Source organism: Danio aesculapii, chromosome 1 (assembly GCF_903798145.1).
Source record: "Danio aesculapii chromosome 1, fDanAes4.1, whole genome shotgun sequence".
Classification (NCBI taxonomy): Eukaryota; Metazoa; Chordata; class Actinopteri; order Cypriniformes; family Danionidae; genus Danio; species Danio aesculapii.
In genome coordinates, this window is record NC_079435.1 from 22198771 (window position 1) to 22259718 (window position 60948).

Consider the following 60948-nt stretch of genomic DNA (forward strand, 5'->3'; position numbering starts at 1 on the left):
AACAGATTAAATCTCAATATATGTTAAGGCAGAGAGAAATGGCCCACTGTATATGGCCAGTGAAGCTTAAAGGTCCAATTTAGACAAATCTGTCTGTTTGACAGATTACAGATTATCTTCTGTGAAAGTCTGAAGCGTCATTCTTCTACACATAGGGGGATCTTTGTGGGTGTTGGTATAGAAAGGTTTGGGTAAACCTGAGATAAGCTTCTCAAATTTGTGAGATAAAAATGTATGTGTTTGTCTAACATCTCCTTACACCTTATCATTCATAAAAGGAAATAAACAAAGGTGGGAGACAGTGGTCTCATTAGTGTCCTTCAATTATGTACACCACGTTCTACACAAAAATAATTTCAGACATATCTCAAGCCGTCTTGAAAAATGTGAGAAAAGAGTACATTTAGTACTAAATTCATTACACTGTACCAAGAAAAACAATTTGTTTGTGACTATGCAATTTGTTTGCAGCAGGATAGGCAATATTTATACAGCCGGTCAGACTGAGGGAGATGTGTGCTCAGTAATTGCTTTGTTTAGTGAAGCGGGAGCCATGTTAATCCTCATTCAGAGTTTAACATAAACTTCTCAAGAAGACTTATTTCCATACGAATGCAAGCAGGCCAGAGGTGGAAGGTCTCTCTCTCTCTCTTTCTCTCTGCCCTCCCCATTCTCTCTCTCTCTCTCTTTAGAGTCTCTTGAATGCCAAAGTGTGTGTGTCAGTATGTGTGTGAGCAGGAATGTTTTTACATGTGTAAAAGATCGCTTTTAAGAGGTCACTTCACTGGTCCCTTACTTTGAATTCTTCTCAGTGAGGGTAATTTGCTGGGCAAATATGTCAATGAACCGAGGGTCAAATGGCACTGGTGTCTGTGAGTGTCTGACCTGTGGTTTGGACTTTTTTTATGAAGTGCCGTTTAGTTGTCAAACAGTCTCTAACATGGCAAGAAGAAGCATGGGGTTTTTCATTTATTTCTATTACTGTCTAGAATGTCATGAAGGCAGTATTTTAGGATTTATATAACAGGTGTCTTGGCTGAATTTACTCTGGGAGAATTTAATCTCTCAAAGAGAATGTTGATTACAATACATGTTAATTTTTTTAATGTTTTGATTCTTTATAGTAGATTGAGTTATTCCATCTTAATTTTGTCATTCTGCTGTACTGTACCATCAAATGAAGGTGCCACACGCAAATACTTATATGTTCGAAAGTGTTTTTTTTTTTTGGGGGGGGGGTGGGGGGGGGGGGGGGGGGGGGGTTGGTGGTAACTGTACTTTCTCTTTTTAAAGTGTTTGGAGTAGTTTTCTCCAATGCTCACCAAAGCTGCATTTATTTAATGAAAAATTGATTAGAAATATTTTTTATGTTTAAAGTCAGTGTAAACATTATTATTATTATTATTATTATTATTATTATTATTATTATTATTATTATTATTATTATTATTATTATTATGGCTGCAAAGCTGAATTACAGCAGCAATTATTTTGTTCTTCAGTGTCACATGAACCTACAAATCATTTCAATATTCTAAATTAGGTTCTCAAGAATATATATCATCATTATTAATGAAGAAAATAGTTTTTGAAGCAATGATGAGCTTAATAATACCTGCATTTCGTTGCACCTGCATTTCGTTGCCTTGTACTTGTACATGTGTGATGACAATAAATTGAATCTAATCTAAAAAAAATAAGACTGTATAAGATCGCTTTTGATCAATTTGAAGAACATTCACTAAATAAAAATATTAATTTCTTAAACAGATCAGGCCCAAGACATATCAAGCTGAAAAATGCCTATTTAAAAAGATTTGCTTTTCAAACATATGACACTTCTAAAGAAAGAAGCAAATTACTGTTTATCACTGTGTAAATAGGTAACAACACAATATTTTGTATAAACACACAAAACCACACACAACAGGTTTCTTGTATTGCCATTTTCCTCATTTGTTGGTTAATTAATTGTCAGCTGTCAACCGTGAAACAAAGAAACTTTAAAACCACTCCTTATCTCAGTCACAACACGTTTCCCTTCTTAATCACTGAAACATGGGCCCTTGGTTTCCAACTCGTGTTTGACATGGAAACATCTGCTCAAATGTCTTTCTGCATTACATACAAGTTTACCCCACATCTGTACACATTAAACATTAAATGCAGAAGTATGTATGTTTCTATCCACAGGTCTTCAGTGTCAAAATACTCTATAATTTATTACAAACAAACCAATGTAGATGCCAAGGAATGTTGGTGAGTGCAAGATTAGGCCTGCCCCCCATGACCTTGCCATCTTATCCTCATCGATCTACCCTACCCAACACAGCCGTTGTTTGAAACACAAGGGACACCACAAATTCCAGCATTAACAGGGTCCAGCGCTTCGCAAAGCAGTGGCTCCAGTCACAGGACTCCCACATCTATTGTTTCCCAGTTCCGGCAGGAGCAATTCCCAGTGAGAGGGAACAAGCTGTGCACACATGAGCAGACAAGCAAAAGTGGTAGACAGTGCTGGGTCACTGTGCCATACCCTCATAAATTCCTGTGCCTTCCTTTTTGTGGCCACAGACTGACTCAAGTGATCATAGATGGTGATGGACAATGAAGTTACTAGACCTGTGTGTTGCCCAGGTGTAATTCACTAGGACAGGGAATTAAATTAGACCGAAATAATACACTATTAAAGAAAACACAGTTTACTAAAAAAGTTTTCTGTCTTTTTTTTTTAGATATATACTGATTGGCTGATAACCGTGCGATATTCTGCAAAGAACAGCACTCGCACAGTCCACATACAGCAACAAGCAGAAGGCACTCTACAGTTTGACAAATATTGCAGCTGTTGGACAACAATGTACTTTTGAGGCTTTTTTAGTCGAGAATGTAGTTTATATTGAAACTATGCCGTTTATTTATAAGGATAGTACCTATTTTAAAATATTTATAATTTCAGAGTGTCGGATTTAGTGCATCTGCCGCCATCAGCCTGTCTGAGCAGACCAAAGAAAGTGACGGTTGATGTTCCACCACAAGATGGCGACAACGACCGCATAATAAATCCTTAGGGGAGAAAAACAGCATTTTCTCAGCATAAATTTCAAACCACAACTGAACAAATCATTATAAATCAAGTACTAAGTCGATCTCTCTCTTTTGTATTTTGTAGTGCTGTATTTATACCACAGAAACTGGTAGTGTTTGCTTTGCTCTGGATTTTCGAGGTTAATTATTGTGAAATCCAGATTGCAACAGAGAAATACTGGGAGATCTCTAACGTAGATTAATAGCATTTTATGCCGTTCAGTCTTATAATCTTAAAATGTGAGCAAAAATAACCTCGACCTGGTTTTATTGGCATCTTTTGTCATTTATTGTCTGTGTTGGTCATGTAATATATGTTAAAAATGGCAGTACATTTTCTATTATATATTGTTTAAAACTACTAAAAATGTTAATGAAAGTTGTTATACTGCTGAGTAAAATATTCAACATCAAAAGTTGTCAGAGCAGATATCAAGATCCTTTAAATTTGAAAGCACGAATAAATATATTTTACAGTGATTATCATACAGATCACAATCTACAAACTTTAGTTTTAAAATATAATGGCAATTTTATTGATGTGTTATATCAAAGTACTGTATGCAATAATAAATAAAAGTGAAATGGCTTTTGTTTCATCTGCGTCAACTTGAAGCCATTTTTCTCCAATATGACGAAATCCGAATTTTAAATACACATTTCTTAGTGATGCAAATTCATTTCCATTTATCCTGTATGTACAAATATTTTTTTTTTCCAATAAAACGTTTTAAAGAGTAAAAAGTCCCTCATTTCCACCTGCAATTGACAAGCACATAATTATGTTTGATTTCACATCATAATTAAAGCCTGCTCTTTCTTACCTTTTTTTAAAATATCATATTTAATGTGCAGCAGAAATCACTGAAAAGGGAACAAAAATTGTCAGACAAAACCCTCAGATCAGCTTTTAATTGGCATGTCGGTAATCTCCTATAATGAAGGCATTAAACAAATTATACATAAAGTGGCTTTAATTCGAAAATATTTCTCAAGAACAAAGCACAGAGTTTAAATAAGGACACAAGTTCCAGCTTACTTTAGCCAAAATGAGATAAAAAAGAAAAAGGATGTAAATAGTCATGTAGAACAAAGGCATGAAAGCCTCAGTCAGCTTCTGAAACTCTTTGAGACTGAAGCTAAGTATGTCAAAAGTCTCACTGAGGAAATCAAATGCCTTCCAAATAAGATTATATCAGTTGTGGCAGAAATTTCTAAAGCAGCTCCAGACGCCTGGCTGACGATATTAGAAGTTCTCCCATGAAATAATGTGTTTAGTAATGTCAAAGCAAAAGCAACCCCAGTTAATCCTTATAAAACCAGTCTGAACTTTGACCTTTTAGTATTAGTCTAATCAAAGCATTCAGGGAAGCAGAATAAGACAGTTCTTGAGCAAAGAGAAGTTAAAAAAAAGGTTGTCAAATGTATTGGCCACTTAAAATTATAATACTGACATGCATTTTTTCTTCATGCTTCAAATTTGTGAAAGCTGTAAGCAATTATTTGGAATTACTAATTCTTCTACAAGTAGGAATGTTTGGCCATTTAAAAATTAACATGTACAAAGGTTTATCATGCAACCTTTTTTTATAATTGAATAGCAAACTAAACCATAACCTTTCTTCCTACTGCTCTGGAAAACAACCCTGGCAATTTAAATATGCATGGTCAAGTATTTTCATATTGATGAATTCAGTATTCAGTGTCATGGCAAATTAGGTTATCATTCAAAAACCCTTATCCCCCGAGCTAATTCAAGTTAGACCATTAGTGTTAACACTGAATGCATTTGACAGTGCATGTTTAGACTGCTACTTAAAGTAGTATTTGAGAAGATCACAAAATTAAATGCAACCATTTGACAGCGGTGAATGGAACACAAGGGCTCAAGTGGGACTTGCATTCCACAGCATTAGAAGAGCACTCTGTGAACTTGAGGACTTGAAGACCCCCTAAGGAGAAAGAGCCCTCCAACAGAGTTAAAACATCCTCTCAAATGCAGCTCCCTTTGAGTAGGGTGAACTCAGGTAAATTTTGTTCCACAATTTGAGTCATACCAGTTAGCACCAGTAAAGGTGGCCCAGTTAATCACATCTCACCCTGTTTTTTCATGTATTGTCTAATTTATGATTTTTATACTGCTTGATGGTTAACAGTTTATTAGATTTACATTTTTTATTAAATGCACTGGTAATTATCTTCCATGTCAGCATACATTAAATTCATCTCTGAGTGAAACACCTGTAAGTTATTCATAAAACTGTATACATTACAGGAAATGACACTTTTCAGTCAACAAATAATACATAAAATAAAATCTGAATACATCTTAATAATAATCATATTTCACCCAACAATCAGAATTGTAAACAAAAATACAATAAAACACATGGTTATTGTTGTTAGACCATTACAACCACAAATTCACCCTGGTTTATCAATCTAACAATCGATCTACTGTACCTACATTATCTATAGATCTATATTTACTTTCATTTTTCCTTTTTAAAAAGCATTAGAGCCCTTTTTAAATTGCATTGAAACTGAATGAAAAAACACGACCACCGTAATTGTTAGCATAAAAAGCATAAGGGGAAACGGTATTTCTGAAATGAACTATTTCTTTAAGCCCTGACCTTTTAACCTTAGCCTGCAAACGATATCTTTGAGGTTGATGATGTGCGCTCGTGCGCGAATTGCTCACAATGAGTTTGACGTGCTGTAGTCACACCTGAGGAAGCGCGCGTGCCGTGATATTCGTCTCTTGATGTCTCGGAATGTGTCTAACCGCGACCAAAGAGGCAGGCTGTGGAAAACTGAGGGGGAGGGAGAGGGATCCAAAGTAACAGCGTGAAATTGCATAAAACATGCCATTGGGCGCCCAGCGCACTTCCACATTGATCACTCTCTGCTCGGAGTGGATGTTCACAGCCGCTTGTGAAGAAGGAAACGGCTCACGGTGCTTTCCATGGACCAGTACCGAAGTGACTTCTTAAAATGTTGGATGTATACATGGGTTTTATTTTAGTTTAAGGAAGGACAGAGTTTTCTAGAAACCTGCCGCTGAAAGCTGAAAAAGAGGAACTTTCAAGAGACTCTGCTCAGACTTCAGAGATTGTTTTTTTTTTTTTTTCTAAAATGCACTTATTTGGATTTTCTGTCTTCTGTCTCGCATTGTTTTATGCAAACCTTGCTTTCGAGTCCAGTCACGACTACTATGAATACGATCAAGATCAAGGAGATGCAATGGTAAGCACCGGCAAGCTCATTTTCAAGTTATTTTATTCACTATATTGGTATATCATTCGAGTCATAATATATTGACTACGATTGACCCCCCTCGGTATGAAGAAACCTAATTAAACAGCCATTCAGCTGTTTACTATCAAACTTCATAGTGCTGCCTTGATTATTGATATATAACATCAACTGTCAACATCACTGGCACTGGTAATTAGACTGTTGTAGTTAATATTAGCTAGACTTTCTGCAGAAACACATGGAAATTGTATAGTTCATTGTGTAATCTGTTAAGCAAGGGCAGAATTTTTTAACCATTTAGGGTATGATGTTACATTCACACCATCATGGTGGTTACCTTTGACCTTACCTATCACTATATGATGGTTACCATTTTATGTCTTTGTGATTTTGTTTTGATTTATTACAGTATATTCAACATCTTTGTTAATATCACCAAGTACTGTAGGTCTGGTATATTTATCATTTGCATATTTTTAACAAATAAAAAAATTTCAGGAGTTAAAAAATGTAACATTTTGATGTAAAAAGAAGATTTTTTTTCTTAATCATTCACGCTCTAGTGGTTTAAAAGAGAAATAATTTGAGTACAATTATATTGCCATAAAAATTGCAAGCAGGTGCCATTGCTTCAGACTTCAAAAGTACATTCTCTCTTTTTATCTGAGCAAGAAAGAACAGAAAGTAAATGTGTTAATATTATCAAATACATAATTATCAATATATTTCCAATTAGTGTAATTATTTCTCCACAGTGACTTGTCTCAACAAGAAATCAGGTGTCTTTGTGCTGCTTTTGGCTCATATACTCACCCATATTATGTTTTAAATGACAGCAATTTAGCAAGATTACTTTGACAAAACATTGTATCTTTTTATCCACAGCAGCAGTAGATAGACACTTTGGAATTTTACTACGTTCAGTGTATAAATGATACCATATGCTACACGTAACAATGTGGACGTCTTGACAAAATCTTGAAAAGCTTGCCATTGGTAATGTGCGACATGGGCCGTACACTAATCACGACTGCCTAAAATTAGACTTTCTTTGTTTTCACTGCACTTTCCCTTAAACTCCGTTGGGTCACTGTGAAATTCAATGGTTATTAAGATTCATTTAGCTGGAATTCACAGAGAGGAGGGAAAGTCAATTGTGAGTGCGACAGCAACAACATAAAAAAGCTGTTGAATTTCTAATCGTTTATTTTCAGGCCACTTGGGGCATATTTGTCTTGAGCTTATGCCATGGAATTGAATAATTGTTCTAGAATTGCACATGTAGCTGAATGTTATATGAATGTATAGAGAAGGTGACTCAATAATTCATTGGGCATCAGTCAGCGTTCGCCTAATATACTGATCTTATTTCTCTCCCTTGGACTTTTCCATCATGGCCATCTGTCATCTGTTTGGCAAAGTTGTCTTGAAATGCATGAGTTATTGTGATCGCAATTATAAATTACGAGGGTTGTACATGTAGAGAGAGAAATTTGTCTACTAAGACTATCTTTCTGAAGTGGTCACCAGGGAAAAGTGGGTGCTTGTCTAGTACACATGAGGTGCTGGGACCCTCTGATTTGTAGTCTTAAACTCAGCTGCAGTCTTGACCTCATTCATTGGGACTGACGTATGGCTTTGTCATATGGCTTAACAGAACCTCCATCATTTTTAACTGGGATGTTGACTGCTTTCGGAATGCATATTTTAATGTTATTAGCTGCTATGTTGCAAGCCTCTTGAGATCCTCATGTTTAAGTAAGCATTATATTTCAGCCTGCAGGGCTGTGTCTTATGTCTAGTGATAAATATCTACTGTATGAATAAGCCACCAATTATAAACCACCTCCAGCTAGAACAAAACCACTGTCCCCCTCTTCCAAACAACACCGGCTGATTTCTGCTTTTTGGCGATAACTAAGGGATCCCCAGTGAAGTCTTTTCTAGAGTCAGTGTGTGGTCATGTGTACTTCCCAGGTAGGGAAGTTAGCACAGGTGGAACAGATTACCCACATCTGTCTCTCTTATCTTCTCCACTCTAATAGCCAATCCACCTGCCAGATCCGCTCATCCTTTAACTTCAGATTGAGCACATCTACCTTTCACCACTTTCACAACTTTAGAGGAGCTTTCACCTGGGGGAAGGGAAAGTGATGACATAAGCAAGAAGACTTCAGGTCCCCTGGGAGGTCAACAGTTCAAGCTATCTTTGAACTATAGGTAACTGCTGAAAATTGGGTGTTTTAATAGATTTTACTTCTAAAAACATTGTGCAGTGCTGTGCATTTTTAAACAACTGCCATGTTTGAAAGGTTTCAAAGTGTGCAATGTGTTCTTGAAAGGATTATTCTGTTGATTGCTCATTTAATGGATAGTTTCTGTTTAGATGTGACTCAAGTGTCAAAGATTGCAGAAAAAAAGATTGGTATTATTATTCAGATTTAAAATATTGATTCAGATATTGATTCTTATGTTTTAATATTAATTAGACTTTAAATCAACATTGGCTCCTTAGAAAAATACAGTATGTGTTCAGTCTACAATTTTGCAAAATGTAAAATATGTTGCAACAGGTATGTTTCATTCCTTGTTTAAGATGACAAATCCACCAGAGGGCATTGTCAACATTTTAGCGAATCTGATGTATCGAGTACGTTATGTGTGCAAAGTTCACACTGCATGCTTTTAAAAATCATTGGGTTGCTGCATGAATATATGGGAAAGCATTGAATTGCTGCTGTGTTGACATTGCATGTTGGATCAGTGAGAGGATACAAACTGCAAGACTTTACTAGAAACAATCGCCGACAACTCTGTCTGGCTCAAATACCATAAGTGATGAGGGAAAAAAATGATGACAGGCTAAACTAGAAATGATGCTCTGCAATAATTTTCCACTTGTGCTCTGATTTGTAGCGAAAGGGCAAAAATAAAAAAAGTGTTTGGTGGAATAAAAATTGCGGATGATGCAGGAAACAAAGATTGTGTATTCTGCAACGAGAGAGAAAATTAGTTGGAGGTCAATAAATAATTTCGTAAGGAACACTGGTTTACCTCTGATTTCAGACATTTATCAGTGATTTCAATAAACCTTTTGACAAGTGGAAATAAGGGCTAAAATTGTGCAGTGTGAGGCATTAGGGTATGTTTTGGTGTACATTTCAGATACACATTCTTCATCTACACGTGAAGGACTTGTCAGATTCGCTAGACCAGTGAACCACTGACCTAAACTCTTGCCTTAATCCAATTAATATCGCAAACCTAAGACCTAAAATTTAACTAAGTTTCGCTTGAGACCTAGACCTAGGTTAAGTTTTAGCTTGATTGTACTCTGCTTTTATATGCTGCTTTTAAAATGAGCTACCGAGCAAACTGGCCATAAGGTTGTCCATTTGGAGATAAAATTGGAAGGCAAACATACCGTACATGATTATACACCATAGACCCTTTTAAATAGTTTTGGGGTATTTATTTGGGGTTTTGCAAAGAACTAAATCAAAATATTCATTTTTTTTCTTGAAAATATGTCCCTGTAAATAAATATCTGTGAAAATAGACAAAAATTTTTGGCTTCATATTGCCCAGTAGAGTTGATTTCATCTAGAAACTACAGCAAAACGTATGTTGAAGTACGTTTTTTTGTGGTTTACAATGAATTTTTACATTTCTAAGTACAAAAAATGTTTCTTGATAGTCTGACAAGTGAACTAGTGCATGTTTAATGTTGTTGCTAATATGTCTAATTGGTTTGACAGATTTTTTATTGATTCCTTTGTAACTGTATCATTGAAAGTATTAAAATCATTTAGTCTGATATTTGATTGATATATTAGTGTGCACTTTAATTCCAGGATCAGACAACATCAGTCCGATTTTGGCAGGGGTGTCCATTAGATGTTGGGTGTCATAGTGATTTTTAAACAATAGGTGCTGGGGCACAATAAATCAAAGTTTTATCATATATAGCATGTCATTGTGGATGGCAGTTAATGCTTGATTTGAGAAAAGGTCCACCAGTTGGTGATATTGGGGCTGTCAGGTGGAATTATGAAATTAACAAAGGGTTCGTGGACCACATGCAACAACACTCACTCTCATGGACAGATAGACTAGCACAGAGATGCTTTTGATTAATATTTACTGTCTGTAATCTGTAGTAAATTTGTAATAACAGTGAACTTACCATTTATTTCTTCTGCTCTGTCTATAAACTGCTTGTGGATCTCAGTCCCCTTTAACAGAGGAATTCAGCTCTGACTGTGGCCCAGCAGTGTGCCTAAAACAGCTGGGGGACTTTTTTGTGGTCTTTTACACTTTTTTCCAGATCCAAGACCACTTTTGCAAATTGTCCCTGCAAGAAGACGCACTGAAGAGTGTGTTAGAGTATAAATTACTCACATTATAGTGTGTGGCCACTCTGGGAGTGTAAACTCCTCAAGTATGAAGACTAGACCCTTGGTGGTAGACTGTAAAGTAGTATTCTCAACTTTTTGTGTCTTATGTACCCCCAGAGTCCCATCTTTAAGCTTTACATACACTTTCATTGACACTAAATCAGAAATGTATTTCTTTTTACTCATTATACAAGGTATAATGTAACATTATCATTAATATTGTAAAACTCACCACCAGTGATTCATTTTAAGCTATAAGAGGAGAGGAACAGATGTAAAAAAAACCTAACCAATTAGCTTATTATTCTTTTGATGAATTGTAATGAAAACTTCAGGTTGTATTCATGAAAAAACTTTTCAAAATGGTAGTTTTATTTTGTTTTATTTTAAAATAATTTATAAAATACATGTAGATTTGACATTTGACAAAACTAAAGTAATTAGCCCTCTTTGAAATGCCACAGAAGCAAGAAATTTTACCCTCCAGTGGATATGAAATCATTTGTACAAATCATAATGAGAAGTCAAGACTTGCAGTGTGGCAAAGACTTAGAGATTAACAAAGATTTAGAAAGTTACAAAGGAAATTGAAATCTTTCTAAGCCCCTAGAATCACTGCTCTGAAGGATAAAATGGGTGTTGTGTACTGACCCGTTAATAAAGTCAGCGTGAAAGAGAAATGAAAAGGTAGTGCACATGTAGGCCTTAATGATCATATTAAAAATGTACAGTGGTATATAACATCGACTGCCCTTTTTAATAGCTTATAAAACCATTCATAAATGCATGTTGTCCTAGAGACCTAGAAGTTTTTTCTAGTTTTTTTATGAAATCAGGGTATCATTGAACTCAATGGATATGCAAGAGAGTAGTGCACTGATTTACAGATAAATCATAGTTTTGTTATACAAAACAAATATGTGTAGTCATTTGCATTTGGTATTGTTTTGTGTGTCACTCTTAATATTGTGAATATGATTTTTTGGTATTCTCCCTGAATTCTGAAATTGCATTCTTTATGCGGAATACAGAAAAACCCATATATTTTAACTCTATGTCTGAGCTGCTCTTTTCTATTCAGTGAAAGGTGGTTATGAGCAGAAATGGCATAACTAGGAAAAGAAATCTCATAGAAAAGAAAGTCAAACTTGTTTGGAATGACATAGCAAATGATGATGGAGTATTCGTTTTTAGCTAAACTAATCTTTTAAGCTTTCTTAAGACTTAAAAAGAGATGTGCAATTCACATGCCAAGACTTATGAATGAATACTTGTAGAGTGGATGCTGCTTGAACCTTACTAATGTCGCTCTTGAAAGTTTCTGTCCAGGCAGGATATTTGCTTCATTTAATGCTTTAGGTATGCCAAAACAAGAACCATGTCTCCCCTGCCCCCACTGTATTGGCATAGTTTTTTTAATGTGCCTACAGGGAGTTTCATTGGGATTTTGTGTAGAGCTCTATTATGATTTGGAGAGCTAAAGAATTGGGTTACAGAACATTAGAACTAATATCCCTGTGGTATTATTGAGTAGTGGGCAACCCTCCAGGCTAATAGCTTTATTGCACCACAGAAACCTTAACCAAGTACGCGTCAGAAGTGCACAGTAATTGCATCCTGACACACGCCCGCCTCAACACGTGAAACGGATCAGATCAAGAAAGCAAGTCTTTCTCAAAAATGAAGAGAGGTTTTTTTGTGACCAATCTGTGGATTATTTTTAAAGTCAGGAGGAAATCAAAATATACCGTTTATTTTCTTAATGCACATTCCTGGTCTTATTGTGCACAAATTATAATTGCATGGTTTTTGAAATATTTTGCAAAAACAAATAGTTTGCCTCCATAATCTAATGAGTGGCTCTGCCCCAGAAACCACTTTTAATTTTGGCTAAGATTCAAAGAAAACTGATATCAGTTCTATCAAAAGTCTTTTTTCAGTTAGTGTTGATGTACTTGACGATAGCACAAAACTTGCAGTGCAACCCAAGGCAAAGTACATTACATTACAGCTGTTTATATTTCAAATGCTCTTAGAAGCAATGTTTATTCAAGTCACCATATTTCTATATCGTTTTATACAATGCAGATTGTGTCCTATAGCCTTATTGAGAAAAAAAATCAGGTTTGACGTTTCATCTGTATGTAACAAGTTAAATTAGTTAAGCACATTGAGTTGCACAAATTTGCTGGTTGATAAATATACTTATTCAGGCATTGTCCTTCCTTATTACCTGCTCTGTGTTGTATCCAATGCTCCTAGCTCATTTTAATGGATCTAGCAGGCTTAAGACTGGAAAAATAATTTCCATGCGGATGATCTGTTCTCAAGAGTGGACGCATATGTGCATGAATGTGTGTACTGATTCCAGCGGTGGTTTAGAATCATATACAAGGCTGTAATATTGCATTCGTGAGCTTCATAATGGAGTCCTCTACCTTAGGGAACATCTCAATTGCTTCAAGAAAACGAGACAGATTAGGATTGTTTGTCTGAAACGTGGAAAGACTGAATGTCAAAAAAGGGTCTCAGTTACTTCTTCAGACTTGTGGCCAGACTTATTCTCCAAGGAATTGGCTCTCCCCTAGGTCAAAGGCTCAAAGCTTGCAGCCAGTTCTAGGGTTTCTAAGAGATCATTAGAGGGTTAATGATATCTCAGATCCTCTTCCTCTTCTCCTGGGTGTCAGTAAATGTAGCCTCAGACATGCCCTCAGCAGTCTTCAACCACATCATTCAAGTTCAGTGAGCTCAATACTATCCGCAAGCCTGTTCTCTGGAGTCCAATACTGGGGATGAAAGGTATGCCTGAAACAGATGCAACATGTGTTCTTGTGCATATGCAGTACTATTAGAGTGTCCATGTTCCACCTGAGTTCAGTGAGCAAGTATGATGCTCTGTGATGATGTCTGTAATGCTCCCCAGTGACTGGATTTGGCTTTTTCCCTTGTGTTGAAAGTAGTGCAATAATAGCTTAGACTTTGTCTCTGATTAATAACCTATTCTACGTGTGCAGAAGCAATCTGGTTAGTCTGGCCATACACTTGAAGATTTCTATGCCAATTTGCACACTACAATAATTGAGGAAGTGGCCTGAAGAAAAAGTGCAAAAAAGATTATGCTTATTTCTGTAATTTCACCTTATGACACCTTATAGCAACACTTGCAGTGCATTTCTAGCAGGATATATTGATCTCTGATGGTGTAGTTTTAAACTGAAGTGCTTAAAATTGGCCACTTTTAAGAGCCCCTCGGAATGAAGGATTTCAAAGGGTACAACTGATGGACACTTCAGGCCCCCACGATTCTTTGCGCAGGGAAGTTGTCCCTATGCTCTAATCCTTTCTAAGCTGTCATTCCAAAGGGTAAACCCTTTGAATGTATTAGGGCATAGGGGTAAACCCTTCCGAATGAAAAGTGCTGAAAATAGCCAATGAGAGCAAGCAAGTTTACTAACTACAGCTGCGTTCACACTATGCGTGACTCACAGTGGCAAAGCGACAAGGGACCATTCATTTCAAAGGAGAGCGAGTAACCATTGGTGGCCAGGTGGGCGTGTCAGACGACACAACAAAGTTGAGAATCTTCATGCAAATGAAGAGCAACTTTGAATGACAGCCAACACGAGCATCAGTAGAACTCACGTGATCCTCTCTCAGCTCCTGCAGAGGCTGGTTGTATTTTCCATGCTGTAGGAATACACAGACCTGCGTTTGCAGGAGATAAATAGCCGCAGTGACAGAACAAACTTTTGTCTTGATCATCTTTGTAATTATGCATTTTATGTACTGATTCCATTTATATTTAGTGTTCTCTGAACAATGTTTACTTTCAGCGGCACGTAAATTCATTCGCTCTCTGTGAATAACATCATAAATGTTACCTAAGCAACCCCATGGTGGGCACGCCCACTATTGACTTCAGTCGCCACTCAGAGGGACAGGCAGCTAAAAAGTCTCTGCTAGTGTGAATGAGGCATAAATGTTGCATAACCTAGTTTGTTCACCATATTAATATTTTTCATATTATATATATTTTTGAGATATGATGAGGTGTGGGCAGCACGGTGGCACAGTGGGTAGCACAATCACCTCCCAGCTAGAAGGTTGCTGGTTCGAGCTCCGGCTGGGTCAATTGGCATTTCTGTATGGTGTTTCCTCATGGTGCTCCGGTTTCCCCCACAGTCCAAACACATGCGGTTCAGGTGCATTGAATAAACTAAATTTCCCATAGTGTATGTGAGTGTGTGTGCTAGAGTGTGTGGATATTTCCCTGTGTTGGGTTGCGGCTGAAAGGGCATCCGCTGTGTAAAATATACACTGGATAAGTTGGTGGTTCATTCAGCTGTGGCGGCCCCTGATTAATAAAGGAACTAAGCCGAAAAGAAAATGAATGAATGAATAAATGATGAGGTGTGTCCCAATTGTGTACACAAAATTCCACACAAAAGTGCACTTTAAAAACCTGGATGCTACACTATTTAAAAATGTTGGTCAGTACATACACAATTGTCGCAATCTTTATGAGGTGGCAGAGCTTTTAGACTTTTTAATTAAGAATTACCTTATGAAGTTCATATACTAGACAGCTGCATAGTTCAAAAGTACATAGTGCACAGTGAATCATTTGGGACCAAGTTGTTGTGTCTGGAACTGCCAGTGGGAAATATTTACCACAGACAGCAGATGCAACCTGCCCTTGTTCCTTGTTGTCAATCCCAGTTGTAAGAGCAACAAATAATAACTTGTATAGTTAATCATTTGGAAAAGTTGCAGAATGTAAAACTGGAGGTGAACTGCATCCCAATCATCACAAATACTGCAGAAGACCTATTGGAACCTGCATGGACCCAAGACTCACTGAAATCAGTCAAGTTTGGTGAAGGAAAACTCATGATTTGCAGTTACATTCAGTGTAAAGGCATGCGAGAGATCTGCAGAGTGGATGGCAACACCAACAGCTTGAGATTTCAAGACATTTGTGCTGCCCATTAGATTACAAACCACAGGACAGGACAAATTCTTCAGAAGGATTGGGCTCCTCATACTTCAGCCTCCACATCAAAGTTCCTGAAAACAAAGAAGGTCAAGGTGCCCCAGGATTGGCCAACCCAGTCATCAGACATGAACATTACCGAGCATGTCTGGGGTAAGATGAAGGAGGACGCATTGAAGATGAATCCAAAGAATCTTGAACCCTGGTAGTCCTGCTAGAACACTTTCTTTGCCATTCCAGCTGACTTTATTAATAAGTTATTTGAGTCATTGCAGAGATGTATGGATGCAGTCATCCAAGCTCATGGTAGTCATACACAATATTAATTATTTTTCCACTGCACCATGACTTTATATTCTATACTGTACATTATTTCTGTTAAGTGACAAGACTTGTCTAAGCCATCTTATTTAATTAAAAATCAAGGCATGGTCATATTTTATTTAGGTAAAATAAGCATAATCTAGAGGCCTTTGCCTTTCATATAAGTCACTTCTGATACCAAGTGATCAACTAAAAGTCGAGTTATTATTTGTTGCTCTTACAACTGGGATCGACAACAAGACTTGTCAGGCAGTGTGTAACAGTGTACAATTGGTTGTTTGTTCACGCATTATGTTTCAATGGTCATGCATCTTGACTGGTAACATAGATTGCATGGCATTTGAATAATGTGCACACAACTCTGTTATTAATTTTACACAAGCTAGAGGGTTCTTATTGTTAAAAAATAACAGCCCATTTAGTTGTTTTTTAAGAAGGAAACTCTCAGCAGATGTGAGGTCTTGTGGTTGGCTGAATTGTCAAGAAATCAAATTTTAACATTTTAAACTGCCTGTGGATTTCAGCAGTATTTTTATGTAGTTTGTACCAGTTTTAAACCAGTCTTAGGCCTTGAGCATTATGATTATAATTGTTGGTTATTTCTTAATTACAATTTTCCAGTATAGATATTTAATAATAGATATTTAGAAGACATTAAAAAGAATCAATAATTAATTTTGTAAGTGACCGGTTAGATATGATGTAAAAGTTTCTGCAGTAAATGAGATAACCAAAATCATTCAATTATATTGTCGATTTTATCACATTTTAAACAATATTTTTTTTTAGAAACGCATCAAACAGTTCTTTGTCATGTAACCAATAGTGATCTGTTTGTGTATTTATGAGGTATATGAAAATGTGAACTTACAAATCATGAATTTATGAAGCCTGACGTTTTGATTAGGCTGTAGCGTAGGAGTCTGGGGTGACTGTAATGGAAATGAAACTGTATAAACCTGGCATAAATATGAGGCATTTTGACTCAGACTAAAGGAATTCATTCAGTGAGGGTGCCTTCCAGAAACCTCATCCAAAATAGCTCCGGATGCTGGTATCAGCTAAAGGGATAAACGCTAACCTCATTGCCAAAAAAGGATCTAGTTGTTTTTGTCATTGTGTCAGTTTTGTGGTTTGCTTCAGGAAACACTAATCTGTCGAGAGACAGTGTGTTGCTTCGGGGTGTCTAATGATACACATTTTATAATTGGCACCGAATTGTTGACTCAAGTTTGAACTTTAAAATAATGCCAGTCATGATGCAGTCATAGTCATTATTGGGATCCTTTGCGTGCATGGCATCAAATTTTGTTTTTGTCACAGTGGACATGGCATTCGGTCCTAAGTGTTAATCCCAGATGCTTTCTATTGTGATTCATTCAATGAGACATACTTTCATACATTAGAAAGGAAGTGTTTGTTTTTATTGGTTAACAGCACAATTCTGCTCATGTCTGGCCACTGGTGTTGTATGCATCTATCATCAGGTCTATCATCATTTCATGAATCACTGTTCTTTAGGGCCAAATGCAATCTTGTATTGAGGCCATTCACTCTTCAACTTGATTAATTGGCTGTACTCTTTACTTTCTTTCCATTAAAAACTTGGACACAATGTGTATTTAATCTTCATATGAAATTAGATATGCATTCATTTAAAGAGTCAGTTCACGTAAAAAACTAAAACTTGCTATTGCTTTACTTACTCAGGCCATTCAAGGTGATTTTTTTCCTTTAATATTACGTGTAAAATGATTTTTACTTAATTGGGAATTCAAAAAATTCATTATATTAGTTCCTGATAAACTGGCATCAAATATCAAAAAGAAAAAATTAATTTGCTGTGGTAGGAGAAGCCACATTGGGGCACAATCCCAATTCTATTTTTGTACCCCTACCCCTTCCCCTTCCCTTGGCCCTTACAACCGAGGGTTAAGGGGAAGGGCTTCTAAATTTACCCCTAAGAATTGGGACAGCACTACAGCACCTGCACACATCATCATATGTCATCACGATCTCTTGCTTCATGTGAGATCTGTCAATCGCGACTGCTGTGGTTATTCCAGTTGTGTTGTTTTTTGGTGTTCATCTACAGGAAATCACTGAAGGCATATATCATGTTATCATGACGATATAATGTGGCAGTAAGATTGTAACTGTACTGTGCATTTACACAGTGGCCATATTCATCTATGTAAATCTACAGGCTGCTGTACAGGAGTTATTAATAGGGATTATAGATTGCGAAATTTAGCTGTTTTTTTTTTTGCGTTTTTTTTAAAAAGCATGACGAAAAAACATGAACGCGATTATGAATATATTAGAACATATGTTTGTTTGTCATAAAAATTCATAGTAATGACAAAATAAATACTAATTTGTGGATCTCCTTACTTCCGGGCTCGGCAAAACTGCCGTTGTGGCTGGAGTATTCTGGGTAATTTTCTTACCCCTTAGTTTTGAGTGTGGTCCTGAAAAAAACCCTTTCCCTTAGCCCTACGCCTTCAAGCTAAAGAAAATTGGGACACTCCTACCCCTTGGTGTGCATGCGCTAAACGAGGGGTAGGGTTAAGGGGAAGGGCTAAGGGTTAGAATTGGGATTGGGCCTGGGTCTTTATTATTCTAATGAATTACTTGAGCCTCAGAAGACAAAGTGTGGTGGCTTTTGGAGGCTGCTTTTTGGGAGTTTTTTTTTTTTTTTTTGAGAAACTCAACAGTTCTGGGTGGTAATAATACTGAACCACTTTGATTTTAGTATGACCAAAAGAACATTTCTGATGTTATGAAATATAGTAGATCCACTGGTCCATCAATGCAATCACACCGCATCGTTGTCTTTTGATCTGTTAAAACAAAAATTACATGACTTTTTTGATGTGCATGCTGGAATTTTATCAGCAAATAGTGTCCATAAGATTCTGATGGTATGATAACCTTGGATTAAAAACATCACGGTTTCACGCTATTGTGATTACTGCTCTTAAACATGTTCTTTTTAAATATCTGGGTTAAAAAAACAAACCCCCTTGAACACAACACATCTTATTTTGAGAAACATTAAAAGTATTTTGGAATAGTAAACATGTGAGGTTAAATTAGTTTCAAAAACACTGATTTCTTTACAATTTAAAACAACATGTTTGGATTTCTTTTCTGCTGGAGATACTGTTGTCCTAAAATAACAAACAAACTAAAATACATTTTGGCAGTTTTTAAAACCTTGACTTTTCCAAACCGCAGTAAACCTTGAAAATGGTTATCGTTCCATGCCAAGTATACAGGTGAAACAAATTTGGAATCACTTTACTTTGATGATTTATTTTGATCAACAAAATGTTTTAACGGGGCCCTCAATATAAAATGATACCACAAAATTAATAGCCGTGGCTTCTGATAACAATTGATGAAAACTGATCTATGAAAGAAATTTTACAACAAATTACCTTGAATCCACTGCCTCAATAAATGGTCCTCATTGTATTCTTAACAGTTTTGAAACTTTCTGATGCATATTAACATATATCAAATAAGAATCTGTAAAGTGAGTTTTATATTGGTTGCATATGGTGGCCCAGTATTGCACAATGCAATGAATTTAAAAAAGCAAACATAAGCATACAACACAACAACATAAGCTCACAAATACTCAACACCATAACATTAAAAAGTTTACAACAAAGTAACATTAAAAAGCAAACATAAAGTCCCAACACAAAACTTTTAGACAGAATGCACATATCTATAATGAGGCTTTTGATGAATGTTTATGTTCATTTAAAACATAATTACCTATGTTTAAAATAAAACCAATATGGATATCTTAATATCTTTTCTAATAACCTTTATCCTAATATCTTCTCTCTCCTTTTTAGATCACATGTATTGAAGATGCTTTGGTAACAGCATCTCTTTGAAACACTTCTGATAGTCACGTAAAATATGGGACTAGTACCAGAAAATATTGACACTGAAAAACGGAATGCATATTAAACATATTAAGATCAATCACTTGCTGAATTGTGAGAATTTCTTGTGCTGTCGGTCTCAAAGTTATTAGCATTTCACTGGCCCCTAGTGGATGGGAGCAATTCCATTGTATTGTGGCTTAGGTTTTTTTTTAATGCTACGAGGTTATTTGCTTTTTAGTGTTATTGATTATGTTGTTGTGTTGTGATCTTATTTCCCTGTGTTGTGAACTTATGTTGTAGTGCTGTGAGTCTATGTTTGCTTTCTTAAATTTTGCTGCATTGTGCACTATTGGGCCACCGTAGTTGCAGCATTTAGAAAAAGCATTGAACAGTGCAACAGAAGGAATTTATAAACAAACAGCATCAGCTCACGTGCGCCCACACATATATCATTATGCAACAGGGATCTTGCACTCCAGACTGTCGTGAACACACTCAAACTGACTGGCTGTTTTTCTTTGTGCTATAATACCTCAATCTATTATCAGGAGCTATTAGTATTGATTTGGGATTGCATTTTATTAAAATCAGATCACAGTTTTAGTTAAAAGTCTTCTTTAATTTCCTAATGAAGTAAAATAAAAATCACTGACATCTTTGGTTGCCTGATAGTGAGTAAATTACCAGCAAATTTTCATGTCTAGGCAAAATATCACTTAATAATTTTCCAAGTTACTGTATATTACAAAAGTAAAACAATAAATGGCATTTCTGGGTCAGACTTCATGGTTCCCATTTCATTCTTTCACATCAGTCTCTTTTTTTAGTTGCAACTGAATCATAAAAATAGGGCATTGTATCTGTGTTTTTACAATTACCAAACCTGAAGTTTGGGACTGACTCACGTGTGAATGTGTCTGTATGCTGCGCACCACACATCATTTTCTCAGTCTCCATTGTTTCTGGTAGGAAACAGACTAGTGTGTTATCTCAGGAATCACTGTAAACAAAGGCATGGAAGAGGCCACATACAATAGTCTTGTTCATGCTCTTTTTGTGGTATTTAAGTTTCCTGAATAAACAGAAGGGAGTCAAAGCAGGGAGAAGCGGCCATTTCCTACAAGGATTATATTTTTCCTTTTTCCACGACTATAGAGCCATTTTCCTCATCGTGCGGTACAGCTAAATGTTTGCAGGTAACCATGTGGGAATCTTGTTCAGCTACTATGTCACAGGTTTAATGATAACATTCAGAACTATGCAGATTGAGACTCATACTTCACATAAATAGTTACATTATCATTGTTGAGGGTGGGATACTGGAATAGCGAAGTGTCCACTTCATGAAAAAATGGCCTTCAAGTTTAAACTTTGAAAGAATGGTGCAGAGTGTATTTTTAAGGCTTAAATGTGTTTATGGGGTGCAAAACAATGTGTGGTTGTGTTTCATTTGTAAAAAAATCAAGCAATTTTTTCACATATCTTCCTTTAATTTTATACTGCAGCTCAGTTAACATGAAAACTTCCGAAGACCCGCCCTCAATGGGCTCTGATTGGTCAGCTAACATAATGTGTGGTTCGCAGAATAACTCCACATCACGCCTCTACTTGCATGTGCTTTGCCTTTGCGTACATCCTTGCTGAAACATTCAGTTAGCGGTAGAAACTATGAATGTAATAGATTAATTGTAACAAAAATACTTACAGGTTGTGGCTCACAATCCACAGCTTTTTCCATTATCGTTGGAGCTGCTCGTTCTTTGAGGAGAGGTTTTTGGCCGAATCTAGCACTGAACTGGGAGAAATTCTGGAAGCATTCATCAAATGCTGGGGAGCTACCTTTTTTATAATTCTCTGGAACAAAATTAAAAAATAAATTGTAAGCACTTCTCTTTTTGTGTCGTGTCCTTTGGAAGCCTAAATAGTGAAACAGAACAAGCTCAGCGAAAATAGCATCATTTGGATGGGATTTTAGCTTTCTCTGCTGTAATATTACAGCGCCTCTGTGGCCACGCCCCTTCTCTGCACATTTTCTATGCACATAACCTGAAGGTTTTATGACATCATTAACCCAGCTGTATTTTTTGTGGTCCTCAAACTTCGTTCGCTGTAGGCTTTGCTAAGCTAACTCTGTAAAAGCCAATGTCTCACTTTGCATTGAGCTTTGAGTGTCTTACGTTCAAAAATTTTGTTTATGTTCACACAGCTACATTACACAAAAACTAAAATTTAAAATATGAAATCGTAGTGGACCACCACTTTTGAAGAAAAAGAAGGCTGTTTGTTCAAAGGATCTCCTTTGAAAATGAGAGTAACTTGGTTATTTGCCTAATGAGATTTTGACCATAAAAAGGCATGTTTAATCATGTCAAATGTGATACAGACTGAGGAATCACCAAACACTGGCCTCCTTAAAGAGGAAGCAAGAGGCCTAAGTTGTATTATTATCACTTTTTAACACCTCCGCAAGTGGGAGGAGGGTGTGTTTTTTTATCAACAGCTATGATCAGCTATGTGGGTAAACTGGGCATAATTCCTGGAATTTCCCAGACAACAGTATCTTTTTTTCCATCAGGGACTTTAGGCTGTTTTCAGATGCTATAGGTGTTTCTTGCAAACCTTTTTTTCTTCTGTGGATGGCGGGAAGGTCAAGACTTGGGGGGGTTTGATTAAGACAGACATGGCTCCATCTTTACAGGCAACTCTGGGTCACATCCATCAGTTTACTGAGTAAGCAATATGTCAACTGACTTGGTCACAAGAGACCATTGAGGTCAGACAGTTACTTCACGTAAGCCTTGATTTGCATGGGTGAGTTTCTCATGTTTTGACTTGGGAAGCTGTTAGCTGTATCTGCTGATTGATTAAAAAAATGTGATGAGTAAACATTTTTGTAATCTCTGCATGATTAAAGACAACATGCTGCAGTTTAATGAATATCTGTAGCTTTTAATTAAGATTTTAGCTGTATGATTTACTGTGGTTATGTAAACTTAAGGTGAAAACTGTTTTACTTAATTGATGCTAATAATATGAACATGACAAATCAATATAAGATGTTTTCTTAGCCTTTCTTGGATATGTCTAATATGGCATGCTTAACTAATGGGAAGTCAATATGCTGGAATATCCAAGCACATAAGTGTATTTCTACTTTTGATTGTGTCAGTAACAGGATAGTCACCATTTCCTCTTTGACATCATAGAATATATTTTGTGTCCATACTTTTATCCATACAATGAAGATTTTAAACCAGGTCTCTTTGTATTCTTGTATCATGTATCACAAATCTACTTATTTTGTGAAACAGTTATGTCATCACCCTATGTGTCAAGTCAAATACCGCTATCTCAACGCAACAGGAACAACCACTACCAATGTGGACTACTCGCACTTAATGTTTACGAGAATGCCCTGTCATCAGCTCTGCTTTTAGTGAATCTCTGTGGCAGAATTACAGCAACACATACTGGTCTGGCATGTCTACTGCATTGTTTTGAGTTGTTTTAGCGGTTTTGTGTATACGCAGATATATCCTAAGACAATACAGTGCTTACAGATTTTTTTAGTACAACAAAAAATACATTGTTTTGAGTAATTTTAGTGGTGTCGTGTACATGGATATTTCTTGAGACCATGCAGTGCTTGCTGATTTTTTTTTGTATGAGAAAAAAAAAAAGATTAAATAATGAAACTCTGGCTTTGTGCATATATAGTGAAAGTTAACATAGATTTAGAGTGAATATTGCTGTTTTTAATTAAATCACTTAAATGTAAAAAGAAAGAAGTCAATGGAGGCCTTATTTAAGCCTTTGAACAGCAAAAGGTCACAAAGGAATGCATATTTTATTTTTAATAATAGTGTAACTTCTCTCCCTAAACTAATGCGGTGCCGTATATGACTTTCAATGCCATTTTGTTTGTGTAACCAGACAGTTTTTTTAAAAAAAAACTTGTTTTGTAATGATGCAAGGGTGAGTAAATGATTATGTAAACTATCCCTTTAAAGAGGAGTCATTTATTTGTGACCCCTGTGGTGGGTATGTGTTCTTCAAGTTCAACACTCATTAATTGTATATTTTTCTTATTTTGACCGAGCTGTGTCAATGTCAGTATGGAGCACATGCTTGCAGAATTCTGAGACTGCTTTTATCCTGCTTGTCTGTGTCTCAGCAGGAGCATTCAGAGCCAGACCTGGTGGAGCAGTTGCGTTCAGCCGGGAGTGTGGATGAACTTATGAGGATAGTTTACCCTACCTACAGGATCATGCTGAAGTGTCGTTCCAAGATGGGATCGCGCCTACCTCGCAGAGAACCAAGCTCCACAGAAACAAGGTCGGAGGAGGCCTCCTTTGCGGCTGCTTTCATCAATCTTGAACTTTTGAAAAGTGAGTGACTATTAATTTAGAACCGCCAAAGACTGTGTTGGCAGTATTTTCTGTCATTATTGTCTGACAGCCAAGAGATTTTGATGCTTGACAATACCCAAAAAAGGATCTTTAGAATGCCAAGAATGTGTCAGATTATGAACATAGTATGTAAACCATTTCACTGGTGGCCTTTTTTTTAATGTTTCTCTTCTTCCTGTCTCGCTGCACTTCCTCCAGGTATTGAGATAGAGTGGAGAAAGACGCTGTGCATGCCACGCCAAGTTTGTTTAGATGTGGGGAAAGAGTTTGGGGCTACAAACACCTTCTATAAACCACCCTGCGTGTCTGTCTACAGATGTGGGGGCTGCTGTAACAGTGAGGAGCTTCAGTGCAGGAACATCAGCACTTCATACATCAGCAAGACGGTGAGTCAAAGTCATTCATGTATCTGCTTCCCAAATCTGAAGGGCAATGTTATGAGGAATATTGATCTTAATATTGACTTTTTTATTTTTTAGAAAATGCAATAAACTCAAAATTCCTTATGAATTATATGAATTCTTTTAATTCAAAACGTTTATTTGAATAATTATTCAATACAATGCATTTTTTTTGTAATTATATATAAGAATCCTATATCATGTAAATAAAAGACTATCAATCATTTATCATCATTTGCAGAAGATACTCTTAAAAAAATATTATTAAAATAGAAAATAGAAAAATATATAGATGTCTAAAAAGTTTGTTTAAAAATCTGTTATGCTGATTGAGTCTGAAACATCACCTATTGAAATGTACAGTATACATTTTAAACTTCTTTTTTTGTTATTTGAAACATTAAAATAGACTCTTGCATTTAAAATACCTAATAGTTCATTAGATTTGGATGGTATATTTGTAATAATTGTTAGTAATGCATATATGGGACATTCTACCAGAAACGTACATTATCTGTCCCTGAAATCTAAACATAAATACAGTGAATAAAAACTATTTCATGACAAAAAAATTCTAAAAATGGACTAATGGTTGATTTCTGGGAGTTGTTCTGTAAAGGAATATGTCGTTCTTTTGGTTCTCAGATTTTATTTTCTTTACAAATTTACAAACCCTGTCATTGTCCTTGTCCTCAGTCAAATTGAACCTAGAGCTTTTATAGTTTTGTTATTCTAAAAACTGTTATTTAAAAAAATAAACAAGTTTTCGAAGTAGCAAGTTTGTTATCATTCACATCAGTTGATTTAAAACATGAAATTATAAATAGATTCCACAAATAAATACTATTTTAATTGTACCATTTTCAATTGTCCCCATATTTCTGTCATTTGCATTAAAATCTAAGATAAAATGCGTTCAATACACTTTTTTTATTATGCAAGAAAGAACATTTACAAAGATTCAATATGAACAAAGAGATAAAAAGGGTTACATAAAATTAATTCAAATTAATTACATAAATAAAATAAAATTCAAATAAAATTTAAGTTTAAATGATTTACACAAAGAAAGAGTTTTACATGCAATATAATTGTTAGAGTCTTTAAAAGAGTTCACATATAAATCAAAGTCCTTTCTGAAAATTAAAGGGTGGTTCTTTGAAAATTTACATTTTTGGATGTAAAATTTTGCCCAAAAAAAAGCAATAAATTAATAATAAATTTACAATGAGAAGGAGTAACCAAGGAATGAGTAACCAAAGAATAACATTTTTGGGGAAATACAAAAGTTTGGATATAAGAATTTAAGGCTATGACTTTGATGAAGTGACATCATTTGATGGAGGGGAAGCTGACAGTGATCAAGGATGCGTTTTATCATTGAATTGTATGATTTTATGCTTGCTTTTGTATGATTTTTTTGAGAAAGTGAAGCTTAAAGGTCAGGCCCAGTCATATTTCTTATAAGTGAAAATGTACGTTTCTGGTAAAATGTCCCTTATAATACTTTTTATATAGATATTCTTAATTTTACAGAATTTTGATGTAGTAGAATAGAAGAAAAGGAAAAAGAAATAACACACACACACAAACACACACACACACACACACACACACGCACATGCACACACACACACACACACACACACACACACACACACACACACACACACACACACGCACCTACACACGCACACACGCACGCACGCACACACGCACATATGTATGTATGTATGTGTATAAGCAATAAATATATAATAAGCAATGAATATATTCATATATACATATACATATAAATACATACATGGGGTTCATCATGTCTGTATTTGTTTTTTCCTGAATTGCATCAAAAGACATACATATTTATTTGCTTTGGTGGATACCATTAAATAACATCTAATTAAATCTAGTTCTTTCTCCATGTAGTAAACTTGAACAATTTTCGATGATTATATTCATTGCTTATTTGAGTAAAAGTGTCTGCTTTTGTTTTAAAGCCTACTCTCCTGTGTGGAGATGATCTGTAAAGCTTTGATTTACAGAGATGTGGATGAGGCAGGGGTTTGGTTGGGAGGTCATGGCTGTGAATTATTTGCTAGTAGGCCACCTTTAATTGCCCACTTATTTTGGGTGGGCTGACCTTAGCAGGCAATGGGTTCTCCTCTTGTGATTTAAACCATGACGCCCTCCCACCAGTTGAGCAGCCCGTGCAGGTCAAGGTCTCCATGTCCACGCTACTGCGCCAGAGACGCTGCACTCCCATTCTGGGCACAAAGCCTGAACAACAGATGCAATGTGAAGATATTTCAAAATATTTTAGTAAGATTTGAATTATGAAATTACAAGCTCCAGGATTCATTGACGAAACGACTGGGTCAAGAGTAAAACATGTATCAGATGGTTGCATTTTATATCAATGGTATTAGGATTAATAAGATATTTACCTTTAGCATAAATGTAAAATAATTACAAAATAGACCATTCAAAACCTTAAAATACCTAAGAGATTGAAATATCAAGATGTGGACCTTTAAATTATTAGTAAAATTTGTATTTTATGGTTGCATTTTTAATTAATAATATTAGGATTAACAAGATATTTACATTTAGCACAATGTGATATGAATAAAATATTGATGTTGACCTTAAAATGCCTAAAAGAGTGAAATATCAAGTGTATGAAGAGACATTAACAACATTGTCAATCTCAGAGAGAGAAAGAGAGAGAGAGAGAGAGAGAGAGAGGGGGGGGGATTAAATGGACATCCAGTTTTATCTGACCCATGTCTCACCTGCATCTACTTATGTAAAACGTTAATACTGCAATAAAGGGATTTTTTTTTCTTCTTTTCCATCAAGACTGGTTGACTGACACATTTATAGAGTGAGCATGTGAAGCTTTTGGGATCACTTGTCTTGGTAAAAGCAGTTCTGTAAACATCAAAGAGAAAGAGTATTTCCTATGCTTTTGGCTGGATTTCATTATATCAATTCAGCATACTGTGTGCTGTTGAAAGCTAAGTTGTTAATCCTCCCATTATTCTTGTTTAAAATGTTGTTTAAGTTTTTTTTTGTCTTCATTTTCTCACTCTCATTGCATATCTTTTGAGCCTTCACTCATCTTTGGAACATAAATAAATGTATTTTTTTTAAATAAAGATTTCTGTTTCTCTACAGAAAGTATGATGCTTTAAATCATAAAAAAATCAAGTCATTTAAGTCTTTTGAAAATATATGATTGCCTTATAGTGTACAATAAACAGATTTAATTGTAATGCTTATTCACTTATTCAAAAAGCCAGAAGCTAGAACCATTTACAGCCAAGAACAAACCCCGTGGCTACTGCATGACACACAAGAATAAAGCTCCTTCTTTCTCTGACATTAAGAAAACATATTTTCAGATTTCAATTGTTATTTATTTTTTATTTTACTTTATTTTTATTTTATTTTACTTTTCGGTGACTAGAGTAGGAACAGACATCTCTCAGCTTTTATTAAAAACATCTTCATTTATGTTCAGAAGATGGACATGTCTTATGGATTTGGACAAACATGGTGAGATTTGGTAGTTATCTAACACCACAGTGGTGACTCTAAAATTGTTCTTGCAGTTTTGATTAATTCCTGTCTTAAATAGTACATTTTCTCAATACTGTATTTTAATTTTGTAGCAAATATATTTAGATGTATGTGCAGATGAATAGTAGCTGCGTGACACTTACATGTATGTATATAACGCAGAAAAATCCAGAAACTGACTGAGAGGAAACTGTCAAGTATTGTGGAATCGAGATGACTGCTACATCCCATAATTGGCTTACTCATCAGACATAACAAATGTATGTTTGGCTCGCTTTGGTTCATGAATTACCCAGGTTTCTTTTGCAACCATTATTCATCCCAAAAAGACTGCACTGAGTAGAACAGTAAATATAAGAGTTTGATGAGTAGACTAGACCATAAGAGACAAACAGTGAAATTTATGTCATCTATGATTCAGTCTTTTGTTTTTCCAGGTCTGCATGACTTTCTTTCCACATTCATTTCTGTGCCGTAACAGTTGTCAACTAAAGCCTCCAAAAAGAAATAAACTATAAAAGTATTCTAAAAGTTTAAAGTTTATGAGTGAATGTAAATCTTTTTCTCATTCAAAGCTCAGAATTATGGTGTATTTTTTATTTATTTTTTATTTTTTTCAAAGTTTGAACAACCAATGTCAAATTCCTAGGCATACTTGTTCTTTGAAAGGCTTTCCTAATGTTTTTTAATTGACAGCCAGGAAAAAAGCTAAAAATAATAATAAAACACCAGAATGAGCTTTATTTTAGCTATACATATTCTAATTACCACTACTTCTAATTGCACATTCAACATAAATTCTTAGGAATGTTTCCTTATAGCTGGAGGAAGTTGTGATTTATTGGTGTAACAGTATTTGCCTGCTCTGCAAATTATCTAGCACAAGTTCCCCATTACCCATTTCCCCTCACCAGTCTGTGTGATCATACTGTAGTTGTGGTTGTCTGAACACTCAGAGATTTCAGAGAAACTCTGTGCAATCGCTGTTGCACAACTCATTTAAACATAAATCCATTCAATAATCTCAATTCAGATATAATTGACTGCCCACATTTCATTCTGACACCCAGCACACTCCTTAAAGATTAAGTAACCTTTCCTACGATTTCACATTTACGTCAGAGAGTCTGCATTAGTCTGATTTCACAAAAAAAAAATGACCTTTCTTCTATTTTCATCCCGCAGTTGTTTGAAATCACAGTTCCAGTCAAGCAAGGGACCAAACCGGTCACTATAAGCTTCGCCAACCACACTTCCTGCAGCTGTTTGTCAAAACAAAATTTGTACCGACAGCAGCACTCAATCATACGAAGGGCCCTAACAGAGTAAGTGTTCAAATCTTTAAATCTACAGTGTTTTCATTGTCCTGTTGCTTTGAAGGCTTAGAAGGTTTTAATAGAATGTCATTATATACATACAACACATGTCTTTTCCAGGTTTGATATATATATATATATATATATATATATATATATATATATATATATATATATATATATATATGAGTATGTCTATTCTGAACATATTAAAGCTAGAGTTTCAAATCTATTTCAAGTCAGAAATGGAACAGCTTATTGTTGCAAAGACAGTGATGATGATGATTATACTGTATATTCAATTTTGTCACTATTTACCACTTTTTTTTTTTTACTTGTGCTGGTTATGTCTGGTATGACATAGTGTGACATCTTGAATGAAGATATAAAAACTTATAAACTAAGGTTGCGCACATGTTAGCTCTGATACAAAATCTAGCCAGTCATGTGCCTGCAATGAAAAAAAGTGTAATGGAATTTTCATGGAAAGCTATTTTAAAGTGAAGATTTACTAGATTTCCCCATTTTAAATGTCAGGAAGATATTTTAGAACTGACAAAGAAGCAAATTTCAATTAAGTTATGATTATTTGACCACACCGTTGAAGCTAATGTCTTGATAATCTAGTTAATATACAGTAAAAGCAAATATACATGCAAATATTTAGTTAAACTAATTGTTTAACCAACTACCATATAAAAACTACTTTTTATTAAAAAAATTTCTGAAAAGTTTAATGTACAATTGACATTTCTCTTGCCAACTGTCTTAAAGGTTTGTTGTTTGGACAGAACTGTGTACTGTAGGTATAGTGTGTCCACTGTCATATTGGGGTGATATAAAGACAATAAGTCTCTTTTTAAAATTCTTGACCTTAAAATAGGATCCAAATCCCTCCCATTTTGAGGCACACAACAACGTGATGTAGGAGTGAGGTTTCCCCACCCACCAAATTGATTGATAGTCTCCATAGTAAGATCATATCATCAAGGCAGGACATGCGCAAAGCAACTAGGATTAAAAGATCTGTTCAGCTCTCTGTGATCATCAATCATCATCAAATGTGATCAAGAATGAGTCTTACACATTTAAAAAGTTTTTAAAAAGAGTGCATGTTTGTAAAGAACTAAAGACAGCACAATGTCATGTCAGCACAATGATAAAAGAAGATGCTTCAGATGTTTTGTAGACTTTAAATCAGATTTATTTTGTACATTAACATAATGGATATCCATACAGCAGTGGATATTAATGTGTATCCGGTCACATCACAAAAGCAGTGCAAAGTTAAACGCGCGCTGTGTGAGTGTGTGAGTGTGTGTGTGTGTGTGTGTGTGTGTAACAACATTGTGTGTGACTCATCATTGCAGAAAAGCTTGAATAAACTCCACAACAAATACATCAAATAACCATTGGGAAAGTTCTTACTGTAGTATTTCTCATAAACGCTACGTGAGATCTGCTTCCTTCATGTCTGTCACTGTGCTGTTTATCTGATGCAGCTGAGGTGGAGATTGAGACACACTCTGACAGGCACGTGGGAATGGTGGGCGGGGAGAACTAGCATCAATGGCACAGGCAACAAAAACAACCACATTGTGTTCAGAGCAGAAAAGGTATAATAAATAATCTGATGGGTATTTTGAGCTGTAACACATTCTGGAGACACAAAAGACGTATCTTAAATCTTAAAAAAGGAGTAAAATAGGTGCCCTTTAAATGTTGCTTTGGATGAAAGTGCATAATTATAGATGTACTGTAAAAAACCACATTGGAAGTTTGGAACAGGCCAACAAATTTTCTTAAAACCATTTGTGTTCCTTCACACCAATCTTGCCTGAAATAAAGTGCTGAAGTGTGAAAACGCACTCGCATATAGTGCAGGATACCCTGATTAAAGGGGTCCTACATAACAGATAAAGTATCATGCCAAGACATTCAAGATGTTGATTTTGGCTCCGAGTAGCATCTCATCAGCGGATATGTGGCTACACTGATGTGTGTATTTTGGATGTGACTGTAGGACCAATGACGTACAGTAGCTCATCAAATTGATTTTCTTACTGGTAGTGTGGTGTGGCCACCCATTGTTTAAGCTGACAGTGATCTTCCTGTGCAAGTGTTGTTGTAGGAATTTCGTCAAGCAGGAAAATCCCAGTAGGGAATCTTAATGAACTTACCATGCAGTGTGCGGACTTGATTAACTAATCATACTGACAAGTGAACTACAAAGCCCTTGTTTTTTTATAGTGTGTGTGTGTGTGTGTGTGTGTGTGTGTGTGTGTGTGTGTGTGTGTGTGTGTGTCTCACTATATTTATTTTGTTTGTGATAGGCTTCCCCCAAATAAAGAAGGAAACAAATCTAATTGATCATTCTGGTAGTAAATAAGCTGAGTTACAGATAGTATCCACTTTTCTTCATTTTAGTACAGTGTGTTGTAAGCTGCTCTGGATTTAAACAATAGCTAAAAATGAGCAACAAATTAGGAAATGGTTCTTGAAATACTCAGATTTTAGGAGGACTACTTTAGTTGTAATGACCTCTTGAGAAAGTATCTATTGCTTGCTGCGGAACGCATTGTATCATCTTCAGCGTATCAAAAATATTACATTTGAATCGGAGCAACACTGACAACCTTGAGTTTAAGCCACTAAAGAAAATCAAAGAGACATAAAATTATGAGTCTAAAGATTTTTTTTCTCCATTCCCAAACTCCCTTTTTTTAAATCACAGATACCTTTGCCTTTTCCTTTACTGTCACAGTGAAATATAGTGGATTCATTCTAATGAGAGTAGAGCAGAGTCGAGGCATACAGCAAGAACTGCGAAAAAATAACATGAATCAACAGTAAAAATGTACTCATTTTTTGCAGCATCAGCTCAAAAGTACATCTGAACTGAAGTTTTCAGGAATGCAGCATAGCATTTTTTTTCTTGCCATTTTTATTCTACGGAACCCTTAATCGTTATTTAAAAGTACATTCAGTTCATCATTTCATGAAACTCATATATTTGCTTACATGCTCTAAACCTAATGTATATAAACCGATCAGTTAAGCATTACATATTAAACATTTTTGGGGGATGTTTTAATCTGACGGTTTTATAAATATCTCCAATTATAGCTTTTTTTGTGGCTAAAATATTGCATTTGTAGATTTGCTATCTCTGAAGGATTGAAGTTTCAAGTTTCAAGAGTTCACACTTAGCTGATGATTGATTATAAAGCGTGTTTGGCATGCAGTCCCAGGAGAGAGCCCTGAGCTCATTGGATCATTGAGCCCAGGTCTCCCTCCTGTTTGCAGGGTGAGAGGGGAGTTTAAGCTCAGGTAGATCTTGAAAACTCCCCTGCTGTTTGTAGCTAAAGAACAATTAGGGATTGCTATGAAGAGATAAATACTTACTAGGAGCATGTCTGTAATATTGATTTGGATTAGTCAAATTAGCTTAAGTCGCATGTTTTTGGATGGTGCGAGGAAACCGGGAAACCTACATGAGCACGGGGAGAACATTTAAAGTCCGCACAGACACGTTGCCTGGCTTGGTAAGGACTAGAACCAGTGATGTTCTTGCTGTGAGGCAACCACTGGGCTGCCTTTAAACTTCACTTAATGAATGCTGAGCCTCCACAGAGAAAAATACATTTTATTGTTGCATGTTAAAATCTGAATTCAATCTGATATTTATTAATGACTAAGTAATATATTCAAGTTCTGTTGACACATGACACACACATGGTAGAACCATCTGAATGAAAGATATTTTAGAAGTGACATCATTATTCCTTCCCCAAAACAAAAGTTAAGAGTTCTCTAGGTATTGGGAAACCCACATTTACATCATGAAGTGCAAATACCAATTAGTAAACACTACTAAACCATTACACATGTTATTTTGCAGGGTGTTAATGCTGTTGTTCTAAAGGCATAACTCACTGGAGTTATTGCAGTGGCTGTGCTGTGCTGTCATATATTTGTATCCCAATAAACAGTGTAGCGTAAACCTACAGTATGTTTTTTTGCATAAACACTAAAGGTGCTGATTGCATAAAACCTCCTCTAAGTGGTCTGCAAAATACTGGCATGAATAGAATAGGAATCCTGAGTCTGTTTTCTTTTCAGCACATCCAGATTTCAACCCTGCAATGCTGCCTTACATACTTTGTGTAAATGTTTATCATTTTATCCCCTTACAGAATGAAGGATTAACCAATCTGCTTGTTCGTGACAAAAGTCGATGTGCTAAACAGTGACTCATTGGCACACACACTTTGAGGAAAGGAGAGAAAGAGTGAAAAAGACATGTTAATAATGCACGCTTTGTGTGTGAAAACAGCGCCTGCTCATTCTGTGTGCAGGAACCGTATCGATCCCACATGTGTGGCAATGGAAGCCAGTATGTTACGCCATTGCACAGAGATCTGTTTGCAAACAGGAGGAGAAGCATCACAGAAATGTTGGCCATTTTGGGAAAGACAGAAAGGATGACATACTTCAGAAATTGGCTTTCGCACATACAGTGTGGTGGCGCTCTGACTTTGTTTAGCAAAACACTCTGTCAGACGGGACTGTAAAGTCATTACGTCATTCATGAAATATGATTTAGTCAACAACTTTAGCTTGTTGTCTTTTGATGCTAATAAGTCATTTAGCATTATGCATTTGGTGTTGTGCAGGGGCAAAAATTGCTCAATTGTTTAACCTTTCACAATTCTAAAGCCTTAATACTTTTGTTTATCTTCAAAACACAAATGAAGGCATTTTAATGAAACCAGAGATATTTAATTTCTGCCACTAACACATTGATGCTTCAAATACTTCATAAAGGCATAGTTACTTAATGTTATAGTCATTACTTTTTTCTATTTATCAGCGGATAGTACTAAAATTGCAACATAGGCTTGCAACATTCTGAAAATGTATCCCCATATGCATTTCTGGAAATCACGATTTATGTAGTCAGAAGTATGTATGGCTGCATTTTGTCTTTAAAATGAATGCTACGGGGCGGTATTTTCGCACTTATGAGCTGATCATTTACCTCCATAAGGACGGCTTTACCGCTGTTACCAGTTTGTCCAGTTAGCTATGTCGGCGATCTTGACAACAAGATCTTGGCAAAAAATGGTTCCAGAAAGTGGGTAGGATTAAAAACAGAATCCAAAAAATGAAATAAGTAAATAACAGAGTGAGAATGTGCTAAAATCTGAAAATGTGGTAAAAATCGGGTGAGGGCTTCTGTTTTTTTGGATTGCTTTTTAAAACTTGGTTGGGTTTAGGGAAGTAGGCGGGTGGGTCAATCGGTGCTTTTTAGAACACTATTGGTTGGGTTCAGGGAAGGAGGAGTGTGGGTCAGTCGATTTGTCAGTCGACAGCGGCCTCTGGTGGATTTACATGAGAACAGCAGGCACAAATGGCACTCATGCAGCCTCTGGTGGATTTGCAAAAACTGCAAAACAAAATGTACCTTTGGGGATGTATTTGGCACTCTCCAGAAATGTATATAGTTGTACCGTTTCAGAATGAGCCTGGCATACATTCTTACACTCTCAGAAACAAAAGCGGTCACTGGGTCTATATTGTTAAAAAGTGTTAATACTGTATTAGTACCAAATAAGCAAAAAAGTTTACCTATTTACATTGTCAGGTAATAACTTTGAGTAGTTTAGTACAGTATTAAGTGATTTAGTACAGGTTAAGTACAGTATAGTACACATTTATCTGATTCCACTGTCAGAAGTACCAAAACAACAAACTGTACTTTCTATATTTGAGATAATGAATTTAAGACACAATAAGTAAACACCCTATATCATGTGAAAATGACATTGATTGCAACTTTCTGTCCTATATCACGTATAAGGGTTTGGAAACATAAGCCTGATCAGGGTGACCTGTACTGAACCGTACTGTACTAAACTGTACCGCTCAGAGGAAATGAGGCATAAGGGAGCAATATTCAATTCAATTCATTCATTCATTCATTCATTCATTCATTTTCCTTTGGCTTGGCCTCTATTTCAGAGGTCGCCACAGTGAAATGATCCGCCAACTATTCCAGCAAATGCTTTACGCAGTGGATGCACTTTCAGCCTCAACCCAGTACTGGGAAATCAATTTAGTTCAATAAACTTCATGGATGCTTTAGGTACAAAGACATATTCCCTGAAAAAGTACATCTCCAATGACAGCTTTTGTACCTTTATGAACATATACTGTATAACTTAGGGTTTTATGCACACATGCAATGATCAGCACACATCCAGTACATGGAGCATAAACAGAAGCTGTGCACTTCTCCTTCGCTTGCAAGAGCAAACCTGACTGGTGTGTATGTGACATTCAAGCCCTATTGCTTATCTCATTTCAAGCAAGCATGCTTGATCTTCTATTTACAAAATCTGTGTAGAAGATAAATAGAAGAATAATAGCTTTGGTATTGCATGACTAATTGATGACACAATTGTGAGTTTTGGGTTGAACTAATCCTTTAATTATTCTATTACCATGTTTGCATGTCAAATTGAAGCATGCTAAATGTTGAAAAGCAACTCACGAGTCTCTCAGTGAAGAAGCAGAGAAAAGAACTGTTTATTGTTATGTGTTTCAGCGCTGTTTTTTCTTAAGCCATCCCCTGTCAAAGTGATTTGCGGTGAGGGGAGTGAAAAGGAAAGAGGCATCATCCCCCCACAAGGTCCTGCACAGCCAGGCCTTGCTTAAGAAAAAGCAGATGTGTTCCTAGGGCGACCTGCACTGTGCAAGTGTGTTATATGTTGTTTTGGTTTCCTGGACACACTGAGGCTTCATCTCCTCATTCCTCTCATGCTTTCACGCAAGTGGGGACAGAATAACGCATGTGAGGATCCCGTTCTTTAGAGATGTAAGGCCCAGTGTGGACATGCAGCTTTGTGTTAAATTGGTTAAAAGCTAAGTTTACAGCTCTATGCATGTCTTGCATTTACATACATATATACACGTATATATTTACACACACGTATACATATTTACATACACAGACACACACATATATACACACATACAGTTTAAGTCAGAATTATTAGCCGCCCTTTGGATTTTTTTCTTTTTTTAAATATCTCCCAAATTATTTTTAACAGAGCAAGGAAATTTTCACAGTATGTCTGATAATATTTTTTCTTCTGATAAAAGTTTTATTTGTTGTATTTTGACTAGAATAAAAGCAGTTTTTAATTTTTTAAAAACCATTTTAAGGTCAAAATCATTAGCAGATAGTCTGCAGAACAAACCATTGTTATGCAATAACTTGCCTAATTACCCTATCCTGCCTAGTTAACCTAATTAACCTAGTTAAGCCTTTAAATGTCACTTTAAGCTGTATAGAAGTGTCTTGAAAAATATCTAGTCAAATATTATTTACTGTCATCATGGCAAAGATCAAATAATTATAGTTATTAGAAATGAGTTATTAAAACTGTTATGTTTAGAAATGTGTTGAAAAAATCCTCTCTCCCTTAAACAGAAATTGTGGGAAAAAATAAACAGGGGGGCTAACAATTCAAGGGGGCTAATAATTCTGACTTCAACTGTATATGCATACATATATACATATACATATACATATACATACTCATATACATACACATATACATATTTACACAGACAAAAACACACATATACATACACACATATATGCATACATACAGTATACATATACATACACACACACACACACACACACACACACACACACACACACACACGTTTCATGGCGTGCTTTCCAAATATGTTCTTGCATAACAAGTTTTTCATTTAATCTGACTCCTTGGCCAATTTAATCCGAGATCAGGTCAGATTTAAATGCTTAAAACTTGATTCTAATCTTATATTTGGAAAAATCCTGCACAAACTTGTGCCATCTGATAATAAAAACAAAACAAGTGAAGTCTGTGCCAATGGGGGGTGATTTAACGCAGGGTGGTCCGTTTGAGTCGTCAGACTTTGGGCCTCAAGGTGTTAACAAAGTCTCTCCATTCTTGATGTTTGTTGTAAAGGAGAAAACATGCATGTTTAACCTCAGAAGTGGGGTCTAATGTGTAACATAGCCTTTAAAAGCTATTGGGGTTATCAGTGCTTGTGCAATAACATGGCAGAGGGCTGGTAGTGATTATCAGCAGTTTGGCTTGTCGTTGTGTTTCGCTTTTACTCCGGCTCTATATTGTTTGGAAGGTGATGACTCACTATGTTAGGAAAGTAGAGACTCTCCAGGAGGAGAAACATTCAGACAGCACCGGGGCTATCAAAAACAACTCAGACTGTTACCTAATGATGCTTGACCCTCAGCTGCTCTTTACTTGCAAATGTGTGTGTGCGTGTGTGCGTGTGTGCGTGCGTGCGTGCGTGTGTGTTTGTGTGTGTGTACGTTTCATCAGTTTTTCAATATTTTACTATTGCTTTTTCACTTTCTTATAAACTTCTCCATAATTATGCACAAAGAATAAATAAATGATGTATTTATTCATATATCATTTGCAGAGATGACAAAACACCAATCTATTATTTCAGATTCTGTCGATTGCAGCATTTTAAATGTTTACTGACTCTTTCAAATTGAGTGTGAAATGATAATGTGTAGCAAATCACCACCTACGTGTGCTTTCACACTTAATGCAAAACAATTGATGACCTTTGGCTAAAAAAAATATGTCTGCACGAGACGTGGAACAAACCAAGGAATCTTTTTTCCTCATGTATGTATCTTAAAGGTTTTTCCACTTTAATCTAGTTTGATGCACAACAACAGTAAATTAAAAGAAATAATGTTTGGTACTATTTCAGAGACACAAACTATCTGTAGACTTATTCTTACAGAACCTTTAACTTAATACATCATACAATCTCAATGTGGTAAAACAGGTGCATTAGTGGTGCACCCCAATTTCAGTTTATTACTGTATTTGCTCCATTTGGAATAAAATCATTTATTATTAAATGCACTCAGTATTTTAAAGTTGACTGATACATTTGATAATTAGTAAACATGTAATATTTTTTTAATGGACTGAACACTTTGTGTTTACCACTTCTTATAGAAACATCTTTAATTATAAAACCTATTACAAATCTACAGTCTGAATCTCTTTGCACACTGTTTGAAGCTCTTCAGATCACATATATTTCTGTAGAAAATGATAGTAATGACACTAATGATAACAGCAATATTCATTATATTTTCTTTTCCTGAATACGTTTCTGATGTGTTATAAAACAGAATTGCAGTAGCAGCTTTGGCAGGTGCAAATTTAAAAACAATATTTACTTTTTAAATGATATATTTAAGTATATAATTAATATAATGAAGTAATTTTTACATTCATAAATGTTTAATTTATTTCCCAAAGATGGGTTGCAGCTGGAAGGGCATCTGCTGCGTAAAACATGTGCTGGCTAAGTTGGCGGTTCATTCTGCTGTGGCGACCCCGGATTAATAAAGGGACTAAGCTGAAAAGAAAATGAATGATTGAATGTTTCATTTAAAAGTTTTTGTTTATTAAAAATAATGAGTCAAATGTTTTAATAATCATTGATTGCTGAAGCTTAGTGCATTAATATAATGTAGATGATACATTAATAATAAATATAAATTATTATATTGTATTGTAACATGAACTGATGTAACAACATATTTTATACCCTGTGTTAATATATCTGTGGTTTATCCTATTCTGTTCACAATGGGTGGCACGATGGCTCAGTGGTTAGCACTGTCACCCCAAAGCAAAAAGGTTGCTGGTTCGAGTCCCGGCTAAGCCAGTTTGCGTTTCTGTATGGAGTTTGCATGTTCTCCCTGTGTTTGCGTGGGTTTCCTCTGGGTCCTCCAGTTTCCTCCACAGTCCAAAGACATGTGCTATAAGTGAATTGGATGGACTTAATCAGCCATAGTGTATGAGTTTGTGCGAATGAGTGTATGGGTGTATCCCAGTTATGGGTTGAGGCTGGAAGGGCATCCACTGCATAAAACATATGCAAGTATAGTTGTCAGTTTATTGTGGTGACCCCTGATAAAAAAGGGACTAAGCTGAAGGAAAATGAATGATGAATGAATGTTCAAATTGTATAACTCTGAGTATATTCTGAGTTTTGTTTTTCTGAGCGCTAATGTAGTATAACATTCTGTAAAACTCATGTAATGTAGTTTGTTTTAATAGATATAAACTTTCAGATATGTAATGCATAAAACATCACTGGAATGGTTTTCCAGCAATTTCTTGTACAATTTGTATATCTGAAACCCCTGCTGAAAAAAACAGCTTAAACCAGCCTAAGCTGGTTGGCTGGTTTTAGCTGATTGACCAGCCTGGTTTTAGAGGGATTTTGGCCATTTCCAGGCTGGTAACCAGCCATTTCCAGCCTGGTCTCAGCTGGTCAGGCTGGAAAATGACCAGCTAAAACCAGCAAAAAACCACCTTGACCAGCCTGGTTTAAGCTGGATATAGCTGGTTTTGGCTGGGCTCACAGCTTGATTAGGCTGGTCAAGCTGGTCTTAGCTGGTCAACTTCCAGCCTGACCAGCTAGGTCCAGGCTGGAAATAGCTGGAAACCAGCCTGGAAATGGCCAAAACCCCACTTAAACCAGGCTGGTCAACCACCTTAAAAGCCTAGGCTGGATTAAGCAGTTTTTTTCAGCAGGGACATTTAGCAGTCTATTATTGCAAGTATGATGAGTAATGTTTTCAGCATTGTTTACAATTTTTTTTAAGCTTTCAAATTTTTTTGTTAACATGCAACTGCTTCCATAAATCAAAGGGTGTTAAAGGACTAGTTTACCCAAAAATGATAATTATTCCATGGTTTATTCAACCTCTTTTTTTCAATCCAATAAAACCTTCGGTCTTGACATGCAAAGTTTTACTCTTTAAAATGGCTTACACACCTCCTAAACTGCTTTAAACACTTCTAAATGTCTCTCTCGTACAGTTTGTGATTACAATCTCTTGTAGAGTTTGTATTACCAGAACATTTTGCAGTCCATTATTGAAGGTATGATAAGTAGTGTTTTCAGCATTGAGAAATACAGAGTGAAGAGGTTGATGTGAAATATGTGTTTGTTTGAACAGCCGATCTTCGTTTTGGTATTTTAATGCGATTCAAAGTGCAGGCTTACTATCCCTCATAGCGCCGTTTACATTAACATATGGGAAATGTATCTTCCAACCTTTTTAGACTTTTAAATGTAAATCGGTTGATCTGCAGACCTCTTCAAAAAGCCCCCCAGCAAAGTATTCACCCGCTCTGTATAACAAACAACATATGGGCTTTACTGACGCGCAGTTGAATTGCTGTAGAAGTGGGAATGTGAATTTGTCTCATTGCGGCCTATGGACATGTACAGCAGTGTTATCATATTAGAAACATGCTCTCGAAGACATCCTGGCTTATATATTATCTTCCTAACACCTTGCTATATAAAATGGACAGGTCTGTTTTACATTACGCAAGGTGCAAGTGCACATGTTAGTCATCTGATAGGTCGTCTTCCACCTCGCGTGGACCATATCGTAAGTCCTTTTTTTTATCTCCCCCCCTGTTGTAAGGAATGTGTTGTCTTATGCCACTGAGCATATGGTAATTGAAAACACATTGAGAGCCGTGTACATGTGTAGTTTAGCACTGAACCATTTCGGCGCTAGTCTGCAATTTGCTTTATTTCACGGTTCTGATATTCAACAACCTGTTTCTCTTTTTCTAAGTAAACAACTCACAACACTAATCATGCCAACATCTGTTTGAATAGCTCGCATGGTAGGTTTGAAGTTTAGAATGCATAGTGGACTGACATGTAATGGTGTTTATTATGTATTGTGGCAAAGCATGTAGTTCTGTCACCAGAACTGTGTTCATTAGGAACATCAATCTCAGTTGTTTATGTTGCCATATATAAGCTCATTCAATGGTGACTCAAGTTTTCATCATATGGCTATAAGTATTCAACAATCTTGCTTGCAGTCTGAACAGCTAAGGAACTTTTGCAAACCAGATGTAAGCACATATTTGAAATGATTCTTCTCATGCATTGAATATTTTATTTAGTGGCTTTTCATCAAAGACTATAGAATACACAAGACATGTCACTCGTATACTTTTGAATGGGTAAATGTGTAACTGTTAATTTGGCGATTGAAGCCCCGCCTTCTAGTACCGGAGCCAATCAGCGAACGCTATATGGCAAATAAAGCCCGCCTTTTAGTACAGGAGCCAATCAGCGATCGCTATAGGGCGAATAAAGCCTGCCTTCTAGTACAGGAGCCAATCAGCAATCACTATAGAATGACAATTCTCTGGGGGAGGGGCTCAGACCAGACGTTTTTGAGTTTCTGCCGATTTTGTGTGATACGAACATTTAGAAATAAAAACTAAATAGACAGTTGTTATTTAATTTTTATTGGTTATTCGTTATATGGAATTTAATCATAAGCTTGGCTGGTAGTTTTGGAGAATTTGATGTTTCCCCATTCAAACAGAATGCCCGGGCATACTGCCCGAGAGGGGTTTCAAAGTTGACCACCCGAGTGAAATGACTTGACTTAAAGGGTCTTTGTTTTCATTCAGTATTTAACTCATTTGTTACATGCCAATTTGCAATGATGTGGAAAAAAATCAACAACAATATATCTGCAAATCTGATAATACTGCCTGTTGCCAGGGTTTTCTTTTGGATTTTGAGGAAAGGTCACGAGAGGCTTATTTTCATTTTTTTTTTTTTCTTTTTTTTTTATTAACATTCAAGTATGCATAATATATCAGTGCTGTATGTATTTTCTATTTGCAGTAGACAGTATTGATGCAAAGTCAGTATGATAATGTTCCCCAGTTTTTGACTGTAAATATAATTTTTTTTATTGAAGTTAATATTTTTAATCATCCATTAACTGTCAAACATTCGGCAAATGTACCTATATAAAATATACCTTATTTTAAGGGATGCTTTTTTCTTGTTTTATTATGCTTGAGTGTTTTATGGTTACTTTATGCAGATGAAATAGTGTAGAATTAGTCCTATTTTAGTGACGCGGTGGCGCAGTAGGTAGTGCTGTCGCCAAACACAAAGAAGGTCGCTGGTTCGAGCCTCGGCTGGGTCAGTTGGCATTTCTGTGTGGAGTTTGCATGTTCTCCCTGTGTTTGTGTGGGTTTTCTCCGGGTGCTCTGGTTTCCCCCACAAGTCCAAAGACATGTGGTACAGGTGAATTGGGTAGGCTAAAAATTGTCCGTAGTGTATGTGTGTGAATTAGAGTGTATGTTATATGTTTTTCGGGGTTTTCACCTTTGATGTATAGGACAATAGAGATTATTGACAAGAAATCATGGGGAGCAGAGAGAGGGGAAGGATCGGCATAGGACCGTGAGGCAGGAATCGAACTCGGGTACAACACTGGCGATTCAGCCAATTATATTTTCAAGGTCAGGAGAGAAGCAAGGCAGTCTTCACACAAGTCTTCACAGCAACATTGACACCTTCAAATGGTGTTAAAAGTGTCACATACTGTATTTAAATACATATATATATATATATATATATATATATATATATATATATATATATATATATATATATATATAATTCACCCAAAAATTTAATTCCTGTCTTCATGTAATGATGTTATCGCGGCCGCAAAATCACACGTGAGCTGACCGCGTGCTGTTTGTGTACTTCCGAGAACGCGCGCGTCCACGTCCAATGTCGCCTACTTTAGTGAACACAACCTGCGTAGGCTGTGAATAACAGGTAATGAAGTTGTAAATAAGGTTTAGTTTGTTGCATAGAGCGATCGTTTGAGGGCCGTGCGGGAGGTTTGATTTGCATGTACTGTATGTGTTTTTTCTCACAGTGACAGCAGCCGTGAGCCGCACTCGGAAGTGAAAGTGAAACTTGTGCTCACATCGTTTAAATAATCGTAACGCATTTTACATTTATGATTACGACAAGCATTTGATATGTTTTTTCTTTCGTATCGAACACAGTGTTGTGCATGAAAATAAATGTTTAACTGTGTCAGTATAACAACCCTAACCTAAATATAATGTTGAATATAAGGCAAGAAGGAATCTGATAATGACAAAATTCTAATTTTACAATTTTACCAATGAAAACAAATGGTCTAATAATGTTGTCCAAGACAGATGACAAGCACATGTCTTAAACATAATAAATCAACTTCAGAATTATGAATAGTTATATTCTAATGTCACCATTTTACTGTGAATTAACAAACAGGACATATTGAAAAACTGTTCACATTGAAAGAAGTCCACCATAATGAGCAATTCCATGCAAACGTCAACCTTGCCATGAAAAAAAAACATTTCACCAAAATACAAAAACCTTTTCTAGGTTTTTTGTGTAAGCAAGTATTTTACAGTACTTTTAAAAATACTCAAAAATGTCTCTGTCAATGCTTTAAAACTATTAAATTTGATTTACCAAAATCTCACAAGTGGCAATTTCACATCTGTCACATCCATAACACAGAAGTGTCACATCCATAACGACACTTTTTCCTCATAAATGCAAAAATATGAAATAAAATAAAATCAATCATGTTTGTTCTCTAGTGAGACACCTCTTATCCTTTTGATTATCATTATTTCTTTTGAGTTGTGCAGTTTAATTCACAGAATTTCTACAAAGCATGTTGTACAGTATACTGTAAACTCGCAGACTTTTTTGGTCACATGCATAACACATGTTTATTTTCCTCATTTAAAGTACAAAACATGTTTACAGATCGATATTATTCTGGTTCTTAACTCTGTGGTCAGTTGATTTGGAAAATATAAACAGATGTTTCAATATAATGTTAGCATATACTTTCTCTGTGAATTTATATTTTGGGTTTTTACTGCAAATGTCACGCCCATAACGCTGGAATTGCTCCTATACAAAATTTAGCATTTTAAGCAACAGTAGACCTACACATAGGCCTAATATTATTAGTGTTGTTTTACCATATGTTTGAGAATTAACAATAATAATAGGCTAATCATATTAACCTTTATTTTACATTTACAGAATCATGAGAAAAATCATGATCTCGATTTTAAGCAAAAAAAAATCATGATTTTAGCCAGAATCATGCAGCCCTACGTCGATGTGAATGAGAGTATATGAGTGTTTCCCAGTTATGGGTTGCAGCTGGAAGGGCATCCACTGCGTAAAGCATATGCTAGATAAGTCAGCAGTTCATTTCGCTGTGGCGACCCCAGATTAATAAAGGGACTAGGCCGAAAAGAAAATGAACGAATGAATGAATAGTCCTATTTAAGTAGTATATATATATATATATATATATATATATATATATATATATATATATATATATATATATATATATATATATATATATATATATATATATATATATATATATATATATATATATATATATATATATATAAATAACAACAACATGTGACCCTGGACCCCAATAATCCGTCTTGTATATTTATATAGGGTACATTTTTTGGCAATGGGCAATGATAAAAACTGTATGGGTCAAAATGATAAATTTCTCTTTTATATAAAAAATTTAATACTAAAAGTAAATATGATATTTTGTAAATTACATGCTGTAAATATATCAATTATTGATTGACAATGTCCATTATTAAACACTTCATTTAGACAGCCATCAAAATGATGTTCTTAATATGTAGATGTTTTTAACCTTGAGATTCCAGATTTTCAAATAGTTGAAGACTAAATATAGTCATATCCTAACAAAGTTGGAACACTAATTTTATGTTTATATGTAGCTTTCAGTTGATCTGTAAATCTAATCTAATCTGGTTTTGAGGATTAGTGTCATAAAAAGTTGAAGTCAGAATTATTAGGCCCCCTGAATTATTAGCCCCTGTTTATTTTTTCCCTAATTTCTGTTTAACAGAGAGAAGATTTTTTCAACACATTTCTAAACATAATAGTTTTAATAACTAATTTCTAATAACTGATTTATTTGATCTTTGCCATGATGACAGTAAATAATATTTGACTAGATCTTTTTCAAGACACTTCTATACAGCTTAAAGTGACATTTAAAGGCTTAACTAGGTTAATTAGGTTAACTAGGCAGGTCAAGGTAATTAGGCAAGTTATTGTATAAAGATGGTTTATTCTGGAGACTATCGAAAAAATATAGCTTAAAGGGGCTAATAATTTTGACATTTGCCACCTTGTTTTTTTTTTTTTTTTTTATAAAACTGCTTTCATTCTAGCCTAAATAAAACAAATAAGACTTTCCCCAGAAGAAAAAATATGAGACATACTGTGAAAATTTCCTTGCTCTGTTAAACATAATTTGGGAAATATTTAAAAAAGAAAAAAAATTCAAAGGGGGGCTAATAATTCTGACTTCAACTGTATGCATTATTATTGGCCAATCTATGAAAATAATGATTATTTTATCAGAATTAGCCAGAAATGTAATATGTTGGTGTTCATATCCTTACTCTTACACCTGAGTCTATTTTGACTACAAACCGATCAGATTTCATCATTTGGCAAATGACTGTGTGGAGAGACAGTCGTAAAGATCAGATTTTTTTTGTGCAGTGTGAACAAAGCCTTAATAACAAGCAGTTCTGCATGGGTAATAAATCACCCATTCTGTCTCGATAGAAAAGTGGTGATTTCACGGCAAGCCGGACAGGAGGCTTGATCTATGCATGAGAATGGAGCTTCTCTAGACCTGCTCCAGCCTTGGGTCATGCTAACTGGTCTTGACCTCTCACCTTTCAGCCAAGGGAGGTTAATGATAGCGGACCTGTAACTGGAGCTGTTACATCCGAATCAGTTCTCAGCAGGGTGTAAGACTGAACACATAAACACACACACATTTGAACACAGACATGCATATCTTCCAGTGCAAAGGTTGAGGGCAGAGCGTGAAGTCTCGTGTCTCTCTGATCTAGAAGGGAAACCCACATCTGAGCCTGGTTTTTCGCTGGATAACTCTGAGGCTAAATCTGCCTGGGGACCTGACTTTACGCCCAAGCCACTTAAACTCACAAAAACAGAGAGAAGGAGGGAGAGGAAAGTGGTGAAGGGAAGGATTGGGAGAAAGGGAGGTGATAGTGTAATAAATAGAGTGGGACTGAAAATGCAGGAAAAAAAGGCCCCAACCTGATTATTCACTTCCATGTCTTCTTTCAGAAAAAAAATAGTTTGCTCTCTGAGGACTTGTTCATGATTGGTATTTCCTCAGGATAGACTTGGAAAGAAAAGGTCTGTAGGTCTAAATCTGACTTAATGATTGGTTGAGTTCAAAGTGTTGAAGCTAAATTTAGTTGTGGGTATGAAATATATTATTTTCACCTACTTGGTGAGAACGGGATATTTTTAGTTCAATGGTCACTGAATTTTGCAATCTCCTTTATGATCATAATTGAGCTCGATTATTATTATTATATATTAATATATTAAGCATAGGTAGTGCTGTCGCCTCACAGCAAGAAGGTCGTTGGTTCGAGCCTCGGCTGGGTCAGTTGGCGTTTCTGTGTGGAGTTTGCATACTCTCCATGCATTCGCGTGGGTTTCCTCCTGGTGCTCTGGTTTCCCCCACAGTCCAAAGACATGCAGTGCAGGTGAATTGGGTAGGCTAAATTGTCCGTAGTGTATGTGTGTGTGAATAAGTGTGTATGTGTTTCCCAGTGATAGGTTGCAGCTGGAAGGGCATCCATTGCATAAAACAAATGCTGGATAAGTTGGCGGTTCATTCCGCTGTGGCAACCCCAGATTAATAAAGGGACTAAGCCGAAAAGAAAATGAATGAATGAATAAGCAGCTTATCATAAACTTAAATTATAGATTATGCAGAATTTTATTCCATTATCTAATTATATTCGAATATAGCATGTTTATTTGACTTGATTAATTATTTTCCACTCAATTAGTTTGCCTATACCAATTTAAAGTTGACCATTTATTCATAGGTTATAATTAAAAGCAAAACATTTTAATTAAATAATGATAAATAAATAAATAAAATTCTCAAAGTGGAAGTTAAAAGGATACAACAAGACTAAAATGAGTTAATTTAAACAAATTATGTTTCGTTGAACCAATTTAATGAAATCAGGTGACTGTGTTAAAGAGCAATCAGTAAAAGTAAGTTAGTTTGCATGGTAATGATATATATATATATATATATATATATATATATATATATATATATATATATATATATATATATATATATATATATATATATATATATATATATATATATATATATATATATATATATATATATATATATATATATACACTGGATAAGTCAGAAGAGACACAGAATGGACATTAATCCACTTCATTGAGTAAAGCAACAAGCATTATTATATGCACAGTATAAATCTGCCAGCATGCCCTCTTTATCTTTACATAAAACATTTAATTTTACATTTACATTTCATTTATTTTTACATTTATCTCTTTATCCAAACCCATGAACAGCATGCTGTGAATTTCAAATCAACTACCAAGTTTCAATTCAAGTATCCAACATTTGTGCTCTTCTATCTTGATGTACCCAACTCAATTAAATTAATCCTAGATGACAAGTAATGACAAATGACATGGTGAATGATCTAAAGGTAAACATTTAGGCTATACATTTCTTTGATGCAGTACATATACACAAACCAAACACATGTCCTGAAAAATCCTCATAGAATACAGTAAATATAAGGGTACATTTTAAGCACTCCATTCTTTTCCCACACTCCATTTTCTTTTCTGACTACCTCATACTAAACCACAACATGACATTTTTAGTGGATGGAGCCTTTCTGGGGGTCAGAAAAAGCATTTCTCTTGCTTATTCAATCTCATTGGACTATTTGGATTGTGGCATTTTTACTACAGCATATTACTAGTACTCCTGTATTTGAGATCTGCTGATGTGATAATAGTAATAATTTTCAAATATTGCGTGCTTGAATCTATGTTTTATGGCTTGACTCCCAACTTTGATAGTCAGATAATCTACGGATGGAGTCGTAATTAACACTAAATCTCTTTTAGGCCTCACAGTGTTGAATTTTATAGATGCCTTACAGCTGTGGATATATGTAAATGCATTACAGATGTTTAAATCCACATGCATATACTGATTACACCCAGCGCAAATGGAAAAGGTTTTTTAAAATTCAAAGAGGCTTTAGAAATGACCTTCTCGTGTGGTTTAATAGAACAGGACTTTCCTCGACGGGTTGCTCCATATCATTTTTCTTGCCTGCAGGCAATATCAAATCCCAGTCCACACTTATTGGAAAAGCAAAGCAACACTTCACACCAGTGTTGATCCATTCGTAGAGCTAGAGTAGCACTTGCTTTCCAATTTTGGAGATTCATATCGCTTCAAAAAAGAGAAGCCAGAGTAAAGTTTATCTTGGGGGAAGACTGTGATTTCACTGCCCAGTAGCTGCAGCCCCATGGACTTTAAATTTGAGGCTGAAGATAGATGCATAATGGAGCACACAAGAAGATATGCTAGTCTATGTGTTCAGTTTGGATGCTTTGGATGCTGATAGATAGTGTTGGAGATTGGAAAAAAAAGAAATATATTGAATGGAAAAAAAAAGTTGGTTGTAGCTAAATTTGAATTCATGCAACTTTTAGGCATTTCATATTTCTGTATTTTTGAAAAAAAAATGTAATTATATTTTGGTACAATTCTTGTTTTATTATTTATTATATTGCAATTTACAGCTAAACCTAAAGTTTAGTGTTTGAGTGTTTCAAGGAAGATCATGTGTGATTATGATGTTCATATTTCAGTATTGTTAAATTATTATTGTTGTAGTTTTTAACAAATTGCATTACCTATTACATATGTGATAGAAATCTTCTTTTTTTTGCCCAGGGATGACAAAAGTTCTGACCAAGGCATTCATATTTCATTATTGGTACTATTTTTATTTCAGTTTTATTTAGTTGTAATCTGTGGGAGAAGTGTTTTTTTTTCTCTTTTAGGGAAGAAAGAGGTTTAATTAATGCCCTATTTAGGTTTTATGTGTTCTATATTGTAAATCTCATTTGTGGGTATGCGTGGGTGTTTGTTTGGTATGCTACTTAAGCCGAGTTCATACTGAACGATTTCACCTCTAATTGTTTTTCTTACAGACAGGTTATGTGAAATCACAGATAACAATTTACTAAATCTGAGATGAGTCGGTGCATGTTCACATGAGTGACAATCTTTTGAATAAAAACCACCCACAATCAATGAAACAAAAAGATACAGGGTAATAGGGAGTTTGGAGATGAGTTATAGAACACAATATCAAAATAAATAAGCTTTACAATAACATTAACAGCAGCACAAGATTAATTCTTAATTATTAACCCTTGTTCCCTGCATTTCCCTTTTTTAATCTATAACCTTTTTTCTTTGCCCCTTTGCAAATCATCACACAACCCATTTGAAATGGCAAACCTATTGCAGGCAACCCTTTCCAGTGTTGCATGTTATATTTAGTCACTTCCTTTTCACTTCTCATCTGCGTTTAAGGGCCAGACATAGTTACTGTAAATTGTAAAGCATAAATTGTTTTGCAAGTAATGTCAAACAGAAGTCACATACACAATATTAGTTTTGCTGTCAGGAGTTTAAGAAATCACATTGAATTGCAGAATTAGCTGCAGTGCTTAAGGTATTGCACAAGAACTAAAGAATTGCAATAGCTATTATCGGAAAGTATTAAAACATGAGGTTGCAGGCAAATCCCATTCCTACATAGAGTAGATACTGGCACATGTGACTTGTCTGAGTGAATGTCAAAATATAATATGCAATGTTTTTTGGAAGGTGCAGACTTTCCAGTCACATGCAAAATGTATATAATAGCTAGTGGCATAAATACTTGGTATTTATTGTGCAGGAACATTGCATTTAAAGGGAAATCAAATGTATAGTTTTTAAAACGTATTTCAAGATTTGTGGCATCTAAGCTATTAAAAGAATCTGATCTTTACTGTTCACGATTCAAAGGATTGTAGTGTGCTTCTGCATTCAATATGACCTCCATGCCAGCTAGAACATGTGCTACTGGTTAGCAGGACAGCGAGGGACTGATAGCATCACTCCCTCCTTCCTTCTGTCTTAAAAAAGCTCTGATCCTCCATCCTGTTAATAGACCTCCAGAGTCGTGCCAAACCAAGAACACAGTAGGAAAGGTTGTGTTTTTTTAGTATGGTTCCTTTGAGGTGTGTTTAGTGAAGAAATAAGAGTTTCTGAATAAAATAGATTTGTTTTTAAAACTGTATTCAGTTTAAGAAAGGAACATTACTATTTTGCAGCGAAGTTGAGATTGTTTGTGATCGAATGAGATATACCTGTAGATAACACCTAAGGTTTCATTAGTTGATGTATTTACGGTAAGGGTGTCCCGACTAGGTTTTAACCATTTTACCAATAGCTCCTCTGCAACAAAGTGATGTCATACCGCACACGTTGGCATTTCTGTGAATAAAGGTCTAACTCTGTGCCACTGCATTACTATAGATATGATAAAAAATAACATATATTTGAGTCCTGATTGGGAGATAACGTCCAATTACGATCGAGTCTGAAACCGCGTGATCAACCCTGATTTCCGATCACGTGATTGGATCTGGACATCCCTAATTTACAGTACTAAAACAATGAACAATACTTTTTTTTAACAGTATTTATTCATCTTTCTTAACATTAGTTGAATAAAATAAAACTTATTAATTGCATTAATGATTTGGATTTTAATAAAGCATTAGTAAATGTTGAACTATAAATAACAAATGCTGTACAAGTATTGTTATTCCTATTTCATGTTAGGGAATACATTAACATTAATGGAACCTTATTGTAAAATGTGAAGAAGATATAAACAGAAATATCACTTTTTCAATTAAAATAGTTGTTTATTATTCAGGAGCATGTCCAGACAAGATGTGCAGACTTTTTTGCTCTTTCTGTGCAGAATTTTGTAGGGAAAAAATGCATTCAGCATGATCACATATAAAATCTTAAAACTTAATAATAACGTACTGTATTGTATTGATTACCTTTATTCAAATGCAATTAAACAAAGTTACAGTAGCCTTCTCATATAATACATGCACTAAATGACAGCAAATACTATTTTACCAATTGTAATGTACACAGTTTATCTAAACATCTGCAAATTATTCAGTGAGAATACAGAAATTTAGATGAACACTTAATAAATCTGTATTTAAATCAATAAATCAATCAATTAAGCAATCAATCTGTGGAAATCAGCCATTTTCTCCAAAACGATTTCTTTGCATGCAGATTCCACGTGGGCCTATTCAGGAGTCATTATTTGAATTGTCAACACTTGAGTTAAATTGAAACTGTTATACTGGGTTTATTGTGGATTTTGTTTTAAATGCCACACTACTGCCAGTCTTTTGCTAATCACTTATTTCCTCCACAGATGTCATGTGGCAAATAAAACATGCCCAAAGAATCACAGCTGGAGTAATCACTTATGCAAATGTGTGCTGCTGCCTGACACCCTTCATTCAAAACCACATTCTGGTAAGTGCTAATGCACATGTTTACAGCATGTTTATTTGTGAAAGAGAAACAAATCTATTGAGAATTATGAGAACTTCTCTTCCTTACTGACTTCAGTTCTGATGTTCAGTTAATGCTTATAGATTTACTCTGAGGTCATGACTTGTACTGAAATTATATGAACCTTTATAGCATGCTATGACAAATTTAGGGGCACATCCTAAACACAGAGCAATTTAGCACAAGGCTAAACCAGGAAGTGATGAAGGTGACTTGTTTAATCTTCCAAGAGAAAAGCTGACCAAGTGTTGTTACATCAGTTGGACTCCAGGAACAAATCTGCTTCTTTTTGGACAGAAGACATACAGAACACTTCCCAAACAAAGTAAACACAGAATTAGAGCAAAACAGGACAACACTGTATTTTTCCATCATGTGGTTTGGGTTAATACCTGTTGCACTAGGGCAGTGTTTCCCAACCCTGTTCCTGAAGGTACACCAACAGTACACATTTTCAAGCTCTCCCTAATCCAACACACCTGAATCAACTCACCAGAACACTAGAAGAGACTCCAAAACCTAAAGTGAATGGGTGAGATAGGGGAGACATCCAAAATATGTTCTGTTGGTGTGCCTCCAGGAACAGGGTTGGGAAACACTGCACTAGGGTATGCACAACCCTATGCATAGGGTATTTTAACTGTTAGCATGAAATAAGGACAGGAAACAAGAATAACAGCAAACTATGTAAGCCTTGTATGAGGATATTTAAAAAAAAAAAAAAAGCACAGCTCTTTTTTAAAATGTGTACAAATACATTTCATTGACTGTTAACTTTGTAGAAAAAAATATACTTATACATATATACATATACTGGAATATACATATACTGGACAAGGATGAATCTTTCTAGTGGGAATGTGTCAAGCTATTGTATGCAAACATGATATCAAGAAAAGCATAATTTAAATTGAGGGCATGTTCACACTTGAAATTTTAAGTTTAATTAAAATATACTTCATTCATTTAATATGATTAAGTGACAGTGCTGTCCTTCAAACCTTGAGAAAGAGGGGGTTCAGCCCACTTCCAAAAGCTGAAATATAAACACAGACAAAACACATATAAAAAAATAAAGTAATAATAATAATAATAATAATAATAATAATAATAATAATAATGGCAATGCAATGGTGCAGTAGGTAGTGCTGTCGCCTCACAGTAAGAAGGTCACTGGTTCGAGCCTCGGTTTCTTTGTGTTTGCATGTTCTCCCTGCGTTGGGTTTCCTCCGGGTGCTCCGGTTTCCCATACAGTCCAAAGACTTGCGGTATAGGTGAATTAGGTAAGATAACTTGTCCCTAGTGTATGTGTGTGAATGAGTGCGTATGGATGTTTCCCAGAGATGGGTTGCAGCTGGAAGGGCATCCGCTGCATAAAAACATGTGCTGGATAAGTTGGCGGTTCATTCCGCTGTGGCGACCCTGGATTAATAAAGTTCTGTCATTAAACTAACATCATAAAAATCATTTCAACTTTGAATTTTCAGATGATTTGATCTTAAAAATGCAACACAGGCTCATTGGAAATACACGACTCAGCCTAATTTTTTTTGCAAAACCTAAAATGCATTGCTCTAGTTTGTTGCATGTTTCAGAAGGCAATTCCACTAGAGGGAGCAGTCAATATTTTTGCATATCTGAAATATGTTACTTGTGGTATGTTTTGTTGACGCTTTAGAGACAGATTGTTTTTGTACACATTTATGAGAGGTTGGCTTGTAGTACAGATCACCGAACCACTGACCTAAATCCTTTCCTAAACTCAACCAGCAGGGCAGGCCTATTCATTTAGGCCATTTCATGAAAACCATCCCAAACAAAGGACCGGAGATGTATGACTTGCAATATGACTGAAGACACAGCTGCATATAAGAGCTGTATTTTTGCTCCCTAAGACACCCACCCCATGTTGCAAAAATGTAAGTTGAAGCATGTATTTCCAGTGAGCCTGTAATAAAAATGTTTCCATCAGAACTAAATGTTTTATTTTCCTTTTTCTGGTCCAGGCCAAAAGAACCAAACAAATTACAAATATGAACAGACCCAAAAGACGTAAAGTATGTTCAACTGTGCACAAATGTATACTTTCAGTGTTAAATATGGCATTGCTCACAAATAATTTAAATATACCTAATGCAAATGTAATAATTCATAGATTGTTTATGCACACTTAACTAACGGAAGAAATACAATTACGAGACCAGACTAAAGGAGATCAGAATAACAAACCTCTATATTTTGCCAGAAAAGCAGAACTCACCAATCAACACCCATGACTACAATACCACAAGGCCTATAAAAAACACATTGAGTTTCTGTATTGCCGCCAGAGTTGCTACTTTCTCCATTGTGGCAACAATTCTAGCTAAACAATCCCAGCATATTGTGCTCAGGTAAAATGTAATGCTTCTCACTATTCTAACTGATCTTGAACCAAAAGTTTTAGCTCAGGTGGAGTATGATGTAATTCAGGTTCAATGCAATGGCAGTGACATACTTGTCTACTTTACGGTTAGCAAATGTGACAGGTCAGACCTGATGCAGATATAGCAGTCTGTCAGTTTATACATACAGCATAAGCTATGCAGTCAGAAGACCCTGAGGCAAACATTAGTCCAGAGTCCTGAGAGCAGCAGATAGAGGTTCTCAAAATAGACATACATATACAGTATGCCGCATATGTGTGCACACATATTGGGCCACTGCATTAAATTTGAAAAGACAGTTTGATTTGGTGTGGTTAGTTTTGTTGCTATAGCTTGCTGGCCAATTATGTTGACTGTCAAACTGAAGAAGAACAATAGATTTGCGTCCAACCCCACTGTAGGTTGGGGAGTGTAACATGGGTGAAATTAATCTTTGCTAAAGACGACACACTAGGAGGAATGTGTCAGGATTGTTATTCTTTTTTGCTTGCTTCATGAAAATGTCCCACATCACCTTTTACTTGGCTCCGTTTTTGACAGTAATGCATTACTTCACCCTGCTTGCACATTATCTTGTGGGTCAGCTTACTTTGAATACTGTATTTGCCAAGCAACGCAGATTTGCTTCTTTCAAGTTGTGCAGTTTCATAAGTTTGCTTGCAAACAGTAAATGCTCTCGTCAAAGTCTAGCAAGATCTTCCTCAGCTGCAATGACAAGTTACATAAAATGAATTCATGCTATACTGAAAAAACAAAAGGTGTAAGGTAGAAAGATTTTCTTCAGCTGTAGTGGCAAGTTTCATAAAAGGAGTTGATGTTACACTGATATAAAGTGTAAGGGTCATTTTGTCTCCAGTTTCTGTCTCTCTTTTTTCATCTCTTCACCAAGTCTGTTGTGTATGTCCTCAGAGGCACATAAGCATAGCTGAAATGCTTTGAGAGCAGTTATGTGGCTTGACCATGACAGAGCACCATTGCAAAAACAAGGATTGCTGTCAGAGTGTGCAACTTGGCTGGATTTTGTTTGGTGTAGCATTTCACCGCATATACAGAATTTTCTTTTGTTTCTGTATATAGGTGAAAGATAAAAAAGGTTTTCAAGCATCAAAACAATAGACATGTAATAGGCTTTTTATTTGTTTGCTTTTGAACGTGTCCCGTTTCAGTTTTTATTAAGCCAAAAAATATTATATTATATTATATTATATTATATTATATTATATTATATTATATTATATTATATTATATTATATTATATTATATTATATTATATTATATTATATTATATTACATTATATTATATTATGGCAGCACGGTGGCGCAGTGGGTAGCACGTTCGCTGGTTCAGCTCAGTCATTTGGCATTTCTGTATGGAGTTTGCATGTTCTCCCCGTGTTTCCGTAGGTTTCCTCCAGGTGCTCTGGTTTCCCCCACAAGTCCAAAGACGTAGTATAGGTGAATGAGTGTGTGAAGGGTTGCAGCTACAAGGGCATATGCTGTGTAAAACATATCCTGGATAAGTTGCCGGTTCATTCCGCCGTGGCAACCCCAGATTAATAAAGGAACTAAGCCAAAAAGAAAATGAATGAATGATTATTATATTATATTGTATTGTATTGTATTGTATTTACTGTCTGTAATCTCCACTGTCCTATCATTATAAAGGTGTAACCCCCTAAAAAAAAAATAACGAGAAGAAAATATTCACATTAAAGTTACATAACATTATTAATGACATGTATATTAATAACATTAACATTCAAAACCTACAGCTAGACAACGTATTACAATTTTTTTGTTATAATAAATGTTATTCACTTTTCAGTCCCATGTTATATTAATGTTCATTTATTCATTAATTTTCTTTTTGGCTTAGTCTCTGATTTTTTAGAGGTCGCCACAGCGGAATGAACCACCAACTTTTCCGACATATGTTTTATGCAGTGGATGCCCTTCCAGCTGCAACCCATTATTGGCAAACACCCATACACTCTCGCAATCATATGCACTCATACACTTCAGCCAATTTAGTTCAACCAATCCAACTATCCACGGGAAACTGGAGCACCCATGTAAAAACAGGGAGAACATGCAAACTCCACACAGACATGCCAGATGGCCCAGCCAGGACTCGAACCACCGAGCTTCTTGCTTTGAGGCAACTCAAATCACTGAGCAAGTTATTAAAAATAGAACTGGCCACTCACGTTATATTAATGTTTATAGAACGTATTTCTAATCAACATTACAAGAATGTTCCAGAAACATAATGTTATATGCTAACATTTGCACAAGTGCCCTTCACATTATTTTAACCATAATGAATGCTGACTTGAAATATCAAGTATGGTAAATGAGGTGAACCCCACATCTCTCAAAGGGAATACATTCTGTGAAATCATATGCGAGCTCAATCCACAGTGACGTTTTTTTTAAATCCCTCTGTGTTGTGAAAGATGTATTTTTTTATGCGGTCTCTTCAACAAAACCAGACCAGCATGGTACCTTTCCAGTGAAAACCAAATATACTTATTTTTTTATTTACCGTAACAGAGTTTCTTAAGAAAAATGTCTCAAAATGGCGACGGCAAACCACACTACAAAAATACCACCATGACACGAATGTGACAACAACCCAAAGTTAAAATCTTTCTGCATTAAATGCTATAATTCTCAGTTAGTATGCAGATGCAGAGACAACATTTGAGTTTATATTGCTGATTATAAACTCTAAGTTTAATGATCTGCAAACAAAAATACCAATAAAAGGATTTCAGAGACCATTTTATACACTCCTAAACAAAGAAAACGTGTAAAAATTTTGCATTTTCAACCAGTTGTAAAGAAAAACGTCTGTATTTAGGTCTTTTGGGGTAGTGTATGAATTTTGGATAGAAATGCTGTATTGCTAAACAGTTGCATGCTGGACATTGTTCTTGACTTATGTAACACTCTGGGAATTGGCCAGGCATTCCATACCACTGACCAAAGATTTCCTCACAAAAAAGTTATAACATAAAATAAAGACTTTGTTTCTTGTCACTGCATCATCTGCAGATTTTGAACCGGACTTTTGCGGCCCTGACAAAGAGCTGGATGAGGAGACGTGTCAGTGTGAATGCCGAAAAGAGCTGAGAAAGGCAGGCTGCGGACCACACCATTACCTGGACAAGAATACATGCCAGTGTGTGTGCAAAGCACAGCCGTCCTCCTGCGGGCCTCAACAGAGCTTCAACAGAGATACCTGCCAGTGCACCTGTGCCAAAGTGTGTCCGAGGAGTCAACCTCTCAACCGCACCAAATGTGTGTGTGAATGCACAGAGTCCCCCAACAAGTGCTTTTTAAAAGGAAGAAGGTTTCACCCGGCCACATGCAGGTGAGAAAAGATAGCCTTTTATGCAATGCCTTAGTGTTAAATCATTTTTTCAGCTGTCATAAAAGGTACAGGTCCCCCCTAATACATTGATTGATCACATTCTGCTTTTTGTTCTATTTATATGCATGAGTGTAGGAGACTAAAGTAGTTTCACATTTTCCTGCATTCTTTAAGTTCAAATCTGATTAACTCTCTCTGGCAAATTCATATGATGTGAAAGAGTTAAAACCAGTAGAAACAATTATGTCATGATGTTTCCTGTTAGCAGAATAAATAATAATAATAATAATAATAATAATAATAATAATAATAATAATAATAATAATAATAATAATAATAATAATAAAAAAAGAAAAAGAAACTTCTGAAGTTTCAGAACTGCAATGCTATAATAAAATCATGAAATGTTACATTTTGAATGTTTTAACCAATCGTTATGAATTAATGTTAGGTCTAAAAAGTCTATAAGTTAATTTTATTACTCGACTCAATATTAATTAAAATAACTGTAAAGCTCAGAGACAATAAATTATTGTACTTCTTTAAATGTAGTCTTTTAGATTTATTTAATTATATATATATATATATATATATATATATATATATATAAAATCCCCCTGAATTATTAGCCCCTATGTTTATTTTTTTTCCCCAATTTCTGTTTAATGGATATAAGATTTTTTTCAACACATTTCTAAACATAATAGTTTTAATAACTAATTCCTAATAACTGATTTATTTGATCTTTGCCATGATGACAGTAAATAATATTTGACTAGATATTTTTCAAGACACTTCTATACAGCTTAAATTGACATTTAAAGGCTTAACTAGGTTAATTAGGTTAACTAGGCAGTTTAGGGTAATTAGGCAAGTTATTGTATAACGATGGTTTGTTCTGTAGACTATCGAAAAAAATATATAGCTTAAAAGGGCTAATAATTTTGATCTTAAAATTTAAATTAAATAAAAAAAACTGCTTTTATTCTAGCTCAAATAAAACAAATAAGACTTTCTCCAGAAGAAAAACTATTATCAGACATACTATGAAAATTTCCTTGCTCTGTTAAACATCATTTGGGAAATATTTAAAAAAGAAAAAAAATTAAAAAGGGGTTTAATAATTCTGATTATATATATAAGCATATTTATTTTATTAATACAATTCCATCTCTTCTTATTATTATTATCATCATCATAAATTTCTTACTCTATTCATTGTTTCTTAAGCATGTAAAAATAAATAATCAGCAAAATACATTTGTATAACCAAACATAATTAAATCAGTTTCTCTAAATTAAATTAAACAGAACTGTTGAATTTATTTACAGAACTTATGGCAAATTTAACTGTAATTAAATTGTAATCCTGTAAAAAAAAAAAAAAGTAATCTTCTCTTTATCTTTTAACTAGATAAGTAATTTAAGTGATTAGCACTAATATGAAAAGTTGATACACAGACAAAGAGTTTAGATGCAAAAACCATCTGAAATTTTCTTATAAATTGAGCATTTTAACCAGGTTTCTGTGTGTAGGTTTTGTAATTTCACCCTTATGGCAAATATTAGGTTTCTTTTATTGTGTTTAAATTAAAATAACTGAACATAATCATATAAGGGTGAGATAAAATGCTCTTTATAAGAAAATTTCATATTGCACTTCTCTGGAACTCTTCAAATACAGATTACAAAAAACAAACAAACAAACCTAAAACCATTCAAACTGATTTTATTTTAAAATCTTAAAATTCAGTAAAGAGGAAATGCAGGAAACTGAAAGAAAATAACTTCTCAAATAAATTACAGATTGTAGTTTTGACCCATGTAACTACTGCACAAAAACAAGATGTTTACAAAATGCAATAAATGCATCTTTAGTTTACTACCTCTGGTAAAAATTGATCACACTAAACAATTATACTCAAATATCTCCTATTATTATCATTGTACATTGATATTGTTTTTTCAAGTAGTGCTAATAAATTATTTTAAGAATCTTTTACAAATTATTTCAGCTACATGTACAGTATACTTGCATGCTACACTGATTAGATTAAAAATCACAAATTTTCCTTCTGTTTTTGTCAGCTGTGTCCGGCCTCCATGTAACGTGGACCCCAAGAGAAGGAAATGTAAGGAAAATGAGTATTTCAGTGAGGAACTGTGTCACTGTATACCCACATATTGGGGAAGACTGGACTAAACTCAACCAACAGTGCAGGTGGCGCTGAATGCTAACGGACAATGGCATTTGAAGCAGTGCGAACGTTCGGCTACTGCTTATCAGACTCACATGCGTAGTCATGTGGACTAGCAATGGAGAAACTGGGTGACACACACACAAAAAAGTCCACTTTCAACCCCACATATCAAGCATGGTGTGAGCTATCCAGGACTTAAAGAGAGAAAAGCCACGAGCCATGTTTTTGTCTATTCGTTATTTGTCGGATAATGATTATATAATTTATTGCCATGAAATGTTTTGCAACTCATTCATTTCGAATCTTTGCAAAGAAAAAAAGGAAAAAAGAAAAACACTGTGATCAATATTTTTGTATCATGTTAAGTCCAGTAAAATAAAGTATAAAGTTGTATATTGTTAACTTATTTATAAGCTAGACTATCTTATTGAAATAATACTGCACATGATTCAAATGTATTCAGTTTTGACTACCAAATATATGCATCTTTCATCATTCCATAATAAACTCCATCAAAGTGATCGTGCAAAGCCAGCTAAAAGATCTTTGTTGACAATCTAAGACCATCACAACCAAGTCAAAAGACAGAGAAAAACAGCATCTGCAAAATCTGGAAAACCGGTGCTACATAGACATGAATGACAATATACACTTGGAT

At 35.3% G+C, this 60948-nt stretch overlaps 1 protein-coding gene across 3 annotated transcripts; it reads left to right on the forward strand.

The window, feature by feature from the left end:
• Window positions 1-5953: 5953 nt before the first annotated feature.
• On the forward strand, window positions 5954-60683 carry vegfc (vascular endothelial growth factor c). 3 transcript variants are annotated; one of them, XM_056472303.1, is made up of 7 exons: window positions 5954-6336; window positions 24148-24358; window positions 24578-24765; window positions 29548-29687; window positions 52145-52248; window positions 57771-58089; window positions 60178-60683. In XM_056472303.1, exons 1-7 carry the CDS (start codon window positions 6226-6228, stop codon window positions 60290-60292), a joined length of 1188 nt encoding a protein of 395 aa, XP_056328278.1. In that variant the 5' UTR covers window positions 5954-6225; the 3' UTR covers window positions 60293-60683. The 3 variants fall into 3 exon arrangements, with proteins under 3 accessions (XP_056328278.1, XP_056328205.1, XP_056328352.1); XM_056472230.1 differs by having other exon boundaries at window positions 5955-6336; window positions 24145-24358; XM_056472377.1 differs by having other exon boundaries at window positions 5955-6336; window positions 24145-24305; window positions 24696-24765.
• The last annotated feature ends 265 nt before the right edge of the window (window positions 60684-60948 follow it).

Coding starts and splice junctions, on each gene's coding strand:
- vegfc (XM_056472230.1), top strand. CDS start 6,226: ATGCACTTATTTGGATTTTCTGTCTTCTGTCTCGCATTGTTTTATGCA. Junction 6,337..24,144: donor AAGATCAAGGAGATGCAATG/GTAAGCACCGGC, acceptor TCTGTGTCTCAG/CAGGAGCATTCAGAGCCAGA. Junction 58,090..60,177: donor TTTCACCCGGCCACATGCAG/GTGAGAAAAGAT, acceptor TGTTTTTGTCAG/CTGTGTCCGGCCTCCATGTA.